This window comes from Salvelinus alpinus, chromosome 17 (assembly GCF_045679555.1).
Source record: "Salvelinus alpinus chromosome 17, SLU_Salpinus.1, whole genome shotgun sequence".
In the NCBI taxonomy this organism is placed as follows: Eukaryota; Metazoa; Chordata; class Actinopteri; order Salmoniformes; family Salmonidae; genus Salvelinus; species Salvelinus alpinus.
This window is the reverse complement of record NC_092102.1, coordinates 4183826-4255914: the sequence shown is the minus strand read 5'-3', so window position 1 is coordinate 4255914 and position 72089 is coordinate 4183826. Positions and strand designations below refer to the sequence as shown.

General features: G+C 43.4%; 2 protein-coding genes across 9 annotated transcripts; both read right to left on the bottom strand.

Moving 5' to 3' along the window:
• Positions 1–1876: 1876 nt before the first annotated feature.
• prodh2 (proline dehydrogenase 2) lies at positions 1877–32167 on the bottom strand. Of its 5 annotated transcripts, none has more exons than XM_071346950.1 (11): positions 32102–32167; positions 23406–23902; positions 22643–22833; positions 18795–18921; positions 18001–18072; positions 15049–15129; positions 11338–11481; positions 7414–7580; positions 2891–3001; positions 2638–2726; positions 1877–2205 (listed from the first exon to the last, which is right to left on the bottom strand). In XM_071346950.1, exons 2-11 carry the CDS (start codon positions 23667–23669, stop codon positions 2024–2026), a joined length of 1428 nt encoding a protein of 475 aa, XP_071203051.1. In that variant the 5' UTR covers positions 23670–23902; positions 32102–32167; the 3' UTR covers positions 1877–2023. The 5 variants fall into 5 exon arrangements, with proteins under 5 accessions (XP_071203051.1, XP_071203049.1, XP_071203052.1 ...); XM_071346948.1 differs by having other exon boundaries at positions 23406–23905; positions 32102–32161; XM_071346951.1 differs by lacking the exon at positions 2638–2726 and having other exon boundaries at positions 23406–23905; positions 32102–32161.
• A 2330-nt stretch (positions 32168–34497) lies between these two features.
• LOC139541988 (eukaryotic translation initiation factor 3 subunit C) lies at positions 34498–68658 on the bottom strand. 4 transcript variants are annotated; one of them, XM_071346944.1, is made up of 27 exons: positions 68471–68658; positions 63849–63969; positions 63695–63760; positions 62716–62905; positions 60851–60976; positions 56814–56874; positions 55795–55913; positions 55412–55539; positions 54890–55052; positions 54371–54474; positions 53888–54029; positions 53153–53281; positions 52723–52816; positions 52235–52422; positions 49584–49808; positions 47827–48018; positions 46906–47077; positions 43284–43443; positions 42908–42973; positions 40549–40636; positions 40194–40359; positions 38759–38803; positions 36843–36887; positions 36599–36646; positions 35949–35987; positions 35392–35430; positions 34498–35050 (listed from the first exon to the last, which is right to left on the bottom strand). In XM_071346944.1, the coding sequence occupies exons 2-27, from the start codon at positions 63947–63949 to the stop codon at positions 34863–34865; spliced, it is 3084 nt and encodes a 1027-aa protein (XP_071203045.1). In that variant the 5' UTR covers positions 63950–63969; positions 68471–68658; the 3' UTR covers positions 34498–34862. The 4 variants fall into 4 exon arrangements, with proteins under 4 accessions (XP_071203045.1, XP_071203046.1, XP_071203047.1 ...); XM_071346945.1 differs by having other exon boundaries at positions 54371–54462; XM_071346946.1 differs by lacking the exon at positions 36843–36887.
• Positions 68659–72089: the final 3431 nt, after the last annotated feature.

Genomic DNA, 72089 nt, shown 5'->3' with positions numbered 1-72089 from the left:
CGGCACTATGGCCTTCCGGAGGACATCTCTAGGAGACAGAATCTCCTTCCTGAGCGGTATGACAGCTGCGTGGTCCCATGGTGTTTATACTTGTGTACTATTGTTTGTATAGATGAACGTGGTACCTTCAGGCGTTTGGAAATTGCTCCCAAGGATGAACCAGACTTGTGGAGGTCTACAATTCCTTTTCTGAGGTCTTGGCTGATTTCTTTTGATTTTCCCATGATGTCAAGCAAAGATGCACTGATTTTGAAGGTAGGCCTTGAAATACATCCACAGGTACACCTCCAATTGACTCAAATGATGTCAATTAGCCTATCAGAAGCTTCTAAAGCCATGACATAATTTTCCGGAATTTCCCAAGCTGTTTAAAGGCACAGTCAACTTAGTGTATGTAAACTTCTGACCCACTGGAATTGTGATACAGTGAATTATAATTTAAATAATCTGTCTGTAAACAATTGTTGTACAAATGACTTGTGTCATGCACAAAGTAGATGTCCTAACCGACTTGCCAAAACTATAGTTCGTTAACAAGAAATTTGTGGAGTGGTTGAAAAACGAGTTTTAATGACTCCAACCTAAGTATATGTTAAGCTTCCGACTTCAACTGTACGTAAATCTGATATTTAAGTAGTTTTTTTTCATAAATTTGCAAAAATGTATAAAAACCTGTTTTTGCTTTGTCATTGTGGGGTATTGTGTGTAGATTGATGAGGGGAAAAAATGATATATTCCATTTTAGAATATGGCTGTACTTTTCGAATGCACTGTATAGGACCCCCCACCACCCCTTTAGAAAAGTGTTAGAAAAGACACTAGAGCGATGAGCGGAAGCAGCGTGGAAGCTCCACCCCCATCTCTTTGCATGTTTCAGGCAAGTCTATGGGCCAAATGTCCCCCTCCTCTTCAGATATTTGAAAGATGCGAGCACCTGCAAAATCGGGATTTGTCTAAATGATCAGAAATGGAAAATCTGCACACAAGTGTGATGATAATGATAGTTTGTCGACACTTATGGTTCGTCTGGACTTGTGGCTAGATGCCGTAGGCCTACATCTCTATCTAGTTGTCGCGTCAGGGACTACAGTTGTTGAACTGTACCATTTTAGCTAAGCCTAACCCTAACCCTTTTCCTAACACTAACCTCATTCTCCTAACCTGCTACGTTAGTTCTCCTAACCTGCTACGTTAGTTCTCCTAACCTGCTACGTTAGTTCTCCTAACCTGCTATGTAAACAAACCATCAGGTTCAACAAACCATCAGTATCACCACACCGGATACTGTTCGACAAGTTCCTCATTAGTCGTCGCATCCCACAGTCAGACGCTATGGTACCATTTATGTTACGTACGTCTGTCCACGAAAGATTATGTATAGGCTGGTAGTGGTTATGAAAAACGGTGTAGAAATGCATGAATGCAACAACATTCTACATTTATCAACTGGGTTGGGTTTCGGAATTATGTATCACGTTGTCAATGTAATTTGTTGACAGTATCATTATTGTTGATTACAGTCAACTGCCAGTTCAAACAAAGTGCATGGTTATTAACGGTTTGAATGAATCAAATCTGGTCTAGAGATTGAGTGGGTCATTTGTAGAAAGGGAATTAGAGAAATTGCTATCATCTAACTTACTTTACTAAGCAAATTTGTATAGTTAAAAAATATATTGGGCTGCAGCCTAACGTAGGTTCTGGTTTATCTGACAAATAAGCAACCTATTTGAAAACAATGCAACAGCCTACCTGTGTTGATTTCAATCATGTGTGTATAGATTAGGCAACGGCTGTAAATCTTGAGAAATGAGGTAAAGTCAATAAATTCAGGTGTTTTAAATCAAATAAAATAAAAATTGAAAAACTTTTGACATAATTTGCTTATCCTTTATTGAGAAATAAGTAAAAGTAGATGGCCTTTTTAAAATTATTGAATAAGAGTTTCAGTTTACTTCCTGAATTGACTGTCTTTAATGCAAATTTAGCCCACACCATCCCCGCTACCCCATCCTCCCTACCCCTAGCTTCCCTGTCTGAGCCCCTGCCGCAGCCTCCTGTGGAGCTCCAGTCTCAGGAGGTCTCTCTCCTTGCGGATGCCCTGCAGCACGGTACGGTTCTCCTGGGCACGGCGCACCAGGTAGGGCAGGGTGCTGTCCACCGAGCCATATGGCACCGACTTGTACACTAAGTAACCCTGCTGGGCTAGGGGGAGAAGATAGGGTAAAAAAAAAAGGGGGAGAGGTGGAGAAAAAGAGACACAGAAGCAAAGGACAGAGAAAGACAGAGGGAAAGGACAAGGAGATAAAGAGAGGGCGTTGAGGGGACAGAGGGAGGACAGGAGAGAGAGAGAGAGACAGAGGCAGGAGAGAGGGACAGAGAAAGGACAAGGAAGTAAAGAGGGAGAGGTTAGAGAGGATGGGTGGGGGAGAGGAGACAGAGAGAGGAGAGGAAGAGGGAAGGATAGAGAGAGGCAGAGAAACAAGGAAAGATGGATATGGGAAGAAAAAAGTAAATATTATGCACAACACTATCTTAATCTATGTAGCTAAGCAAGGAAAGGCAGAATAGGGACTTGAGTTTCCTTGACGATACACTTGAATAGAAGTTGGATTTGAAGGGAGAAAGGAACCTTACCGAGAGTGAGAGACACATGGTCACACATCCCCAACAGTTGACCAAAACACACAGATCCACCATCTTTGTCTATTCCCAGCTCTCCCATCCTTAGGACAGATGTCACAATACCAATTCAATGTCATGTAATGGATGTGCTGCATTCGAGGCTTTATATAACTTTTACCTCTGGGGGTGCTCTTGAGCCAAAAGAGGGTCCCCTAAATGGACAGGAATATTTATAGATTTGAGGTAAAACATGTGTGAATCTTACCGTTGAACTGCACGCCTGACGGACTCCTCGTTGTGCGTGGCGACTATGATCCGGTAGCGCTGAGGGTCCCGGGAGATGAGTTCCAGCAGGATGTCCAACGATCCGTTATAACTACAGGAGCACGATAACATTATGGAGATACACAATGGCATGTTGTGACATAGCATTACCATATCAATGATATTTCTAAATGAACATATCGTAACAAAACCATTAATGGTTAAAAACATTCCCGATAATCAATCTTTTTCTTGCGAAATGTGCACTTGTTCACTCCTGTTTCATGGATTTCAAATGAAACAACTGTTATAAGAGATATGGTGGAAACTCCCTCTAGTCCGAGCTAACACCAATCCAGTGCTTAATTTGATGATTGAGTCCAGGTGAGTCCAATGACTGCAGATGCGCGTGACGGGGAAAGACAGGTGTGCGTACTGATGGTGGCAGGAGTGCTTACTGATGGTGGCAGGATTGCGTAATGCTGGGGAGCCTGCGCCAAGGAGGGAGAGCGGGAGCAGGCTTGACAGTACCCCACCCTCTGAGGCATAGGAGCCTGACAATCCGGCCGAGGCGAGAAACGCCTGTCGATCCCGCTGCGGCGTGGGATCCCGATGATCCGGCTGAGGCATAGCAGCCTGACGAGCCGTCTGGGCGTAAAAACCTGACGATCTGGCTGAGGTCCAACGTGGGATGGGTGCTTTCCGAGCCAACCGGGGCAAGAACCTATCGAGCCAGCTAGGGTTTAACAGCCCGACGCAGGAGTGGCTTTGGGACATGTCTCTGAATGTCCTTGAGTGGCCCAGCCAGAGCATTTACGCTCCCCATCCAACCTTACAGAGCTTGAGAGGATCTGCAGAGAAGAATGGGAGAAACTCCCCAAATACAGGTGTGCCAAGCTTGTAGCGTCATACCCAAGAAGACACAAGGCTGTAATCGCTGCCAAAAGTGCTTCAACAAAGTATTGAGTAAAGGGTCTGAATAGTTATGGAAATTATGTCATTTGCAAAAACAAATTTCCAGGCTAACACCAATCCAGTGCTTAATTTGAGCCAGATCCTGCCAGGAACAGGATCCGGCACCTCTCTGATTTGACTTTGTTTGTTCCGGCACCTATTTGCCTTGATCCGGTAGCTCTCAAGGCATGATTTATAAATTGTTTCACTGTTCGCACTGTAGACATTCTAATAAAATTCTAATCAAGTTACCTCCTCGTTATTTCTCCCGCCCCCGAGAAAGACCATAATGTAAAAGTGCGGTGATCCTTCTGTGTAATCATCCTATCCTGCCACACTGATTCCAGACCTGCTCTCTTATTTGTATTTAGAGGTTATGGGGAGGGCTAAGTAACTTATCTTGACACAGGTCTTGGTAGTGGTGGTCAGCTCGTGAAGAGGTTCCTACGTAATCACATTACGTAGCCTAGGCTAGTCGTCTCCCTACTGAATTTGAGTTGTAGGAAAGCCAGATCAAAAATGGATAAGACAAGGCAATCGAGTTTGATGACATTTTTCAAGTCCATAAATTCAGAGAAATATATTGAATTGAACCCAGAACGAGCCAGAGATCAGTCAGTGCCAGAGGAGAGGAGTGAGGGGCAAACTGCTCCTGATGGCGATGCCTTAGCTAGCAAAGATGATAATCCCTCCAGTTCAGCATCACCACCAGCACCTCCACTAGCTAGTAGGCCTACTAGCGAGTCAGACTCAGTGGGAGACGGGGAGCTGGGGGGGAGGGGGGCAATGCATCCACCGACAAAGTGCTCGGAGTAGATGCAATTTGCAGTTCAAGAACAAGCAAACGTACAGTACCAGTCAAAAGTTTGGACACACCTACTGATTCAAGGGTTTTTCTGTATTTTTACTATTTCCTACATTGTAGAAAAATAGTGATGACAACAAAACTATGAAATAACACATATGGAATCATGTAGGAACCAAAAAAGTGTTAAACAAATCAAAATATATTTTATATTTGAGATTCTTCATAGTAGCTACCCTTTGCCTTGATGACAGTTTTGCGCACACTCTTGGCATTCTCTCAACCAGCTTCATGAGGTAGTCACCTGGAAAGCATTTCAATTAACAGGTGTGCCTTGTTAAAAGTTAATTTGTGGCATTTCTTTCCTTCTTTCCTTTGAGACATTCAGTTTTGTTGTGACAAGGTAGGGGGGGTATACAGAAGATAGCCCTATTTGGTAAAAGACCAAGTCCATATTATGGCAAGGACATCTCAAATAAGCAAAGAGAAATGACAGTCCATCATTACTTTAAGACATGAAGGTCAGTCAATCAGGAAAATGTCAAGAACTTTGAAAGTTTCTTCAAGTGCAGTCGCAAAAACCATCAACCACTATGATGAAACTGGCTCTCATGAGGACCGCCACAGGAAAGGAAGACCCAGAGTTACCTCTACTGCAGAGGATAAGTTCATTATAGTTAACTACACCTCAGATTGCAGCCCAAATAAATGCTTCACAGAGTTCAAGTAACAGACACATCTCAACATCAACTGTTCAGAGGAGACTACGTGAATCAGGCCTTCATGGTTGAATTGCTGCAAAGAAACCACTACTAAAGGACACCAATAATAAGGAGAGACTTGCCTGGGCAAAGAAACACGAGCAATGGACATTAGACGGGTGGAAATCTGTCCAAATTTGAGATTTTTGGTACCAACCGCCATGTCTTTGTGAGACATAGGTGAATGGATGATCTCGGCATGTGTGGTTCCCACCGTGAAGCATGGAGGAAGAGGTGTTATGGTGTGGGGGTGCTCTGCTGGTGACACTGTCAGTGATTTATTTCGAATTCAAGGCACACTTAACCAGCATGGCTACCACAGCATTCTGCAGCGATACGACATCCCATCTGGTTTGCACTTAGTAGGACAATCATTTGTTTTTCAACAGGACAATAACCCAACACACCTCCAGGCTGTGTAAGGGCTATTTGACCAAGAATGACAGTGATGGAGAGGTGCATCAGATGACCTGGCCTCCACAATCACCCAACCTCAACCCAATTGAGATGGTTTGGGATGAGTTGGACCGTAGATTGAAGGAAAAGCAGCCAACAAGTGCTCAGCATGTGTGGGAACTTCAAGACTGTTGGAAAAGCATTCCAGGTGAAGCTGGTTGGGAGAATGTCAAGAGTGTGCAAAGCTGTCATCAAGGCAAAGGGTAGCTACTTTGATTTGTTTTACACTTTTTTGGTTACTACATGATTCCATATGTTTTATTTCCTAATTTTGATGTCTTCACTATTATTCTACAATTTAGAAAATTTTAAAATAAAGAAAAACCCTTGAATGAGTAGGTGTGTCCAAACTTTTGACTGGTACTGTATATCCCCTGACTTGTCATGTATAGTTAATAGTTGGGCTGTACAACATGCAAAAAGGTAGGGAGCTTGAAACGACTGGAGGGATTAAACTAGCAAAAGAGTGGGTGGGATATACAATAAATTAACATCCTATACCTCAGATGTAAAAAAAACAAAAAAACAAAGAGCCCTCAGAAAAAAGTTTTTGAATATGCCCAAACCAAGGCGCTTTTGGTGGTAGCAAGCCTTGTAGATAAGGATAAAGAGGACACCCACTCTGAAAAGATAGACACTACAGCCAGAGTCTTCAGAACAACCTTAGAAGGAGGCTAAAAGTTATAGCCACAGGACCGCTCATGGCTTAGATGAAGAAATTGACTGACAGGAGTTAAATGGACTTGACATGGGGAGAGTCATTGTTGGGAGGTTTTGAAAACCAAGGTAGGATTTTATTTTTTCTTTACAAACTTGTTTGGTACTGTGAAGGTAATCTGAATATGTGCTTCATATTATCACATAGACAAGAGGCCTAAATATTCGCATATATGTGTTCTGCTGCAGCCTACATTGATAAATTTTATTTGAAGTTATATTCTGATATTGTGATATTTGTTCTACTGCTACATTGATGTCTTGAAAATTAGAAATTGGGGTCTTGTAAGCCCCACAGCTGAGTATGTGTGTGGCGTGTGTTCTGCAGTGTCGTCTAAAAATGTTGCTCGATGTTGATATCTTGAAAATTAGGATATAAGAAATTTGGACATGTCTAAGCCCCGCAGCTATGCGCAAGTACGTAGACATACTGCAGTGACATCTAAAATGCTTTGAATTAATCAGCACCTGTCTGTGTCACCACCATAGACAATAGGCTACTTGGATGTTTTCTCTGTCTGCTACGCTGCCACGTTGTGTTTGACACTTTTCTCCTCAATGTGGTCCCGGAACCTCAGAGCCCTCCAGATACCCCCCCACCCCTCTCGCGCTCACTACGTGTTCCGTGACCTCCCGATTTACAAATTAAGAGCCGCACCAATCCAATGGTTTAATGCATGGGGAGGAGTGTACACAGGTGCAGATTTGAGGAGAAATAATTGATTATTTGGACATTGGTTATTTGAACGTCGGGAGAGTGGTGCTTGGTGCACCACTCCGTCATATAACATCTTTCGTCACCCCAAAAACCGACATGCACAAGAGCGTTACCTGTCATTGGTGTGCTCCCAGGATTCGTGAACAGGTTCTGACCACCCCTCACTATTGGCCAGTTTCCTTTCTTTGTCCATGTACGCCCCTCTCACAAGCTTCACACCCAGACAGAAGGACTCGCTGATGGACAGGCGGACGGCCTCGAGCAGGAGAGACCGCGATTCCTGAAGGGACAGGAAGACAGAGGGGGGAGGAACAGAGAGAAAGTAATGAAGGGCGAAACAGGAAGAGGGGTGAGTGGAAGAGAGAGGACATATTAGCAGGTATTGTATTAACCACAAGCACAATTACATTTTATAGGAAAAACATATGGTGAAACGTGCGTAAAACTGTTGTGAAATTGCTGAGTAGTGGGCTATGACTAGGTTTGTCATTAAGCTCCTACGTTACTCCTGATTTTGCAATTAATTTACAATCTATAGAAATATAAGGAAACTGTAAGAGGGTTTGTCCTCATCAAGGGTCATAAAAACTACATTTCACACTTGGGAGTCGCCAGGAAATAGGGCCCTGTACATACAGTTGAAGTCGGAAGCTTACATACACTTAGGTTGGAGTCATTAAAACTCGTTTTTCAACCACTCCACAAATTTCTTGTTAACAAACTATAGTTTTGGCAAGTCGGGTAGGACATCTACTGTGTCCATGACACAAGTCATTTGTACAACAATTGTTTACAGACAGAAAATGTCACTTATAATTCACTGTATCACAATTCCAGTGGGTCAGAAGTTTACACACACTAAGTTGACTGTGCCTTTAAACAGCTTGGAAGATTCCAGAAAATTATGTCAGGGCTTTAGAAGCTTCTGATAGGCTAATTGACACCATTTGAGTCAATTGGAGGTGTACCTGTGGATGTATTTCAAGGCCTACCGTCAAACTCAGTGTATCTTTGCTTGACATCATGGGAAAATCAAAAGAAATCAGCCAAGACCTCAGAAAATAAATTGTAGACCTCCACAAGCCTGGTTCATCCTTGGGAGCAATTTCCAAACGCCTGAAGGTACCACGTTCATCTGTACAAACAATAGTACGCAAGTATAAACACCATGGGACCACGCAGCCGTCATACAGCTCAGGAAGGAGATGTGTTCTGTCTCCTAGAGATGAATGTACTTTGGTGCAAAAAGTGCAAATCAATCCCAGAACAACAGCAAAGGACCTTGTGAAGATGCTGGAGGAAACAGGTACAAAAGTATCTGTATCCACAGTAAAACAAGTCCTATATCGACATAACCTGAAAGGCCGCTCAGCAAGGAAGAAGCCACTGCTCCAAAACCGCCATAAAAAAGCCAGACTACGGTTTGCAACTGCACATGGGGACAAAGATCGTACTTTTTGGAGAAATGTCCTCTGGTCTGATGAAACAAAAATAGAACTGTTTGGCCATAATGACCATTGTCATGTTTGGAGGAAAAGGGGGATGCTTGCAAGCGGAAGAACACCATCCCAACCGTGAAGCACGGGGGTGGCAGCATCATGTTGTGGGGTGCTTTGCTGCAGGAGGGACTGCTGCACTTCACAAAATAGATGGCATCATGAGGGTGGAAAATTATGTGGATGGAAAATTATGTGGATATTTTGAAGCAACATCTCAAGACATCAGTCAGGAAGTTAAAGCTTGGTCGCAAATGGGTCTTCCAAATGGACAATGACCCCCAAGCATACTTCTAAAGTTGTGGCAAAATGGCTTAAAGACAACAAAGTCAAGGTATTGGAGTGGCCATCACAAAGCCCTGACCTCAATCCCATAGAACATTTGTGGGCAGAACTGAAAAAGCATGTGCGAGCAAGGAGGCCTACAAACCTGAGTCAGTTACACCAGCTCTGTCAGGAGGAATGGGCCAGAATTCACCCAACTTATTGTGGGAAGCTTGTAGAAATGTTTGACCCAAGTTAAACAATTTAAAGGCAATGCTACCAAATACTAATTGAGTGTATGTAAACTTCTGACCCACTGGGAATGTGATGAAAAAAATAAAAGCTGAAATAAATCATTCTCTCTACTATTATTCTGACATTTCACATTCTTAAAATAAAGTGGTGATCCTAACTGACCTAAGATGGAATTTTTACAAGGATTAAATGTCAGGAATTGTGAAAAACAGATGTGTATGTAAACTTCCGACTTCAACTGTAAACAGAGCATTCGGAAAGTATTCAGACACCTTGACTTTTCCACATTTTGTTACGTTACAGTTTTATTCCCCCAAAAATATTTTTTAATCCTCATCAATCTACACACAATACACCAAAACAAAGCAGGTTTTAAGAAACCCCCCCCCCCAAAGAAATCACATGTGGATAAGTATTCAGACACTTTACTCAGTACTTTGTTGAAGAACCTTTGGCAGTGATTACAGCATCGAGTCTTTTTGTGTATGACACTACAAGCTTGGCACACCTGTAGTTGGGGAGTTTCTCCCATTCTTCTCTGCAGATCCTCTCAAGCTCTGTCAGGTTGGAGGGGAGTGTCGCTGCACAGCTATTTTCAGGTCTCTCTAGAGATGTTCAATTGGGTTCAAGTCCAGACTCTGGCTGGGCCCCTCAAGGACATTCAGAGACTTGTCTCAAAGCCACTCCTGCGTTGTCTTGGCTGTGTGCTTAGGGTCATTGTCCTGTTGGAATGTGAACCTTCAGCCCAGTCCGACCTCCTGAGCACTCTGGAGCAGGTTTTCATCAAGGATCTCTCTGTACTTTGCTCCATTCATCTTTCACTCCATCCTGACTAGTCTCCCAGTCCCTGCCACTGAAAAAAAAAACACAGCGTGATGCTGCCACCACCATGATTCACCGTAGGGATGGTATTGGCCAGGTTTCCTCCAGAGTTGATGCTTGACCTTCAGGTCAAAGAGTTAAATCTTGGTTTCATCAGACCAGATAATCTTGTTTCTCATGGTCTGAGAATCCTTTAGGTGCATTTTGGCAAACTCCAAGTGGGCTGTCATGTGCCTTTTACTGAGGAGTGGCTTCCGTCTATCCACTCTACCATAAAAGCCTGATTGGTGGAGTGCTGCAAAGATGGTTGTCCTTCTGGAAGGTTCTTCAAAAGAGGAACTCTGGAGCTTTGTCAGAGTGACCATCGGGTTCTTGGTCACCTCCCCGACCAAGGCCTTTCTCCCCGATTGCTCAGTTTGGCCGTACGGCCAGCTCTAGGAAGAGTCTTGGTGGTTACAAAGCTTCTTCCATTTAAGAATGATGGAGGCCACTGTGTTCTTGGGGACCTTCAATGCTGCAGAAATGTTTTGGTACCCTTCCCTAGACCGGTGCCTCGACATAATCCTGTCTTGGAGCTCTACGGACAATTCCTTTGACCTCATGGCTTGTTTTTTTGTTCTGACATGCACTGCCAACTGTTGGACCTTATATAGACAGGTGTGTGCCTTTCCAAATCATGTCCAATCAATTGAATTTACCACAGGTGGACTACAGTCAAGTTGTAGAAACATCTCAAAGTTGATCAATGGAAACAGGATGCAGCTGTGCTCAATTTTGAGTCTCATAGCAAAGGGTCTGAAAACGCATGTAAATAAGGTATTTATGTGTTTTATTTTTAATACATTTGCAAAAATGTCAAAAAACCTGTTTGCTTTGTCATTACGGGGTATTGTGTGTAGATTCAAATTCTACTTATTCCATTTTAGAATAAGGCTGTAATCGAACAAAATCTGGAAAAAGTGAAGGGGTCTGAATACTTTCCGAATGCACTGTAAGTTCTAGAACTGATGTAAAACACATTTGACAACGGTTGAGACAATGAATAGATATTTCTGATTAATTTGTCTGCGCTATTTTTTTTACACAACCATTCATTGTGGGGGAGGGGGGGGGGAGACAGACAGACAGACAGACAGACAGACAGACAGACAGAGACGAACGAACGAATAGGAATCAAAATGGAGCTGAAAACTAGACTACCTTAAGGTAACACTGGTAGGTGTTCCAGATCCAGGCGCCATCTTGGTTGAACTTCTTCATCATGGCCATGGTGACGAGCGAGAGGGCGGGGTTCATGTACGTATACTCTGCATCGACCAGAACTCGTACTTTGTTGGCACTGGTCTGAGAATGAAACACATACAGTAATGTCACTTTGGTTACACTTTACCTAAAGTCATTCTTATGTCTATAGTGTGTAGGCCAGGGCTTTCCAAACCTGTTCCTGGAGAGCTACCATCCTGTAGGTTTTCAATCCAACCTCAGTTGTAATTAACCTGATTCAGTTGTTCAACCAGCTAATTATTAGAATCAGGTATGCTAGATTAGGGTTGGAGTGAAAACCTACAGGACGGTAGCTCTCCAGGAACAGGGTTGGAGACCATGACCATGTAATTACAAAGCAGATAGTATGTTAGTACATGTGAATACAATGTTGTAACTACAGCTATTAATGAGTAGTTACATACATGTAACCAAATAAAGGAAACACCAACATAAAGTGTCTTAATAGGGTGTTGTGCCACCATGAGCCAGAGCAGCTTCAATGCAACGTGTATTAGATTCTACAAGTGTCTGGAACTCTATTGGAGGGATGAGACACCATTCTTCCATGAGAAATTCTATAGTTTGGTGTTTTGTTGATGGTGGTGGAAAACAATGTCTCAGGCTCTGTTCCAGAATAAGTGTTCAATTTGGGTTGAGATCTGATAACTGAGAGGGCCATGGCATATGGTTTACATTAGGTTCATGCTTATCAAACCATTCAGCGGCCCCATCTACTCAAGTGTTTTCATTATTTTGGCAGCCGGAAGTTTAAATACACCTTAGCCAAATACATTTAATCTCTGTTTTTCACAATTCCTGACATTTAATCCTAGTAAAAATTCCCTGTCTTAGGTCATTTAGGATCACCACTTTATTTTAAGAATGTGAAATGTCAGAATAATAGTGGAGAGAATGATTTATTTCAGCTTTGATTTCTTTCATCACATTCCCAGTGGGTCAGAAGTTTACATACACTCAATTAGTATTTGGTAGCATTGCCTTTAAATTGTTTACCTTGGGTCAAACGTTTCGGGTAGCCTTCCACAAGCTTCCCACAACAAGTTGGGTGTTTGTAGGCCTCCTTGTTTGCACACACTTTTTCAGTTCTGCCCACACATTTTCTATGGAATTGAGGTCAGGGCTTTGTGATGGCCACTCCAATACCTTGACTTTGTTGTCCTTAAGCCATTTTGCCACAACTTTGGAAGTATGCTTGGGGTCATTGTCCATTTGGAAGACCCATTTGCGACCAAGCTTTAACTTCCTGACTGATGTCTTGAAATGTTGCTTCAATATATCCAAATAATTTTTTCTGAGGTCTTGGCTGATTTCTTTTGATTTTCCCATGATGTCAAGCAAAGAGGCACTGAGTTTGAAGGTAGGCGTTGAAATACAGTGGGGAGAACAAGTATTTGATACACTGCCGATTTTGCAGGTTTTCCTACTTACAAAGCATGTAGAGGTCTGTAATTTTTATCATAGGTACACTTCAACTGTGAGAGAAGGAATCTAAAACAAAAATCCAGAAAATCACATTGTATGATTTTTAAGTAATTAATTTGCATTTTATTGCATGACATAAGTATTTGATCACCTACCAACCAGTAAGAATTCCGGCTCTCACAGACCTGTTAGTTTTTCTTTAAGAAGCCCTCCTGTTCTCCACTCATTACCTGTATTAACTGCACCTGTTTGAACTCGTTACCTGTATAAAAGACACCTGTCCACACACTCAATCAAACAGACTCCAACCTCTCCACAATGGCCAAGACCAGAGAGCTGTGTAAGGACATCAGGGATAAATTGTAGACCTGTACAAGGCTGGGATGGGCTACAGGACAATAGCCAAGCAGCTTGGTGAGAAGGCAACAACTGTTGGCACAATTATTAGAAAATGAAAGAAGTTCAAGATGACGGTCAATCACCCTCGGTCTGGGGCTCCATGCAAGATCTCACCTCGTGGGGCATCAATGATCATGAGGAATGTGAGGGATCAGCCCAGAACTACACGGCAGGACCTGGTCAATGACCTGAAGAGAGCTGGGACCACAGTCTCAAAGAAAACCATTAGTAACACACTACGCCGTCATGGATTAAAATCCTGCAGCGCACGCAAGGTCCCCCTGCTCAAGCCAGCGCATGTCCAGGCCCGTCTGAAGTTTGCCAATGACCATCTGGATGATCCAGAGGAGGAATGGGAGAAGGTCATGTGGTCTGATGAGACAAAAATAGAGCTTTTTGCTCTAAACTCCACTCGCCGTGTTTGGAGGAATAGAAGGATGAGTACAACCCCAAGAACACCATCCCAACCGTGAAGCATGGAGGTGGAAACATCATTCTTTGGGGATGCTTTTCTGCAAAGGGGACAGGACGACTGCACCGTATTGAGGGGAGGATGGATGGGGCCATGTATCGCGAGATCTTGGCCAACAACCTCCTTCCCTCAGTAAGAGCATTGAAGATCGGTCGTGGCTGGGTCTTCCAGCATGACAACGACCCGAAACACACAGCCAGGGCAACTAAGGAGTGGCTCCGTAAGAAGCATCTCAAGGTCCTGGAGTGGCCTAGCCAGTCTCCAGACCTGAACCCAATAGAAAATCTTTGGAGGGAGCCGAAAGTCCGTATTGCCCAGCGACAGCCCCGAAACCTGAAGGATCTGGAGAAGGTCTGTATGGAGGAGTGGGCCAAAATCCCTGCTGCAGTGTGTGCAAACCTGGTCAAGAACTACAGGAAACGTATGATCTCTGTAATTGCAAACTAAGGTTTCTGTACCAAATATTCAGTTCTGCTTTTCTGATGTATCAAATACTTATGTCATGCAATAAAATGCAAATGAATTACTTAAAAATCATACAATGTGATTTTCTGGATTTTTGTTTTAGATTCCTTCTCTCACAGTTGAAGTGTACCTATGATAAAAATTACAGACCTCTACATGCTTTGTAAGTAGGAAAACCTGCAAAATCGGCAGTGTATCAAATACTTGTTCTCCCCACTGTACATACACAGGTACACTTCCAATTGACTCAAATTATGTCAATAAGCCTATCAGAAGCTTATAAAGCCATGACATCATTTTATGGAATTTCCCAAGCTGTTTAAAGGCACAGTCAACTTCGTGTATGTAAACTTCTGACCCACTGGAATTGTGATACAGGGATTTCTAAGTGAAATAATCTGTCTGCAAACGATTGTTGGAAAAATGACTTGTGTCATGCACAAAGTAGATGTCCTAAATGACTTTCCAAAACTATAGTTTGTCAACAAGTAATTTGTGGAGTGGTTGAAAAACAAGTTTTAATGACTCCAACCTAAGTGTATGTTAATCTTCCGACTTCAACTGTATCTGTAGGTACAAGGGCTATTTCAGGTAAAGTTTTACCGACTCTTTTACATCTAACTTCATGACAGGAATATCATTGCATGTGGAAAACAAGATATATTACGGGGCACATGGAGCATTGAAGCAAGAAATATAATTTAATGTGGAAAAGAAGATACACGACAGGACACATGGGGCATGTGTATAAATTGTATAAATAAATGTATGTGGACAATACCAGTGTAGCCTGCTATATTTGCATAAGCAAATAACAGGTGCCAATATTTCAGAATTTATGAAAATAAAATGTTTTCTCTCCATACCTCGCCCACTTTGTTGAGCCTCTGAAGGCCGCACAGGAAATGTGTGTTCTCGCTCTCCTGTAAACCGGGGAAGCTGATTGGCTGTGAGAAACAGGACCAGACAGTGGATCAGTCATCACTCTAGACCAGGTATTCCCAAACTAGGGGGGTACGCACAATGCCGTCGGGGGTACGCCAAATAAAAATGTGATACACATAATAAAAATACATTTAAAAATCTACTTTTTTCACATTTTCAAACAGTCCATTTAGTAAGGCCTGCGTTCATAGAGACACATACCAGCTCTACTGGTAGTACTGCTACTACCAGCAGTACTACACCTGTACCTGTCGACAACACAAGTTGTTCTGCTTCCACGAGCACATTCAATGCTAGCATCAGTAATTCTACATTTGTTGTTAGCCCAACTAGCATGGACACTGACAGTTATGAATCTGATGCAGCCAAAGAGCTACTGCCCCCTTACCCGGGAAAGCACCGAACAACAGACAGGGACGTTGGACCATCGAAGAGGCACAAATATGATGAGAACTTTGGGGTTTACTTGGGAGTAGTACCTTTCCTCAGCCACAGTGTGTTAAATTTGCAAAAGTACTATCCCACAACTCAATGAAACCTTCACTCTTGCGCAGACATTTAGAAACAAATTTGAAAAATAATCCACAGGAAGGTTTGGAGTGAGAATTAAGACGACTTTTGAGTAGTAACACATGTATAAAAGCAACAGATACCATTAATAAGAAGGGGCTAGAGGTGTCTTATATGGTGAGCTACCCGAGTGGCTAGGTCAATAAGCCACAGGAGTGTTTGGAGTGAGAATTAAGACGACTTTTGATGCTGGGGAAAAGGCCCAAAAAACTATACAGACAATGTCTTCATCAAACAACACAGTTTCACGACGCATCAGTGACATGGCTGGAGATGTTATGAAACAATTACTGCTTCGCATACAAGCCAGTGAATTCATGCATTACAGCTAGATGAGTCAACAGATGTGGCGGGCCTGGCACAGCTCCTGGTATATATCCGTTACGTTTATGGGGGGTCAATTAAGGAAGACATCCTCTTCTGCAAACCACTGGAAACCAGGACAACAGGAGAGGATATGTTTAAAGTACTGGACAGTTTTGTGACATCAAATGGACTTTGGTGGTCAAGATGTGTTGGTATCTGTACTGATGGAGCAAAAGCCATGACAGGGAGACATAGTGGAGTGGTAACTCGCATGCAAGCAGTTGCTCCTGACGCCACTTGGGTACACTGCAGCATCGACCGAAAGGCTCTTACTGCCAAGGGAATGCCTGACAGCTTGAAAGACGTTTTGGACACTACAGTGAAAATGGTTAACTTTGTTAAAGCAAAGCCCCTTAACTCTCATGCATTTTCTGCACTATGCAATTATATGGGCAGTGACCATGTAACGCTTTTACAACATACAGAAGTGCGCTGGTTATCAAGGGGCAAAGCATTGACACATTTTTTAAATTGAGAGACAAGCTTAAAGTTTTCTTTACTGACCAAAATGTTCACTTGTCTGACCGCTTGCATGATGACGAGCTTCTAACACGACTAGCCTATCTGGGTGATGTTTTTTCTCGCCTGAATGATCTGATTCTAGGATTACAGGGACTCTCCGCAACTATATTCAATGTGCGGGACAAAATTGAGGCTATGATTAAGAAGTTGGAGCTCTTCTCTGTCTGCATTAACAAGGACAACACACTGGTATTTCCATCTTTGTATGATTTTTTGTGTGCAAACGAACTCAAGCTTACGGACAATGTCAAATTTGATATAGCGAAGCACCTGAGTGAGTTGGGTGCGCAATTACGCAGGTACTTTCCCGAAACGGATGACATAAACAACTGGACTCGTTATCCCTTTCATGCCCTGCCTCCAGTCCACTGAACAAGAGAGCCTTATCGAAATTGCAACAAGCGGTTCTGTGAAAATCTAATCAGAAGCCACTGCCAGATTTCTGGATCGGGCTGCGCTCAGAGTATCCTACCTTGAGAATCTGTGGTATTACTTAAAGATTGCTGTACACCAGCGGAACCCATCCAACTTGAAGGAGCTGGAGCAGTTTTGCCTTGAAGAATGGGCAAAAATCCCAGTGGCTAGAAGTGCCAAGCTGATAGAGACATACCCCAAGAGACTTCCAGCTGTAATTGCTGCAAAAGGTGGCTCTACAAAGTATTGACCTTAGGGGGGTGAATAGTTATAAAAGCTAAAGTTTTCTGTTTTTTTGTCTTATTTCTTGTTTGTTTCACAAGAAAAAATATTTTGCTTCTTCAAAGTGGTTGGCATGTTGTGTAAATCAAATGATACAACCCCCCCCAAAATGCATTTTAATTCCAGGTTGTAAGGCAACAAAATAGGAAAAATGCCAAGGGGGGTGAATACTTTCGCAAGCCACTGTACCTATGTGAGAGTGGATTCTCGGCCCTCACTAGCATGAAAACTAAATACAGGCACAAGACTGTGTGAGGAAAATGATTGAAGACTGAGACTCTCTCCAATACAACCCAACATTGCAGAGTTATGTGCATCCTTTCAAACACACCCTTCTCATTAACCTGTGGTGAGTTATTCACCAAATTAGGTTTTATATGTAAGATGGTTAAATAAAGAGCAAAATTGTTGATTATTATTATATTATTATTTGTGCCCTGGTCCTAAAAGAGCTCTTTGTCACTTCCCACGAGCCGGGTTGTGACAAAAACTCACACATTCTTATGTTTAATAAATGTATTGCATAGTGTGTGTGTGGCAGGCTTACAATGATGGCAAAAAAACAACATTTGAGAGTGCGCTGACCCTGGTGCTAGAGGGGGTACGCAGTTGGAGGTCGAATGTTTGAAGGGGTACGGGACTATGAGAAGTTTGGGAACCACTGCTCTAGACTTATAAATAGAGAGGCATCTGAACATCCCACAAAATGGCTCACCCACCTCTCCGTCCATGGCTCTGACTAGGAGGTCTAGGTCATACTGTTGTTCTGAGAGCAGGGTTGTTAGCTTCACCTAAGTACAAAGGGAAATGTGTCAACAGAGATCTGGGCCCGCATTTATCAAGTGCCTCAGAGTCGGATTGGTGATTCAGGATCGGTTTTTGCCTCTTAGATCATATTGAATTATATTATTATGGACAGGGAGGACCTGATCCTAGATCAGTGTCCACGTAACCGGCCCTTTATTGGAAAATATTGTTAATAAATAATAGAGAGCTAGTTATACACAAGAGCTAGACTGGTCCCAGACCTGTTTGTGCGCTTACAATTTCAGTCCTTGTCAAGGTAAACATTGTGTGTCATGACAATGAGTCACAAGAAGTTGGTATGACAGCACAAACAGACTGGCACTCAGGATACACAGGAATGTAGTGTTTATTGCTTATAATATATATTTCATAAGGACAGGAAGACAGCAGGGTTGGGGTATATGGGGTATATTCCATTTAAATTCATTCAATTCAGGATGCAAAGTGAAAATCCAATTCTCCTCAAGGATTTTCGATGATTAAAATGTGGAATTGGAATTTTACGTTACCTCCTGAATGCACTCTATTGAAATGGAATTGGCCGCAACCCTGCAGGACAGTACAATTAAAATAATTTTCAAAGGTCTAATTAATACCATGATTACACACAATGGAGAAAGTTTGTTTCAATAGAAAGGTAATCACTTACATGAACTATGCTCCTCGCAGAGTAAAAGGGTTTTAGTCAAGTAGGTCATACACTTACACACAGCTCTGGACTGAGCAAGGCAGTGATCTTCAGCTGCATCATGGGATCTTTGCTCCATGCATTGCTATGGGACATGTCGACACATTCCAACATGGACGCCAGGTTGTCGTTGTACCGTCGCTCCCTGTTGACAATTGATATTTGATCACATGCATTCAGACTGAAAGTTATTCCATATGGTTTTATTATTATTATAATTTTGTTTTGCCCCTTTTCTCCCCAATTTCATTATATCCAATTGGTAGTTACAGTCTTGTCTCAACGCTGCAACTCCCGTACGGACTCGGGAGAGGTGAAGGTCGAGAGCCATGCGTCCTCCGAAACACGACCCTCCCAAGCCGCACTGCTTCTTGACACACTGCTCGCTTAATCCGGAAGCCAACCGCACGAATGTGTCGGAGGAAACACTGTACAACTGGCGACCGTGTCAGCGTGCATGCGTCCAGCCTGCCACAAGGAGTCGCTAGAGCGCGATGGGACAAGGACATCCTGGCCAGCCAAACCCTCCCCTAATACGGACGATGCCAATTGTGCGCCACCTCATGGGTCTCCCGGTCGTGGCCGGCTGCGACACAGCCCGGGATCAAACCCAGGTCTGTAGTGATGCCTCAAACACTGCGATGCAGTGCCTTAGACCGCTGCGCTACTCGGGAGGCCCTTCAATATTTCTGAATGAAAACAAACATTGAAAAAAGTGAAATAGATCTTTATCATCAATTTATGTAAAGTGCTGCATGAAACCCATGTAATTGCACTACGTATGGTAGCCGAGCATTGTCAGCGTAAAACCTTTTTCACACCACTGAGCAAAACTGAACTGAGCCTGGTTACATATCTTTAACTTATTTTGTACATAATGTTGCTGCTACCATCTCTTATGACCAAAAATAACTTCTGATGTCCAGACCAGAGATAACTTACCACGAACTGGCAGAAGCTTTTTTCAGACGAGCCCAACGTGAACGACATACTACTTTCCCGGGAACAGGCCCAAATCCCTGTCATTTGCGTGAAGAGACAACGGAGAAAAAGAGGATGAAGGTCAGGCTGCCTTCTGAGAATTCGTAGGCGATCGAATAAACCTTCCATTCTTCTAGCTAACGTGCAATCATTGGAAAATAAAATCGACGACCGACAAGGAAGATTAAACTACCAACGGGACATTATCAACTTTAATATCTCATGCTTCACGGAGTCGTGGCTGAACGACGACATTATCAACATACAGCTGGCTGGTTATACGCTGTATCGGCAAGATAGAACAGCGGCCTCTGGTAAGACAATGTAAACAACAGCTGATGCACAATATCTAAGGAAATCTCGAGGTTTTGCTCACCTGAGGTAGAGCATCTGTTCCTAGGCCGTCGTTGTAAATAACTGACTTGCCTAGTTAAATAAAGGTTAAATATATATTTTTTAAATAAATCTCATGATAAGCTGTAGACCACACTGTATACCTAGAGAGTTTTCATCTGTATTTTTCGTAGCTGTCTACATACCACCACAGACCGATGCTGGCACTAAGACCGCACTCAATGAGCTGTTATTCCGCCAACTTTACTCCACACACAGAGACGCGTTCAAAGCTCTCCTCCACCCTCCATTTGGCAAATCTGATCATAATTCTATCCTCCTGATTCCTGCTTATAAGAAAAAATTCAAGCAGGAAGCATCAGTGACTCAGTCAATAAAAAAGTGGTCAGATGAAGAAGATGCTAAACTACAGGACTGTTTTGCTAGCACAGACTGGAATATGTTCCGGGATTCTTCCTATGGCATTGAGGAGTACACCACATCAGTCATTGGCAGTGACCGTACTTACATACCCCACCCAGAAGCCATGGATTACAGACAACATCTGCACTGAGCTAAAGGCAAGAGCTGCCGCTTTCAAGGAGCGGGACCCTACCCCGGAAGTTTATAAGTAATCCCGCTATGCCCTCCGCCGTACCATTTAACAGGCAAAGCATCAATACATGACTAAGATGGATTCGTACTACACCGGCTCCGACGCTCGTCAGATGTGGCAGGGCTTGCAAACTATTACAGACTACAAAGGGAAGCACAGCCGCGAGCTGCCCAGTGACACGAGTCTACCAGATGAGCTAAATAACTTCTATGCTCACTTCGAGGCAAATAACACTGAAACATGTATGAAAGCACCAGCTGTTCCGGACGACTGTGTGATCACGCTCTTCCGCAGCTGAAGTGAGTAAGACCTTTAGACAGGTCAACATTCACAAGGCCGCAGGGCCAGACGGATTACCAGGACGTATACTGTGAGCATGCGCTGACGAACTGGCAACTGTCTTCACTCACATTTTCAACCTCTCCCTGTCCGAGTCTGTAATACCAACATGTTTTAAGCAGACCACCATAGTCCCTGTGCCCAAGAACACTAAGGTAACCTGCTTAAATGACTACCGACCCATAGCACTCACGTCTGTAACCATGAAGTGCTTTGAAAGGCAGGTCATGGCTCACATCAACACCATTATCCTAGAAACCATAGACCCACTCCAATTTGCATACCGCCCTAACAGATCCACAGATGATTCCCTCTCTATTGCACTCTACACTGCCCTTTCTCACCTGGACAAAAGGAACACCTATATGAGAATGCTATTCATTGACTACAGCTCAGCGTTCAACACCATAGTGCCCTCAAAGCTCATCAATAAGCTAAGGACCCTGGGACTAAACCCCTCCCTCTGTAACTGGATCTTGGACTTCCTGACGGGCTGCCCCAAGGTGGTAAGGGTAGGTAACAACACATCCGAAACACACTGATCCTCAACACCCCTAAGGGGTGCGTGCTCAGTCCCCTGCTGTACTCCCTGTTCACTCATGACTGCATGGCCAGGCACGACTCCAACACCATCATTAAGTTTGATGACACAACTGTGGTAGGCCTGATCACCGACAATGATGAGACAGCCTACAGGGAGGAGGTCATAGACTTGGCCGTGTGGTGCCAGGACAACAACCTCTCCCTCAACGTGATCAAGACAAAGGAGATGATTGTGGTCTACAGAAAATGAAGGACCGAGCATGCCTCCATTCTCATCAACGGGGCTGTAGTGGAGCAGGTTGAGAGCTTCAAGTTCCTTGTTGTCCACATCACCAACAAACTAACATGGTCCTAGCACACCAAGATAATTGTGAAGAGGGCACGACAAAACCTATTCCCCCTCAGGAGACTGAAAAGATTTGGCATGGGTCCTCAGATCCTCAAACGATTCTACAGCTGCACCATCGAGAGCATCCTGACTGGTTGCATCACTGCCTGGTACGGCAACTGCTCAACCTCTGACCGCAAGGCACTACAGAGGGTAGTGCTTACGGCCCAGTACATCAAGCTTCCTGCCGCCACCCTAGTCATAGACTGTTCTCTCTGCTTCCGCACGGCAAGCGGTACCGGAGCGCCAAGTCTAGGTCCAAGAGGCTTCTAAACAGCTTCTACCCCCAAGCCATAAGACTCCTGAACATCTAATCAAATGTTATTATCTATGCATAGTCACTTTACTAACTCTACCTACAATTACCTCGACTAACCGGTGACCGCGCACATTGACTCTGTACCGATACCCCCTGCATATAGTCTCGCTATTGTTATTTTACTGCTGCTCTTTATCTACTTGTAAATTTTATTTCTTATTCATATTTTTTTAACTGCATTGTTGGTTAGGGGATTGTAAGTAAGCATTTCACCTGTTGTATTCTGCGCTTGTGACTAATACAATTTGATTTGATCCACTATAGTTAAACTATCCAAGCCCAGAAGTGCAGTACAGTTTAGCACGCTAGTGTGGAAAGGGGTTTAACATAGAAATATGTTGTCTAACCCAGTGCTCTCTCCCAGGTCCTCTTCAATGGGCACAGCCAGCATGGGGCGGAGTCCCAGGGTGCTCATCTTCTCCATGGAATGGGTGATCTCGCCCTCACTCTCCCCGGCCACAAACTGAGCATATACAGAGGGCCGCATGAGCAGGGCAAACCCCCTTTTCCCGAGCAGAGTCCGCGCTACAGACATGAGCTGAGAGTAGGAGGAAGAGACAGAAAGAAAGAAAGAAGGGGAGAATGAGTGAGTCAAAATTATAGGAAAGGGGAGAGCGAGTGAGTGAGTCAGGTACAAATAAAGAGATCGTTTTGGCTAGAGGTAAAGAGAGGGGGATATAAAAATAAATAAGGAGTATGAGAGGCAGAGAAAGAGTGGGCTCTGATTGACAGGGAGGGGAAACCGAGACGGGCAAACATACTTGACTTTTATACATTGACAGACACAGCAAGTGCAACAGTGTAAGCATTTGACTGTCTGCACTCACTCACTCACTGATTGAGTTCCAAATGGCACTCTATTCAATATATAATGCACAACATTTGACCAGAGCCCTATGAGCCGGTGTCAAAAGTAGTGACAGCCCATGTCAAAAGTAGTGACACTCACTCATTCACCACTCACTCATTGCCCTCAATTCCTCGCTCTCTCACCCCTTCCCTGGTTCATACTGCTCATGTAGTGTATATCTCTTCCCTTCTCCCTCCCTCCCTCCCTCCCTCCCTCCCTCCCTCCCTCCCTCCCTCCCTCCCTCCCTCCCAGTATCTCACCTTCCCACAGTTGTTGACCAGCACTGGGACAGAGCAGAGTTGGAACACCCCTAATGCTCGGAGAAGCTCCCCAAAGCTCTTTACCCTGAAGGCGCTGGGGTCCTCAAAGGTCAACGCAGCGTGGAGGGCGTCCGCTGCAAACCCCTGTGACGGTGCCACTGCCAACCGCTCCCCTGTCCTTGGGGCCGCGGTACCCGCAGTACCCAACAGCCTCAGCGACAGGAAGTGATGCAATGATGGGCGAAGCAGTGGAGACGTCATCATCGCTGATGGAGGGCGTCTGGATGGACCCGACGTCTGTGTAGATGTGTGTATTTGTATGTGTGTATGTGAATAATGTGCCTGTTAATATGTGTGTGTGTGTGTGCGTGTGTCTGTGGTGTGTTTACTTTCCTTGCTTGCTTAGTTGTGTAGACTCACTTTGCCTTGACCGCTTGTTCAGCAGTCTGACAGGGTCACACATACATAAACAAGGGAAGATACCCTCAGCTGAGAACCTGCTGAAAGAGAGGAATGAGGGGTAGAGAAAATGTAAACACATACAGAGAAAGAGAAATACAGTACAAGTAAACATTGACCATCAATACAGTTCAGCAATTCACAATTTTTATCCAATAGAGGCTGATAATGAGTATCCCTCCATACACGCATTACATTTACTTTCCACTTAAATTAAAACTTTGACAATTGTACATTATTATAAATCCATGCCTATTAAGTTAACTGTTACTTTCCCCAAATGAGAGTAAACTAAGCCACAAATATGAATTGCTCTGATAGAGATTAGTGGTGGGCACCAATATCGATAATGTTTGATATCGATATGAGCAAGGCATAATGAATAGTTTTATGTAAAAATCAGTAATGAAGTCCAGTCTGGTGATACAGAAAATATTTGTCACCACAGATGGTTTGTTTACATAGCAGGTTAGGATAATTAAAGTGGCAGGTTAGGTGAATAAACATGGCAGGTTAGGAGAATGAGGTTAAGGTAAGGAAACGGGTTTGGTGCATTATTTTTCAATGAAAAATGTGCATGAAAATGAGTCGTCTCTCGTTGAATGACAACAAAGCCTTTATTGAAGAATCGCTACTGTTGACCAATCACCGACGAAGGGGCGTAGACTTTGGCTCCGAATTTCGGCTTGCCTCCAGAAAAAGAATGATGAGTACCTGAACAGTCGAAAAAACCCTCACTGAAGTCCAAAACTAACAAAAACGTCACAAATTGTCGTCATAATATATGCACAAACTCTACTGAACGGTTTCGGCTAGGAAGCATGAGGACGCCTTTAGGATTAGCTACAATGCTACATTTGTCAACAGCTGTTGTCCTCGACGCGACCACTAGATAGAGCGGTAGCTCTACTCCATCTAGCCACAACGGTAGAAACGTAAACAAACCATCTGTGGCAACAAATCATCAGTATCATGACACCTTCATGCACAAAACCCTCTCACAGACCTTCTCACAGGCTCTCAACTTATTATACTTAATTGCCTGCTGATAGATCATCAAAGGATGTCTCTCTGTTTCTCTCCAAATGTGAAGTTGAGCCATTTTTTACATTCAGCAATACTAGGTCAAGGGAAATATTGTATTCTTTCTAAAAAATATATATCTACATATATTTCAGGATGTTGTGTTTCCCTGGAAATAATCAGAATGAATGTAAACATAAAAGTTTTGAAAACATAGCTTGTCTAAAAAAAGTGATCTCTTGGCACAACTTACCCCGGATATAGGGTAAGTTGAGTATGCGGACAGGGTAAGTTGAGCTGCCTTGGGGTAAGTGGGTGTTGGTGCTAGTAGGTAAAAGTTTAATTAATGGAATGGGGTGTGGTATATTGTATATCTTAAATGTATGTCTACATTGAGATATACAGGTAACCAAAATAATGGAAACACCAACATAAAGTGTCTTTGGACCACCACGAGCCACCAGAGCAGCTTCAATGCGCCTTGGCATAGATTCTACAAATGTCTGGAACACTATTGAAGGGATGCGGCACCATTCTTCAGAGAGAAATTCCATCATTTGGTGTTTTGTTGATTGTTGTGGAAAACACTGTCAAATCAAATTGTATTTGTCACATGCACAGAATACAACCTTAGTGTGAAATGCTTACTTACAGGCCCTTAAAACTTCTTAAAGCATTGTTGGTTAAGAAAAAATACATGTTAAGAAAAAATTTGAAAATAAAAGTAACAATTAATTAAACAGCAGCGGTAAAATAACAATAGCGAGGCTATATACAGGGGGTACCGGTACAGAGTCAATGTGCGGGGGCACCGGTTAGTCGAGGTAATTGAGGTAATATGTACATGTAGGTAGAGTTAAAGTGACTATGCGTAGATAATAAACAGAGAGTAGCAGCAGCGTAAAAGAGGGTTCTGGGTAGCCTTTTGATTAGCTGTTCAGGAGTCTTATGGCTTGGGAGTAAAAGCAGAAGCCTCTTGGACCTAGACTTGGCGCTCCAGTACCACTTGCCTTGCGGAAGCAGAGAGAACAGTCTATGACTAGGCTGGCTGGAGTCTTTTAAAAAAAAAATTTTTTTTTATTATTTTATCCCATTTTCTCCCCAATTTTCGTGGTATCCAATCGCTAGTAATTACTATCTTGTCTCATCGCTACAACTCCCGTACGGGCTCGGGAGAGACGAAGGTCGAAAGCCATGCGTCCTCCGAAGCACAACCCAACCAAGCCGCACTGCTTCTTAACACAGCGCGCCTCCAACCCGGAAGCCAGCCGCACCAATGTGTAGGAGGAAACACCGTGTACCTGGCCCCCTTGGTTAGCGCGCATTGCGCCCGGCCCGCCACAGGAGTCGCTGGAGCGCGATGAGACAAGGATATCCCTACCGGCCAAACCCTCCCTAACCCGGACGACGCTATGCCAATTGTGCGTCGCCCCACGGACCTCCCGGTCGCGGCCGGCTGCGACAGAGCCTGGGCGCGAACCCAGAGACTCTGGTGGCGCAGCTAGCACTGCGATGCAGTGCCCTGGACCACTGCGCCACCCGGGAGGCCCTCCTGGCTGGAGTCTTTGACAATTTTGAGGGCCTTCCTCTGACACCGCCTTGTATAGAGGTCCTGAAAGGCAGGAAGCTTGGCCCCAGTGATGTACTGGGCCATCGCACTACCCTCTGTAGCACCTTGCGGTCGGAGGCCGAGCAGTTGCCATACCAGGCAGTGATGCAATCGATGGTGCAGCTGTAGAACCTTTTGAAGATCTTTTCAGTCTCCTGGGGGAATAGTCTTTGTCGTGCCCTCTTCACGACTGTCTTATTGAGTTTGGACCATGTTAGTTTGTTGGTGACCAAGGAACTTGATGCTCTCAACCTGCTCCACTACAGCCTTGTCGATGAGAATGGGGGCGTGCTCGGTTCTCCTTATCCTGTAGTCCACAATCATCTCCTTTGTCTTGATCACGTTGAGGGAGAGGTTGTTGTCCTCGCACCACACGGCCAGGTCTCTGACCTCCTCCCTGTAGGCTGTCACATCGTTGTTGGTGATCAGGCCTACTACTGTTGTGTCATCAGCAAACTTAATGATGGTGTTGGAGTCGTACCTGGCCGTGCAGTCATGGGTGAACAGGGAGTACAGGAGGGGACTGAACAGGGAGTACAGGAGGGGACTGAACAGGGAGTACAGGAGGGGACTGAACAGGGAGTACAGGAGGGGACTGAGCAGGGAGTACAGGAGGGGACTGAACAGGGAGTACAGGAGGGGACTGAGCAGGGAGTACAGGAGGGGACTGAACAGGGAGTACAGGAGGGGACTGAACAGGGAGTACAGGAGGGGACTGAGCACGCACCCCTGAGGGGCCCCGTGTTGAGGATCAGCGAGGCGGATGTGTTGTAACCTACCCTTACCACCTGGGGGAGTCCCGTCTGGAAGTCCAGGATCCAGTTGCAGAAGGAGGTGTTTAGTCCCAGTGTCCTTAGCTTAGTGATGAGCATTGAGGGCACTACGGTGTTGAACGCTGAGCTGTAGTCAATGAATAGCATTCTCACATAGGTGCTCCTTTTGTCCAGGTGGGAAAGGGCAGTGTCTGTGGATCTGTTAGAGCAGTTTTCAAATTGGAGTGGGCCTAGGGTTTCTGGGATAATGTGGTTGATGTGAGCCATGACCTGTCTTTCCAAGCACTTCATGGCTACAGACGTGAGGGCAAGGGTTGGTAATCATTTAGGCAGGTTCCTTAGTGTTCTTGGGCACAGGGACTATGGTGGTCTGCTTGAAACATGTTGGTATTACAGACTCCGTCAGGGACAAGTTGAAAATGTCAGTGAAGACACTTGCCAGTTCGTCAGCGCATGCTCGGAGTACACGTCCTGGAAATCCATCTGGCCTTGCGGCCTTGTGAATGTTGACCTGTTTAAAGGTCTTACTCACATCGGCTACGGAGAGCGTGATCACACAGTCGTCCGGAACAGCTGATGCGCTCATGCATTTTTCAGTGTTACTTGCCTCGAAGCGAGCATAGAAGTAATTTAGCTCGTCTGGTAGGCTTGTGTCACTGGGCAGCTCGCGGCTGTTGCTTCCCTTTGTAGTCTGTAATAGTTTGCAAGTCCTGCCATATCCGACGAGCATCGGAGCTGGTGTAGTACGCTTCAATCTTAGTCCTGTATTGATGCTTTGTCTGTTTGATGGCTTGTCGGTGGGCCTAGCAGGATTTCTTATAAGCTTCTGGGTTAAAGTCCCGCTCCTTGAAAGCGGCAGCTCTACCCTTTAGCTCAGTGCGGATGTTGCCTGTAATCCATGGCTTCTGGCTGGGGTATGTACGTACGGTCACTGTGGGGATGACGTCATCGATGCACTTACTGATGAAGCCAGTGACTGATGTGGTGTACTCCTCAATGCCATAGGAAGAATCCCGAACATAATCCAGTCTGTGCTAGCAAAACAGTCCTGTAACTTAGCATTTGCTTCGTCTGACCACTTTCTTATTTACCGAGTCACTGGTGCATCCTGCTTCAGTTTTTATTTGTAAACAGTGTGGAAGGACCACCAGGGAGCAGGCTGTGCCCACTGATTGTAGCCCAGGCCAGCATGTGAGTACAGGGGATCAAATGCAGTTAATCACACCTGACGGCACTAATCATCTATTCTCTTCCTCCTACATAAGATACGGGAGAACCAGTAGTAGGGGGAGCTCGTGGGAAAATGACGTGTTGATTCTCCAAACGGAGGACTTACTTGATAGACGAGAGACGAAAGGAACGGACTACCTCTTGGGAATGGCAAACACTGATTCTCTCCACCACCAGAAATGAACTCTCCACAAACGTATGGTTAAGACGGTGACACACTCTTGATGTATGTTATAGTAAAAAGTTACCTTGTTTTCCTTATTCCTTTAAAGAAGATGTGTGTTATCCTTTTGAGGTCATCCTTGGTTGTGGGAGAAGAAAAGATACCTCCATAGAGAACTTTGTTCTATGTTCTGCTCCCGACTCGCAACAGACAAAAAATACTTGGTCCGCTCACAGCAGGAATCAGGAGGATAGAATTATGGTCAGATTTGCCAAATGGGGAGAGATTTGTACGAGTCTCTGTGTGTGGAGTAAAGGTGGTCTAGAGTTTTTTTCCACTCTGGTTGCACATTTAACATGCTGGTAGAAATGAGGTAAAAATAATTTCAGTTTCCCTGCATTGAAGTCCCCGAACGCTGCCTCTGGATGAGCGTTTGCTTATGGCGGAATACCGCTCATTGAGTGCAGTCTTAGTGCCAGCATCGGTATGTGGTGGTATGCAGACAGCTACGAAAAATACAGATGAAAACTCTCTAGGTAGATATTGTGGTCTACAGCTTTTCATGATATACTCTACTTTAGGTGAGCAAAACCTTGAGACTTCCTTAGATATTGTGCACCAGCTGTTGTTTACAAAACACATAGACCACCAACCCTTATCTTACCAGAGGCCGCTGTTCTATCCTGCCGAAAGGGCTTAAAACCCGCCATCTGTATGTTATTCATGTCGTCGTTCAGCCACGACTCGGTGAAACATAAGATATTACAGTTTTTAATGTCCCGTTGGTAGGATATACGTGCTGGTAGCTCTTCTATTTTATTATCCAATGATTGTACTTTGGCTAATAGGACTGATCACCATCGGCAGATTATCCACTCGTCGTCGGATCCTTATAAGGCACCCCAATCTTCGTCTCTTTCTCCTGCGAATGACGGGGAGGGACTTGTCGGGCATCTGAAGTAAATCCTTCCCGTCTGACTCGTTGAAGAAAAAGTATTCCTCCAGTACGGGGTGAGTAATCGCTGTCCTGATATCTAGAAGATCTTTTCAGTCATAAGACACAGTGGCAGAAACGTTATGTACAAATAAGTTACAAATAACGCAAAGAAAAAACACAATAGCACAATTGGTTAGATCGTAAAACGGCAGCCATCTCCTCGCGCCGCTCCAGAATCTTGCATAAATGTTCAATTGGGTTGAGATCTGGAGACTGAGACGGCTATTGCATATGGCTTACATCGTTTTCATGCTCATCAAACCATTCAGTGACTACTCGTGCCCTGTGGATGGAGGCATTGTCATCCGCTCCCATCAGGATAGAGATGATTCACCATAGGTTGAATGTGATCACTCAGAATGGCTGTGTATTTACTGCCGTTTACCTTGCCCTCTAAGGGGTTGAGTGGACCTAAACGATGACAGGAAAATCCACCCCATACCATAACAGCCGCCAGAACCCTCATTTACTCAAGCGTTGCCATTATTTTGTCAGTTACTTGTAGATTCCTCGGTTCAATAATACTTACCCTTCCATTTCTTGACCAATTGTCTGGGACAGGGGTGTTGTTTTGATGTGCCAATTCGTAGGCAAGTTCTCTGCATTTGAGGCTACTAAGACCATGAAACTGGTCTGCGAAATTTGTGATATGTTTAGCAAGCTCAGACTCCATGTCATCAGATAAGACCAGTATGCCTCTGCTACTCTATCATAGCCTCTCTTTCACACAGGTACTTGTTCTTTACATTTTTTGTCAATTGTACCTCTTCAGTGTCAGTCTATTTTTTCAACCCTTGCTTCTGCTCAAATGAATTTCTTACCTTCTCTCACTTCCTTGGCTGCTCTGTCAAGAACCTTAAGCGGGGCTTGACCCCTGCTTGATTTACATTTGTATACATGGGGCATGATGATGTCTGCTCTTTAACAAAAATGCAGTTTTGAATTCATATGCATGACACATTGAAAAAATACTATGCATATTATGCATAAAACTGACAATGTAAACAAAGCAAACATTTTGACTATATAGCCCACATAGCTGCAAATATGCACTTTCGTGCTAGGTTTAGGGCACACATGTCCAACTCATTCCATGGAGTGTCTGCAGGAACTCCCCTCAGACACTAGGCCCTCCATGGAATGAGTTTGACACCCCTGTTTTAGGGCATCATATTGTAACTTATAGAGACCCCAAATTATGTATAAAATAATATTTTACTTTGGTTTATATACAAACATCATGAAACCTATAACAAATGAATTGGACTTTGTGAAATCTGTTTTTTGGACGTAGGTTGCTTACCACTTTTTCCATGTGGTTTCTTCCTTCGCAGACTCCATGAAATGATGACCTCTTCCTAAATATTTGGTTTCATGATTCATTTTGTGTATGGTTTCCTAGAAACAAGGGGTGGCTCAACTAACCCTTTGGATCAACTTACCCCACTTTCCCCTACTCTGTGTGCCTCCATTCTCTCCCTGCTTATACCGTCCTCCCCTCCAGCCCTCTGCTGCAAATTCCCATGAACTCTATTTAAGTGATGCTAACTTACAAAGAAGTACTACTCAATGTATGACATGTTTGTGGTTTTTGTTGCATTATTTTGCTGATTCAGAGCAGTAAGATTGCACTTGAACATCAGGCGAGTAATGTCTAGCTAAGATAAAACCTGATGTCCATATACTGTACATAGTAGTGAGTGTTGAACTGCAGAAATACAATTTTATCGTTGGGGAGTAAACAACACGACACCATGTCCAGATGAAGGTGAAACTGTTTAAAAAAAAATGTTAACAGTGTAACCTACATTCCTGCACTGTTTCTGTAGGGGAGACCGGGGACAGTTGTAACGCATTTTGGAGTTGTTTATTAAAATTGTATTTATTCTAAAACTGTTTGATGTAGAGAGTTCTACATTTCACAAAGGTAACTTACATTTATTTGCCTGCTAATTATTAATATAGTTTAGACACCTGTGCTAAATGTGGAATTTTTACAATTCTGTCTTAATCCGAAAAAGTCCCGATGTTACAACTAAGCCCAATAGCAGGGTTAATAGTAATGTTATATGGGACAGTTGTAACACTTTAACGTAAAAAAAGGGGTCATTCGGCAATGTTATGATTTGAAACTTATATTTGGATGAAAATACACTAAATTGACAAAAAACATTTGATCTTTTAGGCATGTCACTCAGTGGAAATATGCATATTTTGTATAACAGTAGTACTCAAACAAATTGTAAGAATTACATTTGTCTGAGGTATTATCTTAGTTGCACTGCCACAGTTGATTTAAACAAGTGAAATTTGATATGTGAATGTCTATATACGATAAAATTTGTTTTTTTTTGTTATATAAAATGCAAATCAATATAAAAGATATATATAGGTGCCCATCGCTAATAAAGACCAAGACAGAAAAAGCAAAGGAAACCTTACCGTATGTCCAGAGTACACGGTCTGTCACCAGTCGATTGACAAATTTAATCTAGAGGGAGGTTCTATGGGGGTGGACACAGACGTGTTGTACCATTTATTGGGTAACTAGCTAGTTAATGAGTGGCTAACTTGAGTAAACATCAGGTTCACCTCGGAGAGCACAAATAATTGGTGTCAAGTCCAAGTTGGATCCAAAATGTAATTGTCAAGCCCATGTTGGATCCCAAAGTCATTGGCAAAACCTTAAAAATCAATGGCAATAGTAGTCTCAAGCTCACGTTTGATCCAAAGTATCATCGGCAACACCTTACAAATCAATGGTTGTAGTAGTAATGTCAAGCCCACATTGGATCCAAAGTATCATCTGCAATACCTTACAAATCAATGGTTGTAGTAGTTCCATCTGACAGACGAGTGAAAGATTTCAGAGCTTTTAATTCATTAAAACAAAACGGCACTAGTTTCTCTGCTGATGAGTAACCCCAATGAAATTGACATCCAAAAATCAAATCATTTTTTTCTACTCACTGTTTTTCTATGAAGATAAAAGCTTTTCACAAAGTGTTGTTACTCCAGTTATTAACCAACAATGTAGCTCAAAGTTGCAATCTGTGATTGCTACATCAATTTTTGTACTTTTAAATTAATTAATTGATCAAATTGACAAGGTATAATTGACTCGACAACCAATATAAAAATCATTGACCTCGATTAACTTAAAAACAGGAAATCATTCAAAATGTCAGACCATTTGTGTAGCTATACCACTTGTGGCAATATTTTGTTTTATTCATATTGTATAAGCCTGGTATTTTCTCCTCTCTGCTCATTTTGGACCAACTCGAGTTTCAGGAAAAATTGGAAATAAACTCCGTCTTCTTTTTCCCCAGACCCCAACTTCTCCTCTGTTCTCCCCTTTTCCCAGACCAAGAGAATGGAAACCACCCAAAATAAAGGTGGCGTTCCTGCCTGTCAACATCGCAGACCCCTGCTGGAACTCACAATGCTTAGGTAGGTGTTTAACTTATCAGCTACCACTTCATATGACATAGCAATTTGATGCCCGACTACAGTAGTCGGGAAGGAACTTGACTCGACCAATAGATCATAGAGGATGCTGGGAAAACCACAGATGTTAGAATGACCCAGAAATGGCAGAGAGAAAGGGACAGGTGTTAAACAGATAGTTGTTTAGAGGAGTTGGAGGTAAAAGACTTTGCCCCAAGGTAGACCACGCTAACTGTCCCAGAGGAAAATATTAACCCCAAACTGCCTTGAATAGTGGTGTGTTATGTTCGCCTCAAAGTTTGCTATGTTCCTTGACAGATTGTACTGAACGACATGTTTCCCCATGACGGTGTGCACCATCATTCAACAGCCTTTGACGTGTTTGCACCTGTTCAGGAGTGAAAGTAGATTTAATTTGCCGGTACAGAACATACCAATTTTTGGGGGGAGGGGACCTCAACATGGAGTTTCTACATGTAATTCTAATAATTGAATAGGATATCAGGGCCTAATAGTAAAGATGTCGTTTAACTTTTAAAATGGACTGGCATTAACATAACCAGTCATGTTTTCATCTGATTGACAATCACTTCAAAAGGCTTGCTCACATTCGTCCACTAAAATAATTCCTGCATCCATACTGTGCTGCTTTCAAGGAGCAGGACTCTAACCCGGAAGCTTATAAGAAATCCCGCTATGCCCTCCGACGAACCATCAAACAGGCAAAGTGTCAATACAGGACTAAGATCGAAAGACCACACCGGCTCCGACGCTCGTTGGATGTGGCAGGGCTTGCAAACTATTAGACTACAAAAGGGAAGCACAGCTGCAAGCTGCCCAGGGACACAAGCCTACCAGACAAGCTAAATTACTTCTGTTTGCTTCAAGGCAAGTAACACTGAAACACGCATGAGAGCATCAGCTGTTCCGGGCGACTGATCACTCTCAATAGGCGATGTAAGACCTTTAAAACAGGTCAACATTCATAAGGCCGCAGGGCCAGACGGATTACCAGGACGTATTCTCCGAGCATGCGCTGACCAACTGGCAAGTCTTCACTGACATTTTCAACCTCTCCTTGTCTGAATCTGTAATACCAACATGTTTCAAGCAGACCACAATAGTCCCTGTGGTGCGTAAATGACGACCGACCCGTAGCACTCACGTCTGTAGCCATGAAGTGCTTTGAAAGGCTCGTCATGACCAACAGCACCATTATCCCAGAAATCCCTAGGCCCACTCCAATTAATGTGTGCAGAAAAGATTAAAGCAGATCAAGCAGCAATCACTGAAAATGTGTGTACATACACCAGATGCTGTAGTCGTTACCATTTCTAGACAATGTTTTTGATGTAACAATGGTCATAAAGAATCAGTCAAAGCATGTATTCATTCAATAAATGTTTATTTCGCAGGTTACCACTGGAAAAAACGTCACTTGACACATCTGCCCCGACTACACTGCCAAAAGAAAACCTGTCACAATGCAAATGCAGTAATCTTGTCAATACACAATTATTAAAAACTCAATTAGTCGAAAAATCATTCACACTCGACAAAAAGAGTATTCAATAGAGAGTTTACACTACAAAGTATTCATAGATACGGAAGCTGACAGTTTTCAAGCAGGGAAAGCTGATTAATGTGGTACAATTGGAGAATAGTGTAGTAGAGGAGCAATGTCAAGTGATGTAACCCAAGATGATGTTTGGAATGAAGCCTGGCTGGCTCTGTTACACCAGGTTCCTTTGGCTCAGTAGTCTCTCCTATCCTGGTTCTGGTAGCCACCTTTGTAGCCCCCCCTGTAGCCTCCCTGGTAGCCCCCGCCCCCCTGGTAGCCCCCGCCGCCCTGGTAGCCCCCGCCGCCCTGGTAACCCCCGCCGCCCTGGTAGCCTCCCCTGTTCTGGCCCTGGTAGCCACCACCACCTCCTCTGTTTCCGTCTGTGGAGTGGACCAGAGATGGAGACAAAAAAAAGCGATTCAGAGATTAAATTAGGAAAATGTGAACAGAACAGTGACACTACAATGTCCAGACAAAATAAGCTGACTAGACATATCACAATATACGTGGGCTAATACTAACAAGTTGTGCGAAGAACAGAAGTGAAAGACTGCGAGAGAGAATGGTGTGTGCGCGTGTGGGGGGGGATAGAGTAGCCAAAAGGCTCAGGCATGGAGGGAGGATGAGAGGGGACTGCAGGTCACAGACTGTGGCTTTAACAAACAAACTAAAGTAAAATTCGGATATTTATAGGATAAAGGTGGCATAAACTCATAAGCACCTCGGTTGTAACCACCCCTCTGTTGGTAACTGCCTCCATCTGAAACCAACCAGAAATGGTAAACATCAGCGAGGCATGTCCAGTATAACCTACAAATGACTTTTTTTGCATTGCTGCTTATGCAGTGGTTAGTTGTTTTTATTTCCATGCAGGTTTAAAGGTACTTTTTTTACTGGATTCAAATACATGTTCATTCTGTTTCAGAGTTTTAGCTCAAGCGATCCACAAAGAAAATTATTTTTTCCCAAAAGAAAAATAAAGTTAATAGGTTTGAAATACCGGTTTCTTTAGACCTACCTAAACATACCCAAACATATATATATATTACAATGGTATATATTAAACGGAGTTAGTACTTAAAAAAGTAGATTTTTACATTTTTATTCTGTAGGCATGAAATCCCATTGGTTCTAGACTACTGTTAATAGTGCCCAAGGCTCGGACATTGCGGAACGGGAGAAAAAGGGGAGAGCAGCTTACTGAAGGTGGCTTTTAGAATAAACCGAAGAAAAATTGATAAGAGAAAATAAAGGTGGTATAAAATGGTTCATAAGCACCTCGGTTGTAACCGCCCCTCTGTTGGTAACCACCGCCATCTGAAACCAACCAGAAACTGTAAGCACGAGCAAATCCACAATTCAATGTGGCCAATATAATTCACCACTTACTTATGCACTTCTATAACTAGTTATAATGTCTATACATTTGTGTTCTTTAGGTGTTTGTCACTAGACATTGCATGCGGGCTTAGGTAAAAAATATAATATAATCTCATCATAGCAAGAAGCCGTTATTTGGTTCAAATACATGTTCTTTCGGTTTCATAGTTTTAGCTAGAGCAATCCAAAGCTGAAATGTATTAAACACAAAAAAACAATGACACAGTATGTACACAGTACAGTAAAAAATACATTGTGTTCTTAGAAATTCTAACTTATAGTATCCCAATGTTTCTGAAGAACTGCCTAAAGACAACCAACGCATATTACTGTGATGGTATACATTACATGGAATTATTACACTTTAAAAGGTAGACGTGAAAAAGATAGTTGTTGCCGCCACCTGGGGTCAAATCCAGATGTCTTATCATTCATAGACAGAGGGGACAGCTGCTCACTGATAGTGACTTTAAAAATAGCAGGACACCCCCCCCCAAAAAAAGACTTCCATTAGAAAATAGAGGAGGTATAAATTGGGTCATAAGCACCTCTGTTGTAACCTCCCTGCTTCTGTTGGTAGCCACCTCTCTGACCATCTGAAAACACACAACAGTTTAGACACACAGCTGTGACACGTCTTGGGCATACACACACACAAAGGGGATAAAAAAAACATTTGACTACATACATATACTATTTGTTTCTCACTCACATAAACACTGAAATATGACAAATACAGTCGCTCTCATAATATTCCGACAATCATGCATTTCAATCAGTTATTTCAAACACCTCGGTTGTAACCGCCTTGCTTCTGTTGGTAACTGCCTCTCTGGTCTGAAACCGTACAGTGAAAACAGTTTAGAAAACACAGCTGTGGCATGCAATGAGCGTGGGAGTAGACAAACACATTTTTTTTTTAAAATCATACAAAATATAAAGTGCCGTCAAAGTATTCAGACCCCTTGACTTTTCCCAGATTGTTACATTACAGCCTTATTTTAAAATGGTTAAATAAATAAAAATCTACACAATATCATAGTATTCAGACCCTTTACTCAGTACTTTGATGAAGCATCTTTGGCAGTGATTACAACCTCGAGTCTTCTTGGGTATAACGCTACAAGCTTGGCACACCTGTATTTTGGGAGTTTCTCCCATTCTTCTCTGCAGATCTTCTCAAGCTCTTTCAGGTACGATGGGGAGTGTTGCTGCTAAGCTATTTTCGGGTCTCTTCAGAGATGGTCGATCGGGTTCAGGTCCAGGCTCAGTCCACTCAAGGACATAGACTTGTCCCGAAGCCACTCCTGCGTTTTCTTGGCTGTGTGCTTCGCCACAGTCTGAGGCCCTGGAGCAGGTTTCCATCAAGGATCTCCCAGTCGCTCCCGCTGAAAAACATCCCCACAGCATGATGCTTCCACCACCATGCTTCACCGTAGGGATGGGGCTAGGTTTCCTCTAGACGGGATGCTTGGCATTAAGGCCAAAGAGTTCAATCTTGGTTTCATCAGACCAGAGAATCTCGTTTCTAATGGTCTGAGAGTCTTTAGGTGCCTTTTGGCGAACTCCAAGCGGGCTGTCATATGCCTTTTACAGAGGAGTGGCTTCCGTCTGGCCACTGTACCATAAAATGCCCAATTGGTTGAGTTCTGCAGAGATGGTTGTCCTTCTGGAAGGTTCTCCCATCTCCACAGAGGAACTCTGGAGCTCTATCAGTGACCATCGGGTTCTTGGTCACCTCCCTGACCAAGGCCCTTCTCCCCTGATTGCTCAGTTTGGCCGGGCAGCCGGCTCTAGGAAGAGTCTTGGTGGTTCCAAACGTCTTCCATTTACGAATGATGGAGGCCACTGTGTTCTTCAATGCTGCAGAAATGTTTTAGTACCCTTCTCCAGATCTGTGACTTGACACAATCCTGTCTTGGAGCTCTATGGACAATTCCTTCGACCTCAACCATGGGACCTTAGACAGGTGTGTGCCTTTCCATATTTTTATCGTTGTTTATTGAACCTATATTTAACTAGGCAGGTCAATTAAGAACAAATTCTAATTTACAATGACGGCCTACCCCGGCCAAACCTGGACGACGCCGGTCCAATTGTGCACCGCCCTATGGGACTCCCAATCACGGCTGGATGTGATACAGCCTGGATCATGTCCAATCTATTGAATTTCCCATGTTTTTCGCTTGCTCATTATGGGGTAGTGTGTAGATTGACGAGGGGAAAAAATATTGAATCCATTTTAGAATAAGGCTGTAATGTAACAAAATGTGAAAGGGGAAGGGGTCTGAATACTTTCCGAATGCGCCGTACATATGTATCGTGTGAGAAATAAAATATGTCTATTGCCTCCAGGCGCACATGCACACCAATATCTTTTTCACACTATCGTGCCAGCCATACTTGTATTGTGCTAGCTTAACATTTTATTTTCACATTCTCTCCAGCACGCTTCCAGGATTTATAGTGGATGTGTATCCAGGCCATCGCAATACAGCTTGGCCGGGCCCCGTACTGTGAAATAGGCAATACACTCAAACATCTTAACACATTCAATAAATCATGCATCATAATTAACTTTCAATTTCGGGGGGGGGGGGATAACTTAAAACATTCAGGACAGCGGCTTCCTGCGATGCATCTACAGTAAGAAACATGCAGGTTGGCTAAGGATAATATTGTGGTCAGTGGTACGAAGAAACACTTACCTCTGTTGTAACCACCCTGCTTCTGCTGGTAGCCACCTTTCTGATCTGTGAGAGACACACACATACAGGGCCCAACAAATCACTTACAGTCGGTGTTACTTGTGGTATGAGGTGCCTTGTGTCGTGTCCCAAGGCACCAAGAGGATTCAGTAAGTGGTATAGTGGCAATTTTCATTTTTAAACAAAATACTTCATATTTAAACAAAATACTGATACATAATCAGTTTGCTAGTATTTGTGATCGTTGGGACTATGTAGGTGTAAGGCATATCAGTCTACTCCATGCGTCCAAATTAACAAAATCAGGGCTCTCCCTAGGATTTTGTGACAAGGCTGTGCTGATGTAGGCCTAAGGTTGGGTAGAGGGGAGGTCCGAAGTTGGAGCATTTAGCATTTTTGAAAAACCTGTAACTGCCATTTCCTGAAACAGTCCAAAATTATATAAAAACATGACGCCAACACAGAAGTCCTGTTTGATCCTAAATGAAATTGAGCTCGTCTCAATTATTTTAGGTACAATTTAGGGGTAACGATCATTCTTATTAAATATGTGGATAGTCGTAAACCGTCTTAATTTTGTTTGGGGACAAAACTCTGAAAAATGCATTTGCTGGATGCTTACTGTAGGCTCATTGTAATATGAAACAACTAGACCTATAGTAGCTTTTTTCAGATCTCCATCCCTGACAATGTCAAGTTTGGTCTGACTACTAGCCTACCATTCATTCAACATGCCTTGTCGTCGTTGGTGAACTGACTAGGCTATTATCCCGTTATTAGCAGCCTACTGGGTGACATACGGCTATATCAAGAGGACAGAGCAACAACTCATTCATTAGCATAGATTATTAGGCCTGACGTAACTTGCTGAACAGCCCTGTCTGTTTCCATCCACGCAGCGACGCCCACTGAACTTCCGCCACACGGGCACGTTTCCTTGCTCGTCGACGCGCCCACGCCCATTACCGGGTTCAAAGCATGTGTGGGCAAGAAAGTGTTCTGGCTTAGTCAACTAACTGCCTTAGCTAAGGAGCCAACTACGAAATAGTGGATATGTACTTGACTAACACATACAATTTTGGAACATGTATTTGGCAAACAGTTGGTTCTCCATTTTTCCTACAGCCCCACCCCCTCACACATCAGCGGTATCAACAGACAAAGTGGAGTGCTGCCATCCAGCTTGAGAGAAAACTACTATGACTATTGGGGCGGGTTGGAGAGCTAGAGATGCCCAAGTCCTCTGATTGGCCAAGTCCTCTGATCAACTTCAGATGGTCGAGTCAAAAACAACGTGATAAAATATGCAAAAATAGGCTTCTAGTTGAGGTAGTTTTTCATTATAGTGTACTTTGGCCTCAAAATGTGTGTATGATAGGCAAAATGCGTGCAGGTTGGCAGGTCTGCATGCATTCTATGGGTCAGCCCCACTAACCTCTGTTGAAGTAGCCACCATACACGCCCTGCTTGAGGTCAAAGATGCGCTCATTGTTCTCCACCAGGCCGCCCAGCTTCTCGGCCAGCTGCAGGGCCATGTTCTGCAGGGAGGTGGGCTCTGTGCGGTGCATCACCACAGTCTGGGTGGGCTGGTCCAGGGACGCCTGTGAGGGGGGACATGACACACACGGACAGACAGATACACAGGAGAAAGCCATTCAGACACAGACATGTACATATTACACCTTCATATTCATACATCATATCATCTAGCTTAATTAAATCTATGGGGCTGTACGATCTACACACGACAACGCACAGCCCTTTGAGATCACCGACGCCGTGGGTTTTACCATGAGCTCCTCGTTGATGATCATCTTGCTGATGATGCTGTGCACTGTGGGCAGCTCCAGCTCAAACATCTCATTCAGCGTCTCCATACTGACACACAAAGAGGGGGGGAGAAGAAGAAATGTCTGAATTGTATTTATCCATTCTTTAAACAGGTTAGACAATTATATGAGGAGGCACAGTAGATGTAGCCTGGTCCCAGACCATTTTGTGCTGTATAACCAATGGTCGCCTTGGAAACCCAGGCTTCTCACATTAGTTTGAAAGCCTGGGGAAATAACCTAAGGAAGACTACTCCGCGAAGGAGTTTGTTAGACGGTGATGTCAACCATTGTCCTATTGTGATTATGCACCCATAAAACATTGTGATGCACAATGCTTAATCGACCCCGTTGCTGCCCCCCCCCAAATTAAAAATGTGTTGTACAAAAACTCATCTAAAAACGACAGCTGGGCTATAGCACGAAATCGAACGCAGCGAGACAAATCATGAGGAAAGAATGTTGAAAGCCCGGGCAGAGGCTACGTGCAGGCAATGGAAAAAATCTTCTCTGATATTCCTTTCGGGTGGAGGGGCAGAACAGGCGTGTGTGTGGGGCGCGCACACGGAGCAGTGACTGTCTGATGAGGAACGGGCTGTCGTGGTGAGCTAGATTATAGACCTAAATCACTGTCTGCATAGAAGCAGTCTACCATTTTCAGAATTGTATAATTGCTTTACTTCTCTCTCATAGGGCTGTGATTAAGAGATTTTCTCTCTTGTTCTTTTTGAAAGCCACAACACCCGTGCAGGCTAGATTATTTGGGAACAGTAGCTTATCTGTTCATAACTAAGTTGTCTTAAACCTTTTATGATAGGCCTAGTAAGAGGATAGGCTATTGGCCATTTGGTTTTTAACCTCGCATGGAGGGATTTTCCCGGGAGAATTAATCATTTATTTCTTAATAAGCGTAAACTTGATTAAATTACCCTTCATCGTTTTATGCATGGCGTTCTCCCGATCAAACAATAAAATGTAACAGTTCCATTTCAAAGTTGTGAATAACCTAAAAATAACTTTTAAAAAAACATAAGGTAACCAGAGGACTAATAGGTAGCCTAGTGGTTAGAGCGTTGGACTAGTAAAGGTTGCTAGATCGAATCCCCGAGCTGACGAGGTAAAAATCTGTCGTTCTGCCCCTGAACAAGGCAGTTAACCCCCTGTTCCTAGGCCGTCATTGAAAATAAGAATTTGTTCTTAACTGACTTGCCTACTAGTTAAATAAAGGTAAAATAAAATAGCCTATATTGTTTGTTCTCTCTCATTATTAGTCCTCTGGTTACCTTAAGTTTTTAGGTTATTCACATAACTGTTTTTTTTTTTTTTTCACCTTTATTTAACCAGGTAGGCTAGTTGAGAACAAGTTCTCATTTGCAACTGCGACCTGGCCAAGATAAAGCATAGCAGTGTGAACTGTTGAACTGTGAACTTCACATAACTGTTACTCAGTTACATTGCATTGTTTGATCGGGAGAAAGCCATGCATAAAATTATGAAGGGTAGCCTTCAGCCATATTCATTGCCTATCGAATGGAGAGAAAAGGGAATATTGGCTACATTAAAAAAAAAAAATTGACAAGATGGAGTGTCCGTAAATTATGTTTAGGCTATAGGCTAGTGTCATTGCGTCCAACAAACAAGACAAACACAGAGTGAAAGTATTTTCTGACTGGACATTTTGCACTGTTTTGGTGGAATTCTCTGCTCCACCCAGCCCACATTCATCTCCTGCTTTCTGTTCTTTACTGCTCTGTGCCAGTCAAGCTCAAATAGGCTAAACCGGTGGTATTTAACCTTTTTCCAGCAGGGACAATTTTTTTTGCACCAGAATTTCTGGGGACCCAACCCCAAATCTAATGACGCAACCTTCAAATGAAAATACGGTACATTTCGCATTGGGTGGAGTTCCAAAAAAAGATGTCCGACTTGCAACAAACTAGCACGCATTAGATACAAACGAATGTCACACAGGCTACTAAAACAGAGACACGGACAAAACCAGACAACAAAATTCCTTTCCTGAAAGGAAACGTGATATCTACTTAAAGCCAATCAAATGTGAACGCCGAATTTGGCAAAAACCAAAATGTGAAGTTCGCCTGACTTAAATAGTCAAGTGAACAAGATGGGATTTTGGAAGGCTGGCTATTTTTGAAACAAGTCTATAGTAATCTCCATGGTCATTGGTGTTGGCTATACAACACAAAGTCGGGGACCAGGCTACAGTAGTTAAGAATCTCCACTAAATGTGCTTTTTAGTCCAAGACTAGGTGTAATCTGTAGCTGGGAAACAACCTCTAACAGTCTTAAAAGTTATTACCTGATGGAGTCATAAACGCTGCTGTAGGTGAACAGGTACGTCCTCAGAGACTCCTCCTGGATCTTCCTGCAACCACAAACCATCAGGAAACGTTACAGTAATGCTACCTCTGAAGGACGCACTGGGTTGCCGAAACGTTAGTTCAGTCATGAAATAACCAATTATAGTAATAGTGAAAAAACCAACTACATTTTTCTAAAGAAAGCTACTAAAAGGTAGTGTTTTATTAGCCATTTGACGATCTTGATTGAATTCATTTTATTAAACCATTCCAGGCCGAGATTGGTTGATACTGACTACTGATCAAACTAGGGACAGTTGAACAAGAGGGGTGTTGATGCAGACCTTATTTATTGTCAATTTTCGAAAAACTCACCGGACGAGCATCTCTCGTACACACTGTGTCTCGGGGAACAGATCCCACACCTTGCTGTTCATCTTCTCGTTGATGATGAACGAGTGGCAGGTGCGCCAGTCGCCCATCTTCATGGACTTGCTGGCCGCCACCACGTGCTCGCGCATGCTCTCTGGGGGTCCTGGAGGATGCACGGAGAGGGAGGGATTTGTTTAGTGTTTGTATGTCTATTGTTGTGTCTGTACAGACAAGTACCAATACAATCTTAACTTAAAAAGGTCTAATGCAGCCATTTTTATCTCAATATCAAATCATTTCTGGGTAACCATTAAGTACCTTACTGTGATTTTGTTTCTATTAAAATGGTCAAAAAGGATGAAAAAAAAAAGCTTAGAAAAATAGCAATTTCTCAAGCAAGAAATTGGTCAGAGAGAGTGGTCTGAGTGGGGAGGGGAACCCCGAAAACTAGTTATTGGCAGAAAGGTTTAGAACTGTTTCTTATTGGTGTATTTACTAATTTACTTCCTGGGGATGTCAACACAGTACTACATAGATCCATGACTACATGGAACTCTATTCCACAAGTCACTGACGCAAGCAGTAAAAGTTATTTTAAAAACAAATAAAAAAACACCCTATGGAACAGCGGGGACTGTGAAGCAACAAACAAAGGCACAGACACATGCATATACACACACACACTATACATACACATGGATTCAGTACTGTAGAAGTGGTAGTGGTGGAGTAGGGGCCTTAGGCCACACAGCGTGTTGTGAAATATGTGAACGTATTGTAATGCTTTTAAAACGGTATAAACTGCCATTATTTTATTCTATATGCTTTTATAGTTGGAATAATATAATTGAACTTAGCGGTATAAAATAGAACATGTATTTTTCCCAGTCCGGAGCGTGTGCATATGAAGTGCAAATGTTGAGCGGAAAAGAGATAATTTTAAACAGGTTCTATATGCTAGATTGAGTTACTTGGCTAATTCAGTTATGAATTATGCAAACCTTATTATGTCGTAGAAATCAAAACATATGGGCTGCACGATGAGACTAATGGGCCATTTGAAAAAGTAGCAAAAAAAAAGGTTCCCCGTGACTCAGGCTGCACACGCGGTTCTCTCTTCAAGTGATCATATTCTCACCCATCGGACTACTCTCAACGTAATCTTGTCAAATGTATTGGATTTAGAATGGCCCATTATTAAATGGGCAGGGGGAAAAAAGACATGTCATCCGTATGCACTCGAATAGCGAATGGAGACCACTTTCCCACAATTCGTTTTAAACCGGATTAACTCGGGTTTTATAGCAGCGGAGCGGAGTAATAAATATAGCCTAGTAGCAGGTGGGATCCTCCTTTTTTTTAGTGGCAACCATAAAAATTAAAAACTATGCCTTTACACAGGATTGTATATAGATATGTCTGTGCTTATTAGAGCTCTTATTTCACGTCACGCATCAACTGCTGTTTGAGGAGTATGCAGCCACTCGCTGCGCGACAGGTGAAATCCCGCCCAAACTCTGTAGGCCATGGGCTCTCCAATCATGTTCCTGCAGCTTAAAATGGGGAAACCCAAGTGAAATCTGTTCGGGAACGTCGATAGCAACATGTTTTCACAACAAAACATTTGCTAAAGTGTTGACAGCCCCCCCCCCCCCCATCTCTGCACGCTCAAGAAAAGAATGAAGGAGAGAGGATATGGAAACGCACAGTGGTGAGAATCTGTACCTAAAGGTACTGTCAGCCTATTAATTATTACAAATAAAAACTTTACTGGGCTATTCAAAATCAAACAGTATAAGATACCGCCGCCCTACCCAAGCAATTTACCAACAGCGTCACCTAGGCTAAATGTTCTCTCCCAGACTAGTGGATAGAACGCAGCGTAGCAGTTAGCATAATAACAGTCCCCACTCAAAGGCGAATATTTGAATGTGTTTCATTTTGGAGTATAAACTACACTAGTGGTCACCAACCGGTCAATTGAGATCGACTGGCCCATCTCCAAGGCATTTAGTCGATCGCCAAACATTTCAGTAAAAAAAAAAGCCTTTCGGTGTAATTTTTTTGTAATCGTCTCGCACTGTTGGCGGTAGGTGCACCAGATTCAGCTGCCCTGCGTGCCAGGTAGGCGAAATGTTCTGATTTTTAACCACTTCATACATCTGAAGGTACAAACTTTGCCTTACTGGTGGACCCGGAAAGCAAATCAAGTGCGCTATAGGCCTACCACTGGCCAATCGGATGGCTCAGATTACCGGGTCTGCAGTAACATAGCAGGCGTAAAAGAAAGCTACGGCAAAGTTGATACGGCGAGATTTCAAAACCATGATTAGAGACTCAACAAATACAGCAAAGAGCTGCGGTTTTTATGAGTTCGTGTTTAAGTTCTTACTCCACACTGTCAACACTTTTATAAGCCAGAAAATGCACGTTCTTCCTTCTTCCATTCGCGCTACAACGAGCACTGCAATGAATGTGAAGGAAGTAGGAAAGTGTATCGATAGGCTTGCGTTATTATTAGTGGCTTGGGTCATTATACTACTGAGGAATATTTCACTTTCAGGGTTCATAGGAGTAACATGAATTTGTGCATGAGGCAGAAATAATGAGGTGCAACTGTAGTTTCACCATCAGCTGGAAGACGGTGAAATAATGAGGTGCAACTGTAGTTTCACCATCAGCTGGAAGACGGTGAAATAATGAGGTGCAACTGTAGTTTCACCATCAGCTGGAAGACGGTGAAATAATGAGGTGCAACTGTAGTTTCACCATCAGCTGGAAGACGGTGTCCCTCTGGTCAGTGTCAGCGGAGGGACGTTGAGAGGCGGACCCTCAGTCTGCTGCGCTCTCCCTCCGCTGACACTGACCATCAGATGCAGGCACCATCTGCCCAGTAAAATAAAAAGCAAATGATTTAAACGTATGTACACTCAGCTGTGCCTCACAAGTAACAATGCATTGGTAGGGCAATTGAAGCAAAGCCAATATGCGGTAATGTATTGGGCCTGAAGCCTACTGTACAAACCTCATTGCTACATTACTGTTTTTAATAGGTTAATGTTGCATAGGCTTACCTTCTTTAAGTAATGCGCGGTAGAGCTCGGCTACATTTCACCCCCGTTTTCTCCCCAATTTCGTGATTACGATCTTGTCTCATCGCTGCAACTCCCCAACGGGCTCGGGAGAGGCAAAGGTCTAGTCGTGCGTCCTCCGAAACATGACATGCCAAGCCACGCTTGCTTAACCCAGAAGCCAGCCGCACCATTGTGTCGGATGAAACACCTTTCAAGTGACACTCACCCTGCAGGCGCCCGGCCCGGCCACCACAACATCTCTAAATAATCACTGTGTTGATATCTCAGGGTTACTGGATATTTGAGGCCAATCAAAATAAAACAACCTTTTTTGCCCGTCTTAAGTCTTGTCTCTTTTTTTAGGCATGAGTTACTTGAGCCCACCCACCCTTTGGTCCTAAACTAGGCAGAGTTCATTATGGCACGCAACGGAAAACTTTATAAAAACCTTTGGAAAGGTCCAGGTAGTCCCTCTCCATTTCAGTCTGTTTTCTTCCATTTTGGGGCCTAATGAACACAACCCTGCTTTGTCACCAGTCTACTGTACGTACCGAGAAGGGGCTGCCTCTCGCCCACCCTCAGCTGGTGGTGAAACTGCTTGCTGATCATCCTGCGGCGGGCGTCAAACTCGTGGGCCGCCATGTAGGGGATCTCCAGCAGCATGGCAGACACCAGGTACACGCACTCCAGCAGCTCCAGGTTAATGTGCATGTGGAAGGGCACCTGGAACAAGATGGACAACAATGTCACGTAAACCAACCCCCAGTCAGTGTAGTGCATCAGTGTAATACTGTACAATAGTCAAAACAGGCATCACCCTAAACAAACATGAAAATCTTTATTTAATCTTTCCAGACAAAGGCTTTACAGCTCGGAACCTACGCGGTCGGGTTTTGCCTAGCCCACATGTTTAGCGTAGCCTACCTGTCTGTCTAGCCAAAATTGGTCTACCAGTCGTCTCTTCTCAATCGGTTCCTGCTCGGCTGGGTTTATCCTTGCCTAGCATACCTGCATTGTCTTTTGCTTGATTTGGTTTAGCGTAGCCTACCTGTCAACTGTTCTGCTGGGTTTAGCCTAACTGTCAACTGTTCTGCTGGGTTTAGCCTACCTGTCAACTGTTCTGCTGGGTTTAGCCCACCTGTCAACTGTTCTGCTGGGTTTAGCCTACCTGTCAACTGTTCTGCTGGGTTTAGCCTACCTGTCAACTGTCCTGCTGGGTTTAGCCTACCTGTCAACTGTTCTGCTGGGTTTAGCCTACCTGTCAACTGTTCTGCTGGGTTTAGCCTACCTGTCAACTGTTCTGCTGGGTTTAGCCTACCGCTCGTCTCTTCTGCTCTGCATTTGACTAGCCTAGGCTACCTGTAGTGTATTTTCAAACCTCTACTGTTCTGCTTGCTGGCTTCAACCTATCCTAGCCTTAGTCTACCAGTAGTTTCTTCCGCTGAGTTAAGCTTAGCCAAGCCGTAGCTTACCTGTCGCCTCTTCTCGATCTTCTCCTGTTCTGCATTCCTCTCCTGCATGTTCCTCATGAGCAGGCCCTGGCCCAGCAGTTCCTTGGCACGGCCACTCGACTGGATGTCCAGCAGGGCATTGTGGGCGTCCTTGATCATGCCCTGGCGGAAGGCACAGATCCCCAGCTGCACCATGGTCCTGTTGTACAGGATCTGGAGGGGGAGACATGGTCACACACACAGAGTTCTATCAGTCTGTGTGGGTGGGTGTACACAGTTTATGTGCAGGGCCCCAGAGTGAAATAATTTAGTCAAATTTTGAGACTGACTTGGTTGTGCAAGTTCAATGTTTTCTTGGTCGCACCGGTACGAGCTGCAAATTCTAGTTGATCACTTTACAAGGCTTTCTGTTTTTGGGGTGGCTAAAAGCTTGATTTGGTCAAGCAGGGGTATCCTGATCCCTGCAATAAAAGTGTCTGCCCTGCCCCTGTTTCGCTGGCAGGAGCGACTCACCCCCTCCCCCCTGAGCACATCGAGTAGACCGAGAAAGAAAATGTGTTCTTATTGCGCAACTTTTCAAAATTCAATCGCGAGAAAGAACGGTTTTGAAAGGAACTACTGTTGTGACAGTTGAGGAAAGGAAGGTCTCAGCTTTATGTAGGTATTACATGTGTTTGTTTATTTTCTCAACTCTAAATAGTGTTTTAGCACCGTTTCTAGAACAAATAAACTGGTATGGATCTTTGAGATTCGGATCGGGCAAAGCGCGTATTGGCCATTTCTGATGATTGCATAGGCCTATATAGACATCATTGGGTAGTACATGGCAAAGTTTAGGATATTAAATGTACTGTTAGTTGTAATTAATCTAACAAGCAGTTTATTATATTTAGTGATCTAGATAATGAGTTGAATTTCCACTTCCTTAGATGGTGAATAAGCCCCAGATAAAGCAAAGTGTATGTGATATTAGCAGGGTCGCAACTTTGGTTTTAGAAGTGAGGGGAAGACATAATATTATTTTATATAAACATTTATCCAGTCGGATAAACACTCCAGTCTACCCGACCGCTCGGAGACATCCGCATGGTCCTAAAGTGCATCGTTGCCTCGTTTTGTAGCACATTCCAATGATTAAACGTACATATTTTTGATATACTAATATCCGAAAATATGTAAGTAAATTAATCTCTACTGAAAAAGTACCCATCCTTGAGTAAAATAAAGGATACCATAAAACAATTTAAGTGAGTCACCCAGTCAAAGTAATTGGTTTTAAATATGCATAAGTCTCAAAAGTAAATGCAAACGCTAAAATACACTTAATAATTTCAAATTCCTTATATTAAGCCAACCAGACGGCATCATTACATTTTTTATTTACGAGTAGCCAGGGGCACGCTCCAACACTCAGACATCATTTACAAAACGAAGCATGTGTTAAGTGAGTCTGCCAGATCAGAGGCAGTAGGGATGACCAGGGAGGTTCTCTTGGTAAGTGTGTGAATTAGACAGTTTTCCTGTCTTGCTAAGAATTCAAAATGTGTGTGTCAGTAAAAATGTATGGAGTAAAAAGTAAATTTTCTTTAGGAATGCAGTGAGGTAAAAATAAGTGGTCAAAAATATAAATAGTAAAGTAAAGTACAGATACCCCCCAAAAAACCTAAAGTAGTATTTTACACCCCTGCGGATGTTGCCCAGCAGGGTGTCCCTGCTTGTATGAACAGCTTGACATCCTGAGTGCTGTGTTGTGTGCTCCCACATTCACGTGTTCATACCTGTACGGGTGGGTCGGCGTGCTGAATATTATCCTGCAGGTGGCTCATGAGCATCAGGTCACGGGCCTGGTACCAACGCGAGTGCAGCGCGTGGTGGTAAATGTGGCACAGGATGGCGCACGTGCGGATGCGGTCCGTGCGGTCCTTGGCGTAGATGAACTTGCACAGGCGGTCCATGATGAAGGCGCTGTCCTCACCCTCGCTCTCCTCCGCATCCTGCTCAGACTAGGGAGGAGATAGAGATAAAGGTGGAGAGGGATAGAGTGATAACCCAACCTTGTACTCACCTCCCATTGAGTTATGACATTAGCTCATGGATAATAATTATTTTGTATCCAACTAAAACTCCGTAGTCATGAAAAGCATTCCATTGACTATTTAGGGGGCCCTCAGAGGTCAGTCGATTAATTATGGCCGATGTCAAGTTCATACCAAAATCGGTAATCTGCCTTTTTGGATACCAATTACATTCTAATCCACAAGGATACTGTGTGGATTGTGTGGATACTGATACCTGTTACACGAGTGCAGCATCAAAAGCAATTTCTGGCTGCAAGGAGCCAAGGCAGGCTGCTAGCAAGCATTAAACTTATAAAAAACGAACTACACATGGTTGATGATATTACTAGGTTAACTAGCTTGTCCTGCGTTGCATATAATCAATGGGGTGCCTGTTAATTTGTCATCGAATCACAGCCTACTCCAACTTCGCCAAACGGTGATGATTTAACTAAAGCGCATTCGCAAAAAAGTACAATCGTTGCACAAAATGTACCTAACCATAAACATCAATGCCTTTAACATCAAGTCACTTAAGTATATTTATTTTAACCTGCATATTAAGTTAAATGATATTCATGTTAGCAGGCAATATTAACTAGGGAAATTGTGTCACTTCTCTTGTGTTCAGTGCAAGCAGAGTCAGAGTATATGCACTAGTTAGGGCCGCCTGGCTCGTTGCGATGTCTGTGAGTATAACAGAACTCATCAGGCAGGCAAAAACTGGAGAAAAAATCCAACCAGGAAGTGTGAAATCTGAGGTTGGTCGATTTTCAACTCCGCTCCTATTGAAGATAGTGGGATATTGGTAATGTTGCACTTCCTAAGTCTTCCACTAGATGTCAACAGTCGTTAGAACCTTGTCTGATGCCTCTACTGTTCAGTGGGGCCGAAGGAGAGAGGAATGAGTCAGGTCTGCCATGAAGTGACCATGCGCATTCACGTGAGAACGAGCTCTGTTCCATCGCAATTCTGAAGACACATGAATACTCCGGTTGAAACATTATTGAAGAATTATGTTAAAAACATCCTAAAGATTGATTCAATACTTCGTTTGTCATGTTTTTACGGACTGTAATATAACCTTTTAAACTTTTCGTCCGTACTTTCCGCTGGACCTGCCCGCGCGTTGTGAGTTTGGAAAGTGTACTGAACGCTAGAACAACAAGGAGGACTTTGGACATAAATGATGGACAAAACAAACATTTATTGTGGAACTGGGATTCCAGGGAGTGCATTCTGATGAAGATTATCAAAGGTAAGTGAATGTTTATAATGATACTTCTGACTTCTGTTGACTGCATAATATGGCGGCTATATTTGTGTCTTGATTGGGCTCTGAGCGCTGACTCAGATTATTGTATGGTTTGCTTTTTTCGTAAAGCTTTTGAAATCTGACACAGCGGTTGCATTAAGGAGAAGAGTATTCCTGTAAATTGATGTGGCTCTCTGCAAAATCAAAGGATGTTTCGTGACTTCTGAACGTAAGGCGCCAATGTAAACTCAGATTTTTGGATATAAATATGAACTTTATCGAACAAAACACATGTATTGTGTAACATGAAGTCCTATGAGTGTCATCTGAAGAAGATCAAAGGTTAGTGATTCATTTTATCTATATTTCTGTGTTATTCTGTGAATAGGCACTCACCTAACATAATCGTTTGGTTTGCTTTCGTCGTAAAGCCTTTTTGAAATCGGACACTGTGACTGGATTTACAACAAGTGTATCTTTAAAATGGTGTAAAATACATGTATGTTTGAGGAATTTTAATTATGGGATTTCTGTTGTTTTGAATTTGGCGCCCTGCACTTTCACTGGCTGTTGAAGAGGTGGGACGCTACCAGAGGTTAACTGGGAATATTGAAGACTCATGTTAAAAGGAACCAGCAGCTTTCATATGATCTGAGCAAGGAACTTAAACTTCAGCTTTTTTACATGGCTCATACTTTCACTTTCTTCAACACTTTGTTTTTGCATTATTTTAAACCAAATTGAACATGTTTCATTATTTATTTGAGATTAAATTAATTATATTTATGTATTATATGAAGTTCAAGTGTTCATTGAGTATTGTTGTAATTTTCATTACAAATGTATATAAATATGTATATATAAAAATATATATATATATATATTCAACAACAAAAAATCCTAGTGAGTATCTGCCATATTGCTTACACCTTTCCTATCCAGAAATTTCAAACGAGAAAGAGATGAAGTAATTTTAAACAATTGAGATGCAGCCTTGGGGTCCATAGAAATAGAATGACTAAAACAGACATTACCATTAGAGTTCTAGGATGTGTGGACCGGCTGCCATATTTAATGTACCCATGACAAGGATGTCAATCTATGTCCGTTTCCTTACCTTGGTCTCTCCCTGGAGGCCCAGTGCGCGGCGGTGAGCCTTGTAGTCAAACTTATAGTAGGTGTGCATGATGCGGCGTAGGTAGACACGGCACACCTCCTCCGTGCTCCCCTTGGTCTCCAGGTAGCCCAGCAGGCGGTCGATGATGCCGCACACACGCCCCTCATCCTTCAGGTTGTCCACATACTCTGGGGGAGATGGAGTGAGTGATTGAATGATCATGTACGATCGCAAGGGAGTGTGAAAGATCAGCTCAAACTGCAGTGGTAAGGAAACACACTAATTATGGGTATGGGGTTTTTATAGGTAAAAAAAGTGATCCCAATAATTTGTGGTGTACAGGTTCATAGGAATTTTATTGCCGTCTACTCTATCAATAATTTTACTTCATACGTGTCTATAGTGAGTGAGTATCAATTTAGTCCTTGACAAACGCACAAGTGACCTCTAATGTGAAAAGGGGGATGTGGATCCAAAATGGGCCTCACCTTGAGAGTGGGGGTCAGTGTTCTGCATGATCTTGGTGAATTCCTCATCCATCCTCTCCACCAAGGTCAGAATGCAGCCGCGCACCCTGAATGGCTGAGGAAGTTAGAAAAACTGACTTTAGTTGGACAATCTACTTCAAAACTGTAGCCTATCACATGAAGCGTATTGTCATTCTTGCCATGCCTGCCTATTCTTGCCAAAAGGACCAACATGGAAATAAATAAAAGCTTGTTATATTTGAAAGGTTTTTCTAATGTACATACTGCTTGTTCTTGATTGTTTACGTATTTATTTATGTTGAAATTATATTAGAGCTCTAATTTCCTGTGAGGGAACTTCTTGTTTGGAGTAGTTCAAATAAATGTAACCAACCAATCAATAATTCTCTAAGAAATTCAATCAACCTATCGTTAAGAGTTTGAAAATTACCTGAGCGTCGGCTATGGCCAGGTTCTCACTGTCCTCTGCAATGTTCTCGCCGATAAATATGTTGTTGTTGTTAAAGAGGATGTCCAGCAGCTCGTCAATGCAGTCCAGACACGTCTTCCACATGTCAGCCTGGGAGAGGGGTTGTGCGGAACAGGTAAAGGGGATGAGGAGAATATTAGCGGGAATTGGGGTCACGCTCAGGGACAAATACAGGAGAATCCGGGCTGTACACGGGAGTTTATGGCCGTCAGCACCATTTTGCCAGAACAAATTCCTTGTTAATGTACTTGGTGAATACAGTGGCTTGTAATGCAACAAAATAGGAAAAATGCCAAGGGGGTTAAATACTTTTGCAAGGCACTGTGAATTGCGATTCTGAGGAGACATTTCTAAAAATGGGCAAAGTACAACTTGAACTTGTCCAATAAGTTCAAGTTGTACTCGTTTAACCCCCAACTACTATTGGGGCAATATTAAAAAGGGATAGAATAGCCATTATTGCAGGATTCTCAGAAAATTTCGTTTTTTCTCTCTCTCCAAATGAGGAATCCTTTCATAGAGGTGGCTGAATTAAGAGGCTCAACCGCATAAGACAACGGCGAAAAGTCTTCCTGTCCCGTTAGCATAGCCACACATCCATGGAGGAGGCAGATGGGTGGTACTAAAAACAGGAAGGTTTTAGCATTTGGCAATAAGTCATTTAACAAATGATCATTTAACAGCAGTGCATCTGACCTTCATGAAGGCGGCCAGGTTGGGGTTGTAGTCGTACAGGGAGGCGATGATGTTGAACTTGATCTTGACCAGGATGCCCTCACCCAGGTTGTTCTCGTTGGAGATGTTGGCCAGAGCGTGGAGGAGTTCAATCTGGGCCGCTCTGAACAGAGCAGAAGGTAGACGTGGTGGTAGACAGAACAGGGGGTGTAGGAACAGCGTTAGGTTAGTTTTTGAGTCTTTTCAGGCGTTGGTGTCATATCGGCTAGGGCTTTAACTCAATTTTTTTTGTCTGGTCGCAAAAGAAACCCCCAAACCCTACGGGATGTCCCCTTGTAGACAAAGTGCTATATCAGTGAAAGGCAAAAAAACTTTGTCTTAAGAAGAACCGATACCATATTGTGTCCATCAGCCTGGATTTTAGATCTACAAAGGGCCAACGAGAAGTGACTAGGGGCTAATTTTGGGACAGAGCATATGTAAATGTGGTCAAATGAGTTGTACCTGTCTGTTCCCTTCTTTCCACGGGCCTGCAGGATCTCATTGAGTTTCTTCACCACAACTGTTGTGTTGATCTCTGTTCCTTTGGCAAACATCTGAAGCTTCTCCTGCCGGGAGAAGCAATTAGCACACAACACACATCCTCTGGCAGGTTTGGGTCTGTATAAAAAAAAAAGTGTCTCAGAGTAGGAGTGCTAATCTAGGATCAGGTCCCCTCTGTCTATTCATTACAATCTATAGACTTGATCCTAGATTAGCAGCACTTCTACTCAGAAGCGTTATGTCTCTGGGCCCAAGTCTATGGGACCATTGGGTCGTGTTCATTTGGGCACGCAACAGAAAATGCTTTCGAACATTTTGCAATGGAAAATGAAAAGTAGCGTTTGTTGGTAAAGTCCAAGTGGTCGCTCTCCGTTTCAATCAGTTTTCTTACATTTGGTGCCTAATGAATACAAACCATATATACAGATAAGTGTAGTGAGGATACTCTTTGTATTGTCATGCCACGACTTGATCACCCACCTTGACAAGGGGCACGCCTCCCTTCACCTTCTCCCATTCGCCTTCACCCTCCTCTTGGGCCTCTTCCTCTGCCTCTTCCTCCAGGCGCTCCTTCCGCCTGTGTCTCTTCTTCCTATCCTCCTTTTTCTTCTCGCTGGTGTGTCGCTCTGCCTCACTACCGGGCCTGGCGAGACAGAATGGGGTGTTGTAAATACATTAGTCAGACAGTGTCTAAAACTTTTTAGAGACAAGCGTCTCTAGAGCAGCGGTAGGCAACTAGATTCTGTTGTCGGCTGATTTCTTCCCAGAACAGAAATCACGGGCCTGAATATGGCCCGCATACCACCTGTTGCTGACCCCTACTCTAGAGAGCATGGTTTTACATAGAGTGAGAGCTACTGAATGAAAGCAAGAGGCAGGATGTTTAGAATTAGAGCAATGTTCAGTTACACAGGCAGTGATGGGACAGAATGATTGTGGATTGAGTCTAACGCGTGAGGTACAAAGGATGTTGTAGTGAAAAGAACAGGGAAAGGGACTGACTTCTTCAGGAAGATTTGGGCCATGGAGGCATTCTTGCCCTCTTCGTCTTCACTACCACTGCCACTTTCCGCGGTGTCCGAGTCCCAGTCCTCGTCATCCTCATCACTGCTGCTGGAAGCCTCCTTGTCCTGTTGAAGACAATGTACACGGTCATTACACACACAAGTTATATGAAATGGTGGACAATAACAAAGATTGACTGTCGGCGGGAGAGGGCTTGGTAGGGAGAATGCTAGTGCTTTATGTTTCGGCAGCCCCTCAGCCAAAACAGAGAAATGTCACATTTCTGGCTTACTACACCCAATTTTTCAGAATTTTCAAGTGAGTCTGCTTGCCAATAACTGCGCACTGCAATAGAGCCACTCCGGGCATCATCCTCTTACCGCCGCTGCCTTCAGGAACTTGCTGGGGTCCGGCGGAGGCGCTGCCACCTCGGCAGCCGGTTTCTTCTTCAGGAAGCTCTTGGCAACTCCCGGCACTTCGTCGCTATCTGACGACGACCCTACAGACACCAAGGTGGTTAGAAAGAAAACTGCAGCTAAAACAGTGGCTAGGCCATAGAATTCATGTATCAATGGTGCACTGCGATTGTAAAGTTGGGGATTTGATCCCTAGTCAAATCATACCACTCCAAAAATGGGCCCAATGCCTCTCTGCTTGTCACTCAGCATTAAGGAAATTATTTGGGGTAAAGTAGTCCGCATGCTTCTCAGCCAAAACAGTTCGGAAGCGTTTGTGCATATATTATGACAACATTTTGTGACGTTTGTTTTGGATACCGGTACGGGTTTAAGTTATTTGGGCACACATTTTTCCTTGCGGCAAGGTGAAGTCGGTAGCCCAAGTTTACGCCCCTTCGTCAGTGATTGGTCAACAGTAGGGAGTCTTCAGTAAAGGCTTTGTCATTCAATGAGAGACTACTCGTTTTAATGCACATTGTTTTCATTGAGAAATACTGCAACAAACATCTTAGTTGGATGTAAAATTGTGCGACTAAGATCTCCCCAGGAAAACGTCAAAATTAAAATGAGATTTCTTGAGGAAATGTATACTGGCTACAACTTCTCTAAATGGACACAGTACTATGGCAGCTTTTTTCTCGTTTCTCAAGAGAATGTCTTAAGGGAGTATGTAAGCACACTTATTCAGGTCGCCTAGCCGACTTCGGCTAGCCGCCAGCTGAAAAGAAGCATGCCGACGCCTTAAGGCTTTGCAATAGATTTGTGTTCTGTCCAGGGGGTGTACTAGTACATCAAGCTGCCTCATTATACCGAAACAGGAGGTAGTCTCATGCCCTACGGTCGGTTCTGGCTCTAACAAAAGCAGACTTGAGTCTTCCATTACTGGTATTTACTGTAGGCATAGCTCGAGGTGTATTGAAAAGGTGTGGTAGGAAACTCACCCGAGTCAGCCTCATATTTCTCCTCCTCCTCCTCCTCCTCATCCGCTGACGCCATTGGGTTCTGAATGGGAGGGAGAAAGGTAAGATTGCCATTATGTCAGTGGGCCATTAGTAGGAACTAAGCGCCTCACCCTGGCTCGGAGTATCTTGGGAAAGGTTCATTATTAAGTTGAAATCACAAGGGGGATGTCTGATTGAATTTATGCGTGCAGGAGGTACTTCAGACTGCGTAGTGTATGCCAGCATAATTGTCATGAAAAGCCATTATAATCTACAGCGCATTAAAGGAAAGTATTCAGGACTTTCCCCACATTTTGTTACATTATGGCCTTATTCTAAAACAAATTAAATAGTTTCCTCATCTACTCACAATACCCCTTAACACACCGGCCGTCCAACAATCTAAGCTAGATGCCCTCAATCTCACACAAATTATCAAAGAGCCTAGCAGATACAACCCCAAATCCATAAACATAGGCACCCTCATAGATATCACCCTGACCAACTTGCCCTCTAAATGTTTTCAACCAGCATCTCAGCGATCACTGCCTGCGTCCATTATGGGTCCGCGGTCAAACGGCCACCCCTCATCATTGTCAAACGCTCCCTCTCTCCCTAAAACACTTCTGCGAGCAGGCCATTCTAATCGACCTGGCTCGGGGATCCTGGAAGGATATTGACCTCATCCCGTCTGTAGAGGATGCCTGGTTATTCTTTAAAAGTGCTTTCCTCACCATCTTAAATAAGCATCCAACTTTCAAAAAATGTAGGAGAACAGATATAGCCCTTGGTTCTCTCCAGACTGAATGCCCTTGACCGGCACAAAAACACTGTGGCGGACTGCACTAGCATCAAATAACCCCCGCGATATGCAACTTTTCGGTGAAGTCAGGAACCAATACACACAGTCAGTTAGGAAAGCAAAAGCTAGCTTTTTCAAACAGAAATGTGCATCCAGCAGCACCAATTCCAAAAAGTTTTGGGACACTGTAAAGTCCATGGAGAATAAGAGTACCTCCTCCCAGCTGCCCAATGCACTGAGACTAGGAAACACTGTCACCACTGATAAATCACAGATAATTTCAATAAGCATTTCTCTACGGCTGACCATGCTTTCCACCTGGCTATCCCAACCCCGGCCAAGAGCTCTGCACCCCCCGCAGCAACTGGCCCAAGCCTCCCCCTCTGCTTCTTCTTCACCCAAATCCAGACAGCTGATGTTCTGAAAGAGCTGCAAAATCTGGATCCCTACACAATCAACTGGGCCAATCTGTACCCTCTTCCTAAAATTATACGCTGACATTGTTGCAACCCCTATTAATAGTCTGTTCAACCTCTTTCGTATCATCTGAGATTCCCATAGATTGGAAAGCAGCCGCAGTCATCCCCCTCTTCAAAGGGGAGACTCTAGACCCAAACTGTTACAGACCTATATCCATCCTGCCCTGCCTTTCTAAAGTCTTTGAAAGCCAAGTGAACAGATCACCGACATTTCGAGTCCCACCGTACCTTCGCTATGCAATCTGGTTTCCGAGCTGGTCACGGATACACCTCAGCCACGCTCAAGGTCCTAAACGATACAACCGCCATCGTTAAGAGACAATACTGTGCAGCCGTATTCATCGACCTGGCCAAGGCTTTCGACTCTGCCAATCACCGTATTCTTATCGGTAGACTCAGCAGCCTTTGTATCTCAAATGACTGCCTCGCTTGGTTCACTAACTACTTCTCTGATAGAGTTCAGTGTGTCAAATCAGAGGGCCTGTTGTTCCGACCTCTGGCAGTCTCTATGGGGGTGCCACAGGGTTCAATTCTCGGGCCCTCAATCTCTGTATATATCAATGATGTCACTCTTACTGCTGGTGATTATTTGATCCATCTCTACGCAGATGACACCATTCTGTATACATCTGGTCCTTCTTTGGACACTGTTAACAAACCTCCAAAACGAGCTTCAACACTCCTTCCATGGCCTCCAACTGCTCTTAAATGCTAGTAAAACGAAATGTATGCTCTTCAACCGATCGCTGCCTGCACCCGCCCGCCTAGCATCACTACTGTGGACGGTTCTGACTTTGAGTATGTGGACAACTATAAATACCTAGGTGTCTGGCTAGACTGTAAACTCTCCATCCAGACTCACATTAAGCATCTCCAATCTAATGTTAAATCTAGAATTGGCTTCCTATTTTGCAACAAAGCCTCCTTACCAAACTTACCCTCGTAAAACTGACTATCCTACAGATCCTTGACTTCGGCGATGTTTACAAACTAGCCTCCAACACTCTACTCAGCAAATTGGATGCAGTCTATCACAGTGCCATCCGTTTTGTCACCAAAGCCACATATACTACCCACCACTGCTTGGCTGGTCCTATCCTATCTCAGCTTACTGGTCACCATAGCAACACCCAGCCGTAGCACACGCCGCAGCAGGTAAATTTCACTGGTCATCCCCAAAGCCAACACCTCTTTGGGCGCCTTTCCTTCCAGTTCTCTGCTGCCAATAACTGGAACGAGACGTATCTCCCTCACTAACTTTAAGCGTCAGCTGTCAGAGCAGCTTACCGATTGCTGCAGCTGTACACAGCCCATCTGTAAATAGCCCATCCAACCAACTACCTCATCCCTATATTTGTTTTTCTGCTCTTTTACACACCAGCACTTCTACATCCTAATCTGCACATATATCACTCCAGTGTAAATTGCTAAATGGTAATTACTTCGCCACTATGGCCTATTTATTGCCTTACTGCATTTGCACACACTGTATACAGACTTTTCTATTGTGTTATTGACTGTACATTTGTTCATCCCATGTGTAACTCTGTTGTCACACTTTATCTTGGCCAGGTCGCAGTTGTACATGAGAACTTGTTCTCAACTGTCTAACCTGGTTAAATAAAGGTGAATAAAAAAATAAAAATAGCAGCAGCTAATGGGGATCCATAATAAATACAAATAGAAGGACCGAGGCAAAGATGAACAGAGCAAAGTACAGAGAGATCCTTGATGAAAACCTGCTCCAGAGTACTCAGGACCTTGAGCTGGGGCGTAGGTTCACCTAACAGGACAATCACCCTATGCACACAGCCAAGACAACGCAGGAGTGGCTTCGGGACAAGTCTGAAAGTCCTTGAGTGGGCCTGGCAGAGCCCAGACTTGAACCCAATCGAACATCTCTGGAAAGACCTGAAAATAACTGTGCAGCAACGCTCCCCATCCAACCTGACAGCGCTTGATGGGATCTGCAGAAAGGAATGGGAGAAACTCCCCAAATACAGGTGCGCCAAGCTTGCAGTGTCGTACCCAAGAAAACGTTAGGCTGTAAACGCTGCCAAAAATGATTAAACAAAGTAAAGCGTCTGAATACTTCGGTAAATGTGATATTTCAGTCTATTTTTTATACATTTTCAAAAATATTGAAAAACCTGTTTCTGCTTTTCATTATGGGGCTTTGTGTGTAGATTTAGTCAATTTTAGAACAAGGCTGTAACATAACAAAATGTGGAAAAATACTTTCCGAATGCACTGTATATTCTCTTGAATTCCTAAATTTTTCCAGTCGTAGTCTAGACTAACCATGCATTTTGTTTGAACTGTATCAAATCAGCTGTACGCAACAACGATGAAAAAAAATCTGAAAAACTGATATAATTCCGAAACACAATCCAGTTTATAAATGTACTAGAATGTTGTTGCATTAATGACTCAAGACATTACCGCTTTTCATTCATTTGAAACATTTTCAAAAAACACAACTGATATTATGGGGTATTGTGTATAGGCCAGTGACAAAACCTCAATTTAATACAATTTTACTTCAGGCTGTAATACAAAATGGAAGAGATCAAGTGGTGTGAATAGTTTCTGAAGGCACTGAATGCTAAAAAAAAATGGTGCCATAATGAATATCTAGATTCTTCAATGTAGCTTCATATGTGCGTTCCTTATTGGTAAGTGTTATATGCACTGTTTTTATTTAAACAGCTTCTTAAGAATCTACCATCCTGCGTTGTTGTAGTGAAAAGCCTCACCTCCTTATAGCTGGTGATTTCCGTCTCGTAATCCCTGTTGTACTTGCGGATCTTCTGCCGCAGGGTGCTGAGGGCTTTGGCGTTGTTCTTGTTCATCTTCTTCTTGCCTTCTTTGTCCTCCCAAAGCTGTAGGGAAACAAGAAACATCACGTCTTTAGGGATAGTCTTAAGAGTGTGTCTTCATAAAACACAGCGTTCCGGTCATTACTTAATGATCGATAACGTCTGTGCATATTTTCTCTTTTTCATAGTTTGGATAACCTCACATCAATAGATCAAGACCTTGGGACTACAAGGTTCTCTCTGAAATATTTGTAAAATGTGTTAGTAACATAATTGATCTTTAGATGGTTTTTCATACAAATACAACATTTGAACTTGGCAACGTAAGGATCTATGTGCGAACCAATTACAAGCCAGAACAAATACAGATGGACCCCCCCGTGGGTCCACATTTGGTTTGTTCCTACTAGCACTACACAATGGATTCAAATAATCAAATCTTGAGTTGGTTATTTGAATCAGCTGTGCAGTGCTAGAGCAAAAACCGAAATGTGCATCCATGGTGGGCCACATGAACACGTTTGGGAAACCGTGATCTAGGCTAGTCCGCAATAATGGCTGGCAAGCAACAACAACAAAAAAGTTTAAGTAAATGTTGTCATGATGTTAACACAATTACTAATGTATTTGAAGATGTGTTCTGACTATCTTGGTAAAGTGTTACTCTATAATTGATGTGTTCTAATATGTTACGTTTTTCTTTTTTAAATGGTCTAATTCAGAAGTGTCAGAACTTCATGGCTGAACCCAGATTGACATTTGAAAGCCATAAGGTTCTATCTGCGGTTACACCTAGGGCTGTTGCGGTGACCGTATTACCGCCATAACGGCAGTCACGAGTCACGAAGGCAGTCAAATTCCACATGACCGTTTAGTCGCGGTAATTAGGCTCCCCCAAGCTCTGGCAGAAACAGGTACAAAAGTATCTATATCCACAGTAAAACGAGTCCTATATCGACATAACCTGAAAGGCAACTCAGCAAGGAAGAAGCCACTGCTCCAAAACCGCCATAAAAAAGCCAGACTACGGTTTGCAACTGCACATGGGGTCAAAGATCGTACTTTTTGGAGAAATGTCCTCTGGTCTGATGAAACAAAAATAGAACTCTTTGGCCATAATGACCGAGCTACCGAGTTATGTTTGGAGGAAAAGGGGTGAGGCTTGCAAGCCAAAGAACACCATCCCAACCGTGAAGCACGGGGCTGGCAGCACCATGTTGTGGGGATGCTTTGCTGCAGGAGGGACTGTTGCACTTCTCAAAATAGATGGCACCACGAGGAAAGAAAATTGTGTGGCTATATTGAAGCAACATCAAGACATCAGTAAGGAAGTTACTGACCTAAGACAGGGAATTTTTTACCAGGATTAAATGTCAGGAATTGTGAAAAACTGAGTTTAAATGTATTTGGTTAAGGTATATGTAAACGTCAGACTATTTCAACTGTATTAAATGTATTTGGTTAAGGTATATGTAAACTTCAGACTATTTCAACTGTATTTGCTTGACAATCACCGGCTGACAATTTTGTGACCGCCACAGCCCTAGTTGCACCCCCCCTCCCAAAAAACGGATTTACAAAATGTCTCAGGACTTTGATACTCTGCCCTTTAGGTACCTTTAAGGCGAGACCCTTAAATGGGCTATGAAAGAAATCCACTACCAAACAATTCTGAGATCTAAAAACTGATGTTCAATATCTCAGAAATCTGCTTTTCGCTAGAACCTTATAGTCCCAAGATGTCACAGGCTGACATTCGAGCAGTTTCACATGCAGAAAAAGTGTGAACTGCGGAGGTTCACCTGATTCAAATAGTCTTCCAGGTCAGCCAGAAGACGGATGTAGAAGGGGGGCACCCCTTCCTTGTCCACTATAGTCTTGCTTTTGAGGAACGCTCGACATAGCTGCTCAAACTCCTCCAGACACTTGGACATGTCTCGGATCTTCATGGCGTTGCGGATCGTCTTGATCAGGTTTGTCAGCTCCTCAAACCTGTGATATAAGAATTGGTTAGATGGCATAGTCCAGGGCAGGCATACTGTCTAAGGCAGTCCAGTCAAGGGACACTAGTCTGGTCCCAGATACAGTACCAGTCAAAAGTTACGACACACCTACTCATTCAAGGGTTTTTATTTTTACAATTTTCTACATTGTAGAATAATAGTAAAGACAGCAAAACAAATGATAGTGGGACTAAGTGCAAACCAGATGGGATATCGCTGCAGAATGCTGTGGTAGCCATGCTAATTAAGTGTGCCTTGAATTCTAAATAAATCAACGGTCTTGAAATCTTCCGCATTGACTGACCTTCATGTCTTAAAAGTAATGATAGACTGTCATTTCTCTTTGCTTAGTTGAGCTGTTCTTGCCATAATATGGACTCGGGATTATACCAAATAGGGCTATCTTCTGTATACCACCCCTACCATGTCACAACACAACTGATTGGCACAAACACATTAAGAAATGCCACAAATTAACTTTTAACAAGGTACACCAGTTAATTGAAATGCATTCCAGGTGACTACCTCATGAAGCTGGTTGAGAGAATGCCAAGTGTGAGCAAAGCTGTCACCCGGGCTTAACTTCCCATGGAAAATTTCCAAGAAAGTTTCCGACCCTTTGCAACCCTAGTTATGCCTATGCTGTATTGCCAACTTCTATGATGGTTGATAGCCAACGGGCATAATAACTACCATAAGAGCTGGCTGTACAGCACAACTAGATCAGCGACAAGGCTAAGTCGGTTCTTTGGATTATGAAGTAGAGTAAATGACTGACCTCTTGTCCTTGGCACTGCGCACCACTCTCTTGGTGTCCTCCTCATCGTCACTAAGTAGCAATGACCTACAGGGACCAAATGTGGAAAAGTGAGAGAGCTGTAGAAACAAACATTAATGTGACTGAGGTTTTGACGAGAGAAAGTAGTACTGACTGCTTGGTGAAAGTAGTTCCAGGTGCTTTAGGGGTGATCTCGTCCGCCGACGAGGAGGATTCAGACTCGCTGTCGGACCCGGTGGCAAAGAAACGTGACATTGCTGAAGGCCACCGTCAATCTGTGGAAGTGGAATCATGATATCTTACAATGAGGTTCAAACATCTGGTGTGAAGGAGCAACATGAAATTACAGATAACATTTTCGCTCTATTCTAGAATCCACTTCCCTGACTACATACTGTATTTATCTGTAGAAACTCCATGTCAGATGTAGGCCTACATGCAACTGGAAAGCTAACACGTACCAGTTGAACCAGAAAAATAAGTGGAAATCCCCCACATCATCATTATTGAAATGATGCAGCTGGCTAGCTAGATTGCTGGCCAGTAGATGTTCAAGTTTGTCTCATGGCACAAGACTAATAGCTAGTTAGCAATTTAGCTAACACTGGCTCCTTTAGAGTGTTATAGTGTCATTTACATCATAATGCTCAGTCTAGACACTCAGTTGTATAGTATTTTCATTAATATTCCCCATGTAATTGGGAGTTGGCCCCTGCCGAGTCCCCAACAACCGGATGTTCCATTTCCCCTGAAAACCGGAATAAGAGCCTGTGACGCGACTTCTGGACGTAAACAAGGCGACACTCCATATTAAAACGCCTCCTCCACATTTACTGGATTGGTTGAACAGTGCAGAAGAGAACCTCTCGACATTTAGTTTCAGGTGTTTCTTTTACGCCTGCTACGTTAGGTTAATGGGGAGCTAACATGGCTGCCACACAATGTTGTAGTGTCATGTAAATGCATCGATGCAGAAACCCCATTTCACAAGTCTAAATACATAGCTACAGATTGTCTTACAGCTCAAGACAGGCGAGTGTCATCATGACATTCTGCACTTTGGAGTGGACCCACCCATCTCAATGAATGAGAGAACGACGAAGAGGCGAAGTGAGAGGTTTTAATCCGCCCAAAATTTGTCCACCACAATAAGCCCACGAAGAGAATGGAGGTTAATGAGTGTCGAATTTGGCCAACAAGAAATTGAACTGCTAATTGGTTACGAGAGGCTTATTTGATTGAATAGAAGTTTAATAATGGTTAGGTTGTTACGAATGCAATGATATAAGTTGACGCACATGGCATTTCGGCAACTTTGAAAAATGTAACTTTACATAGGAATAATGCTTGTCAGAGATTAGTGTTGCACGGTATACAAAACCGTCAGTACTTTTCAGATACTAGAACACGAAAAATGGTTTGGTACTAGATTTATGTCTTTCTTTCGGTACTTCTGTCAAATGTGTCAGACGTCATATTCAAATTGGGAGGGTTGAGTCTGTCCAGTAATTTGTCTGAATCTTTCTTTAGGGGGCAGTAGCTAGCCAGGCTACTTGTGCATGCAGCTGACAGTGCGAGCTGCGAGTCTCAGATAGAGTTTTGCATAAGGAGAAAATATGTATTCTTCTGATATTTAACATGGTGTTTTATTTTTTGGAAGAAATGTAATATACAGTGAACAAAAATATAAACGCAACATGAAAAGTGTTAGTCCCATGTTTCATGAGCTGAAATAAAAAATGCCCAAAATGTTCCATTGCCAGAAAAAGCATATTTCTCTCAAATCTGCTCAAATTTGTTTACATTTCTGTTAGTGAGCATTTCTCCTTTGCCAAGATAATCCATCCACCTGACAGGTGTGGCATATCAAGAAGTTGATTAAACAGCATGATCATTACACAGGTGCACCTTGCGCTGGGGACAATGTAAGGTCACTCTAAATAGTGCTTTTTTGTAACAACCCCACAAATGTCTCAAGTTGAGGGTGCGTGCAATGGAAGAACTGGGATATTTTCAGCTTCCAGGAGTTGTGTACAGATCCTTGTGACCGTGCATTAACATGTTGAAACATGAGGTTATTGTGGCGGATGAATGGCACTAAAATGGCCCTCATGATCTTATCACGGTATCTCTATGCGTTCAAATTGCCATCAGTAAAATGCAATTGTGTTTGTTGTCCGTAGCTTATGCCTGCCCATACCCTAACCTTAAAGCCACCATGGGGCACTCTGTTCACAAAGTTGACATCTGCAAACCACGTCGACATGCCGACATGTTAACTGCAGAAATGTCCATCAGAGCTTTCGCCAGAGAATTAAATGTAAATTTCTCTACCATAAGCCTCCTCAAACTTCATTTGAGTGAATTTGGCAGTACGTCCAACCAGTCTCACAATCGCAGACGACGTGTATGGCGTCGTGTGGTTTGCAGATGTCAACTTTGTGAACAGAGTGCCCCATGGTGGCTTTAAGGTTATGGTATGGGCAGGCATAAACTACGGACAACAAACACAATTGCATTTTACTGATGGCAATTTGAACGCATAGAGATACCGTGATAAGATCATGAGGGCCATTTTAGTGCCATTCATCCGCCACAATCACCTCATGTTTCAACATGTTAATGCACGGCCCCATGTCACAAGGATCTGTACACAACTCCTGGAAGCTGAAAATATCCCAGTTCTTCCATGGCCTGCATTCTCACCAGACATGCCATCCATTGGGCATGTTTGGGGATGCTCTGGATCGGCATTTACGACAGCGTGGTCCAGTTCCTGCCAATATCCAGCAACTTCGCACAGCCATTGAAGAGTGGAACATCCCACAGTCAACAATAAACAACCTAATCAACTCGGCAAAGGAGATGTGTCGCACTGCTTGAGGCAAATGCTGGTCACACTAGATTGTGACTGGTTCTGGTCCACGCCCCTACCCTTTTTAAGGTATCTGTGACCAACATATGCATGTCTGTATTCCCAGTCATGTAAAATCCATAGATTAGGGCCTATTAAATTTATTTTAATTAACCGATTTCCTTTTATTAATCGTAACTCAGTAAAATCTGAAATTGTTGCGTTGATATTTCTGTTCAGTATAGAATTAAGATCATCAAGGACAACAACCACCCGAGCCAATGTCTGTTCACCCCGCTACCATCCAGAAGGTAGGTCAGTACAGGTGCATCAAAGCTGGGACCGAGAGACTGAAAAACAGCTTCTATCTCAAGGCCATCAGACTGTTAAACAGCCACCACTAACATTTAGTGGCCGCTGCCAACATACTGACTCAACTCCAGCCACTTTAATAATGGGAATTGATGGAAATGTATGTAAAAATGTATCACTAGCCACTTTAAACAATGCCACTTAATATAATGTTTACATACCCTACATTACTCATCTCATATGTATATACTGTACTCTATATCATCTATCATCTAATGAGTGATGTACCATCACTCATTCATATATCTTTATGTACATATTCTTTATCCCTTTACACTTGTGTGTATAAGGTAGTAGTTGTGGAATTGTTAGGTTAGATTACTCGTTGGTTATTACTGCATTGTCGGAACTAGAAGCACACGCATTTCGCTACACTCGCATTAACATCTGCTAACCATGTATATGTGACAACAAAAAAAAAGTAATTTTTTTTATTTGTTCTACCAGTTATCAACATGTTCAATGTTTTTAAAAATGAAGCCCAGTGGTTATTCTGTGACTTTAGCTAATACGCATATACTTTTTTGCCATGATATAATTCTGTATTGAGTACCGTTTTGGTATCGAGTATCATGATTCTAAACCTGGTATCGAAGTCAAAAATGTGGTATCATGACAACACTAATAGAGAGAGGACTCACGGACATAACCCATTTTAGAATGGACACAGCAATTGGGGGCTTCCACCATTTTAAAAGTAGTCAACTGGTTGGGGATTCCTATGAGTCGGTATCAAAACAGCCGATGAAGAAAATTCACTACTTTTAAATTGAGATGGCCTTGATCACACGTATCTGCTTTCTCATTGGCTAGAATGGTCCCACATGAACTCGCCTCCTCCCGTATGCCTTCCATTTTTGAGGACATGCATTTCCATTGTTAGAGCCATCACTCGAATATCTTGTCAATAGAGAATCTTTGGATTATATTTGAAATAGACAATATGGCGGCGTACATATTGTTAGATTACTTCATGGGGAAAAGCATTCGTTTTAATAACGGAGCATTTTCTAAATTCCAACGTATCATCTGCAACTGGACATTTTAGAAAAAATGTTTGGCCGAATCGGGAACTAAGATAGGAGAAAAATACTAGGTTTGTTGAAAAAAAATATCTGGCGAAGTTTTGGATTGGCAGCAGTAACTCCCAGCATTACTCCCAGCAGTAATGGATACCACATCTTTGGTTAAAAATCACATTATCGGGTGTAAGAATCTGTAGCTGGCTATAAATACATGGCTCTGGGCACGATCATCCATTATTGGCGGAGTAAGGCTGCCCATTAGTTAATTCAGAAACTAGTTAGCAAGTAAACTAACCATTGGTTTCACATATTCATCGCACTGTGAAATGTTAACGTTAAAAGGGAATACCTAGCGAACAACATCAAATAAACAGTGAACGCTTCCTTTTCAAGGCGGCAACAACGACGACCCGCTAGCTAGTGTGCTGCTGACGCACTACTACTAGGCCCAGACATGCCTAGACAAAACGTTACCAGCAAATGTAAATTAAACACAGCTCCAACTAATCATTACAAGGGCCTCACCTATGTCCAGGAAAAATCTTCTGTTGTGTGTCTGATCACTTGGGAATGATTTCTACTCCACCTTTGCAATTTTACAGGTATAGCACTCGAGTGCAAAGCCTCATTCACGCACTGCTGTCAGGAAAGAGGTAGCGTGGTTCAAGGGACGTGACGTCACTTCCTCTTCTTCTTCAGTGGGGTTTATCGGCGGTTGGCATCCAACGTTATGGTGCATTACCGCCACCAACTGTACTGGAGTGTGGGCCAGAGACAGAGAACTAAATGTTAACAAAATATTTTAGACTATCTGATCACGTTCTAATCAATAAACGAATTTACTGTTTCCCCTTCTCCCTCATACTAGATCTCAACCTCTCTCGTTCCCTCTGATACTGCCCACACTGAAGCAATACATGCTCCACAGTCTGTTTCCTGGCAATAATCACACTTTCCTGTTGAATGCTTTCCTATCACATTTAACCCTCCTGCTGTGTTCCGGTTGAATTGGACCGATTTACAAGTTTTCTCTCTGAAAAATGTAGTTCATTTAATCTGATTGTCATAATAAGTTTCCATGACTTTGTCCACACATGTCATCTGATTTTCATAAAATGTTGGGTTTTATTTAACTTTTGTACACCTGTGGTGTTCCTGGTCAAAAATGACCGGTCATTAGAAATGAATGGGTGAGACTACAATTAGTGTAGCTTAACTTCCAACAGTATGGCCATCATCTCAGCCGTATATACAGCCAGATGATCTGTAATACGTTTCCTGATTGCCACCCCACATTCCTGCACTTCAAGTACTGACCCAGTACGTCCTGTCCTTGCATTTTTTAATTATCTGTGTAAAAGGCCATAAAATCCTGATACACAGTATCCAGACGTCTCTTAAACAAATCAGATGGATCAACACCCTCCCAATCTTTCTTTAGTCTCTCCAACACTTCTAAATCAAATCAAATGTTATTGGTCACATACACATGGTTAGCAGATGTTATCGCGAGTGTAGCGAAGTGGCCAATGATTTCAAGTCTGTATATAGGCAGCAGCCTCTCTGTGTTAGTGATGGCTGTTTAACAGTCTGATGGTCTTGAGATAGAAGCTGTTTTTCTGTCTCTCGGTCCCAGATTTGATGCACCTGTACTGACCTCGCCTTCTGGATGATAGTGGGGTGAACAGGCAATGGCTCGGGTGGTTATTGTCCTTGAGGATCTTTTTGGCCTTCCTGTGACATCGAGTGCTGTAGGTGTACTGAGGGCAGGTAGTTTGCCCCCGGTGATGCGTTGGGCAGACCTCACTACCCTCTGGAGAGCCTTGCGGTTGTGGGCGGTGCAGTTGCCGTACCAGGGGGTGATACAGTCCAACAGGATGCTGCTCTCAATTGTGTGTCTGTAAAGGTTTGTGAGGGTTTTAGGTGACAAGCCAAATTTCTTCAGCATCCTGAGGTTGCGCCTTCTTCACCACACTGTCTGTGTGGGTGAACCATTTCATTTTGTCAGTGATGTGTACGCTGAGGAACTTAAAACTTTCCACGTTCTCCACCGCTGTCCTGTCGATGTGGATAGGGGGGTGCTCCCTCTGCTGTTTCCTGAAGTCCACAATCATCTCCTTTGTTTTGTTGACGTTGAGTGAGAGGTTGTTTTCCTGACACCACACTCCGAGTGCCCTCATCTCTTCCCTGTAGGCTGTCTCATCGTTGTTGGTAATCAAGCCTACTACTGTTGTGTCGTCTGTTGATTATTGAGTTGGAGGCATGCATGGCCACGCAGTTATGGGTGAACAGGGAGTACAGGAGGGGACTGAGAACGCACCATTATGGGGCCCCAGTGTTGAGGATCAGCGAAGTGGAGATGTTGTTTCCCACCTTCACCACCTGGGGGTGGCCCGCTAGGAAGTCCAGGACCCAACTGCACAGGACGGGGTCGAGACCCAAGGCCTCGAGCTTAATGATGAGCTTGGAGGGTATGGTGTTGAATGCTGAGCTATAGTCAATGAACAGCATTCTTACATAGGTATTCCTCTTGTCCAGATGGGATAGGGCAGTGTGCAGTGTGATGGCGATTGCATCGTCTGTGGACCTATTGGGGCGGTAAGCAAATTGAGGGTGACAGGTAAGGTGGAAGTGATATGATCCTTGACTAGCCTCTCAAAGCACTTCATGATGACAGAAGTGAGTGCTACGGGGCGATAGTCATTTAATTCAGTTACCTTCGCCTTCTTGGGTACAGGAACAATGGTGGCCATCTTGAAGCATGTGGGGTCAGCAGACTGGGATAGGGAGAGATTGAAGAGATCAACTACTGGAGATGCGAGGAGCCATGGTGGATTCACAGGGATAGCTACCGTTGGACTAAACTCCCTTCCATACAGTCCCATCTCCTTCGCCTGGGTATTACCCACCCACCCAAAGCTTGTGTTCTGTCTTCGCTCATGTTTCCAGTATGCCTATAAAATCCCTTTTGCAGGATGAGACACCCCATGTCTCTGTAGGTTGACCCAATAATTAATTGCCAGCTGCTGTCTCCTAATCTGCAATGGCATATCCCCCATCTCCACCTGTAGTGCAGCCACTGGGGACATCCGAAACGCCCCACTACATATTCTGAGTCCTTGCCCTTGTATTTTATTTTATTTATTTTTATTTCACCTTTATTTAACCAGGTAGGCAAGTTGAGAACAAGTTCTCATTTACAATTGCGACCTGGCCAAGATAAAGCAAAGCAGTTTGACACATACAACAACACAGAGTTACACATGGAGTAAAACAAACATACAGTCAATAATACAGTAGAAAAATAAGTCTATATACAATGTGAGCAAATGAGGTGAGATAAGGGAGGTAAAGGCAAAAAAAGGCCATGGTGGCGAAGTAAATACAATATAGCAAGTAAAACACTGGAATGGTAGATTTGCAGTGGAAGAATGTGCAAAGTAGAAATAGAAATAATGGGGTGCAAAGGACTAAAATAAATAAATATAGTAGGGGCAGAGGTAGTTGTTTGGGCATAATTATAGATGGGCTATATACAGGTGCAGTAATCTGTGAGCTGCTCTGACAGCTGGTGCTTAAAGCTAGTGAGGGAGATAAGTGTTTCCAGATTCAGTGATTTTTGTAGTTCGTTCCAGTCATTGGCAGCAGAGAACTGGAAGGCGGCCAAAGGAGGAATTGGCTTTGGGGGTGACCAGAGAGATATACCTGCTGGAGCGCGTGCTACAGGTGGGTGCTGCTATGGTGACCAGCGAGCTGAGATAAGGGGAGACTTTACCTAGCAAGGTCTTGTAGATGACCTGGAGCCAGTGGGTTTGGCGACAAGTATGAAGCGAGGGCCAGCCAACGAGAGCGTACAGGTCGCAGTGGTGGGTAGTATATGGGGATCTGGTGACAAAACGGATGGCACTGTGATAGACTGCATCCAATTTATTGAGTAGGGTATTGGAGGCTATTTTGTAAATGACATCGCCAAAGTCGAGGATTGGTAGGATGGTCAGTTTTACGAGGGTATGTTTGGCAGCATGAGTGAAGGATGCTTTGTTGCGAAATAGGAAGCCAATTCTAGATTTAACTTTGGATTGGAGATGTTTGATGTGAGTCTGGAAGGAGAGTTTACAGTCTAACCAGACACCTAGGTATTTGT

Bases quoted from the DNA above. Each gene is read 5' to 3' on its own strand.
- LOC139541988 (XM_071346944.1), bottom strand. From the start codon at position 63,949: ATGTCACGTTTCTTTGCCACCGGGTCCGACAGCGAGTCTGAATCCTCC. The intron at 52,423-52,722 runs GTGAGGCCCATT...CATCTCCCCCAG, and splicing joins CACTGACCCCCACTCTCAAG to AGTATGTGGACAACCTGAAG. The intron at 35,051-35,391 runs GTGCTTATGAGT...TCCACTCCACAG, and splicing joins GAGGGGTGGTTACAACCGAG to ACGGAAACAGAGGAGGTGGT.
- prodh2 (XM_071346950.1), bottom strand. From the start codon at position 23,669: ATGATGACGTCTCCACTGCTTCGCCCATCATTGCATCACTTCCTGTCG. The intron at 18,922-22,642 runs GTTAGACAACAT...AATTGTCAACAG, and splicing joins GACCTGGGAGAGAGCACTGG to GGAGCGACGGTACAACGACA. The intron at 15,130-18,000 runs GTGGGTGAGCCA...TGTTTCTCACAG, and splicing joins TCAGAGCCATGGACGGAGAG to CCAATCAGCTTCCCCGGTTT.